The 72,089-nt window shown below is 33.3% G+C and overlaps 5 protein-coding genes and 1 pseudogene across 5 annotated transcripts; 1 reads left to right on the forward strand and 5 right to left on the reverse strand.

Annotated features, from left to right (window-relative positions):
• Positions 1-25,602: 25,602 nt before the first annotated feature.
• LOC120204246 (G-type lectin S-receptor-like serine/threonine-protein kinase At1g11410) lies at positions 25,603-30,687 on the reverse strand. Its single transcript, XM_039204363.1, has 4 exons — positions 30,551-30,687; positions 29,983-30,133; positions 29,680-29,899; positions 25,603-25,735 (listed from the first exon to the last, which is right to left on the reverse strand). Exons 2-4 carry the CDS (start codon positions 30,124-30,126, stop codon positions 25,668-25,670), a joined length of 432 nt encoding a protein of 143 aa, XP_039060294.1. The 5' UTR covers positions 30,127-30,133; positions 30,551-30,687; the 3' UTR covers positions 25,603-25,667.
• LOC120204234 (G-type lectin S-receptor-like serine/threonine-protein kinase RKS1) lies at positions 25,922-28,725 on the reverse strand. The gene is made up of 6 exons (XM_039204350.1): positions 27,414-28,725; positions 27,171-27,296; positions 26,867-27,060; positions 26,573-26,783; positions 26,265-26,502; positions 25,922-26,190 (listed from the first exon to the last, which is right to left on the reverse strand). The coding sequence occupies exons 1-6, from the start codon at positions 28,699-28,701 to the stop codon at positions 25,968-25,970; spliced, it is 2,280 nt and encodes a 759-aa protein (XP_039060281.1). The 5' UTR covers positions 28,702-28,725; the 3' UTR covers positions 25,922-25,967.
• Positions 30,223-31,867, reverse strand: LOC120204052 (G-type lectin S-receptor-like serine/threonine-protein kinase B120). Its single transcript, XM_039204143.1, has 5 exons — positions 31,824-31,867; positions 31,555-31,645; positions 30,843-30,986; positions 30,551-30,761; positions 30,223-30,467 (listed from the first exon to the last, which is right to left on the reverse strand). The coding sequence occupies exons 1-5, from the start codon at positions 31,865-31,867 to the stop codon at positions 30,223-30,225; spliced, it is 735 nt and encodes a 244-aa protein (XP_039060074.1).
• Positions 31,868-31,941: 74 nt separating this feature from the next.
• On the reverse strand, positions 31,942-35,064 carry LOC120204053 (G-type lectin S-receptor-like serine/threonine-protein kinase RKS1). Its single transcript, XM_039204144.1, has 3 exons — positions 33,780-35,064; positions 33,577-33,688; positions 31,942-32,764 (listed from the first exon to the last, which is right to left on the reverse strand). The coding sequence occupies exons 1-3, from the start codon at positions 35,062-35,064 to the stop codon at positions 31,942-31,944; spliced, it is 2,220 nt and encodes a 739-aa protein (XP_039060075.1).
• A 3,806-nt stretch (positions 35,065-38,870) lies between these two features.
• On the reverse strand, positions 38,871-59,112 carry LOC120204233 (annotated as a pseudogene).
• Positions 54,626-55,384, forward strand: LOC120204245 (cysteine-rich receptor-like protein kinase 10). Its single transcript, XM_039204361.1, has 3 exons — positions 54,626-54,740; positions 54,830-54,980; positions 55,067-55,384. Exons 1-3 carry the CDS (start codon positions 54,652-54,654, stop codon positions 55,370-55,372), a joined length of 546 nt encoding a protein of 181 aa, XP_039060292.1. The 5' UTR covers positions 54,626-54,651; the 3' UTR covers positions 55,373-55,384.
• Positions 59,113-72,089: the final 12,977 nt, after the last annotated feature.

The raw sequence follows: 72,089 nt of genomic DNA on the forward strand, positions 1-72,089 counted from the left end.
TGTAAGCGGGTACAAATTGCATTTAAAATGTTTTTAAAAGAAAAGAAATTGAAAACTAATGAAAATATTTTTGTAAATAACTTATAGTGCCTTAAACAACTCCAAAAATGATCTAAAGCTATGGATGTGTACATTTTAATTTTAGCACAAGGGACAAGTAGATTTTTTCTTCTATAATAAATGGGTACTAACACGTTAAAGAAACAAAAAGCAAAACTTCGTCTTAGACTTGTGCTCTTGGTACCATCGGTACAGAACATAAAGAAAAAAGCTCAAAAGAATTTCTCAAAAGGTGTTTGCTTGGACCTAATTAATGAAACAAGAAGTTTCTCGAGAGTCACAAGCGGAAATCTAGTTGCCACCAGAAGATGATGCTTTGTGCTCTTGGTACCATTGGTACAAAATACAAAGATAAAAGCTCAACAACATTTTGAGAAGTATGGAAGAACCTCGTGTTGCGCATGTTCATCTTGGACATGAAGAATAATATTATGATATATCTGATGTTTTCGAGGCACTTATGATGTCTATCTAAGCATAGAAAAGAAAATGTGCCACTGGAAGAGGATGCCTTTTTTAAACTAGTAGTTTTTCAAAAATGGATAAATCATTTATAAAGAAATAAGAAGGTTTCGAGGGGATGGTTAGGTTCGGTGGAACAAGAGGAATTTAAATAGGCAAGAAAGTTGAGCGTGCAGATACTTCTATTAGTGACCTGATCGTGAACTTGCACATTGCAAAACTCGATGTCCCTTTCATATCACTCATCAAATCAACTACTGTCACGTTAGGAATATATACAGAACTCACGTTATGTAAAACATGAGTTGCCTGCCACGTCACGTCAAGAATATTATTTTCTAACCCATATCCCTTCCATGTCATGTCAAGAATCTATTCTACTAAAAAAATAAGGCTTTTATTTAAATTCTTATTTCAAGCAACTGAATGTGAACAAGCAACCTGTACAGAACTGAAGTGAAGTGAAGGCAAAGACAAGGGAACTGATCAACAATTGTTTTAATGGTAAATTTATTTAACGCTTCTTGATTATTACATAGTTTGAAGTCATTACGATTTCATGCATATTTTTTCTTCTCTTTGCATTATCGTAGATATTTTCAATACATGTCGAGAAGAGAAAATGTTACTACTTTTTTATACTATGATGGTAAAATGATACGCGATGAATCTTTCGACATCGTCTTTTAGTCTGCACATTTTGTGACGATAATGTTGTCGAAGAAATTAACTTATAACAAGTTGATGAAATAAGTCAAGAACAATGTTCCACATGGTCATGGGAAAAAACTTCAACTATTAAAGTATCGATTATCGATGTCGTTAGAACCACTAACCTACTCAATATACAAAGTTGACGACAATGATGATGTGGACATGATGCTCGATTGCCATATTTATTATTTATTAGGAGGGTCATATATATGCAAATTTTTCATATGATAATAATGCTACTAGTGTCCAAAATTGGAGATGGGCAGATTTTGACTTCGATCATAATGTTCATAGTCCGATAACTATTTTATGTAAAGACTTCAACTTATTAAGTACATAAAGTTGAGGTAATGACTTGGGTGCATCATAGTCTTTGATGCTAAGGCATTGTTGTGTCGCTAGATTGGACTTTGACTTGAATCTACGATCAACACAACTTTCAATGTATAATCCATACAATAGTGGAGTGAGTGTATCATCTTCTCAGCATGAAATGAGGTTGCAAAAACATGAAGTGTTTAACCCATTCGATAATTTCTCGGCATCTATGGGGAGACATTCTTGTATTGGTGTTGTCGACTTTAATCTTGGTAGTATAGTTCGTGAACATTCTCGTGAGTGGTCTCGTGATCGATGCACAACTACTACTCCTGTTATCCTTGTAGTTGACGACACTAAAATATTTCAGCTTGAGGGGATATTTTCGAAGAATAATTGGTAAGGGAGACTAACGCAAATGGTGACAAGGTAGACCCCTTCAATGAAGAACTAGATGACTCTGACATATCAGAGGAAGGGAATAATGACGATATTCCACATGTTGCACCCCATATTTCTTATTATCAGCCAACATCCCACTTCACAACAGTTGATATGGAGACTTTTAATACTACAGAATTTTCGCAACTCCCACAGCTTGATCAATACAACCAACATGGTGATAGTGAGATCTATATTGGAATAATGTTCAGAACAAAAGAACTCGATGTGGCTGCCGTTAAGAACTATAATATACGTCGCTCAGTTACGTCGACTGTGAAAAATAGACTTAAACAAGTACATGACTGAATATGTCCACAACTACGAGGGATGTAATTGGAGGGTTCGTGTATCATGCTTGAAGAGGATTAACAACCTATAGAAGCTGACAAAATACGACCAACCTTATACATGCACCGCCAATAAGCTCAATCAGGATCATCCAAACTTATATGTTCACGTGCTTTGTGATACCTTCATACCACCGATCAAAGTAAATCCATGTATAACAATTTCCAATTGTATTGATGCAATTACATCCCAATACGACTACATAGTTAACTACCATAAAGCATGGTATGCTAGGTATCATGCTCAACAAAAAGTGTATGGCCAATGAGAAGAATCTTACAAAGAGTTGCGGCAATGGCTGAAATTGATAAAGAAACACATATCGGGAACAGTTGTGAAAATGGAAACTGTGTTAGCGTACGAAAATGATCTTGTTGTATAAGGTACGTGTCAATTTCACAAGATATTTTGGACACTTCCATAGTGTGTTAATGCATTCTACCACTGCAAGTCGATGGTTCAGATCGACGATACTTGGTTGTACGGAAGATACACATAAATATTGTTGTTGGCAGTTGCACAAGACGACAATAGGAAAAATATTCCCATCTCTTTCGCAATAGTCGAAAATGAAGATATAGACTCTTGGGAATTCTTCCTTAAGTATTTGCACAAATATGTTCTATCACATGTTTTTCATAAGCATTCTAGTGGGATATGTCTTATTTTTTACTAAGGCACAGGGATCAGATACGCAATCTAACATATGAGGTCGTCTTGGCAACCTCTCCATATTTATCACTGGTATTATTTGCGTCATATTTTTGTAAATTATTTTCAAAAGTTTAGAACGAAGATAAACATCTAATGGTGTTTCGAATGGGTATGACTTTCACTCTTTTGGGATTCATATATCTTTTCATTTATTATTTATAATTAATTGTTGCATTTTAAATGGGTAGGCCACTCGTACTCCGTACGCGAGGTTGAGGAGTCGTTTCAAGAATTTAGACATAGGAATCAAGAAGGCTACAACTACATTGCTAAAATCCCGAGAAATAAATGGCTTCCATTATTTGATAGGGGTAGACAATATGGTCACATGACAATAAACTTGGCTCAAGCGATCAAATTATCACTAAAGAGAGTGCATCATTTTTCTACTATTTCCATTGTCAAAGTGACATATTATTGATTGAAAACCTTGTTTAAAACCTTGGGAAGACAAGTAGTTGACTAGATTGCAGGTGACCATAAAAATCACCCAAACCTCCATACAAAATTACAAACTTTTCTGTAACACTCAAACGCGATGAATGCGACATTTGTCTCTTGTGAACAAAATAAATTTTGTGTTTTGGAATATTCGAGGACATTGGAAGGCATACAACACAACGCATATGTCATTAATCTACATGACAGACTCTACGACTACGAAGTATTTCAAACATTCAAATACCCATGTTCGCATGTCATTTTTGCTTGTTCTTCTGTACGGATTGACTACATGCAATTCATTGATCATGTATACTTACTTGAAACTATATTCAATGTGTATCAGTACGAGTTTCCTCCCATTGGAAACGAAAGGGATTCAGATAAAGGTGATGATGAACCTACAATATGGTTAGATTTTACTGTGATAAAGATTTGGTCAAACATCGAGAAAGAACCGAACAACCAAAGCTATGTAGTATTTCTAGGAATCCCAGATACTTGAAGAACAAATGTCTTAATCGATCATGCCCTCGTATCGATTAATTTGTTTTAAACGAAGACATTTTATGTTTTAAATATATCATCGAATTGAATATAATGTTAAAGTTTATTTAAATTATTAATAATTAAGTTTTCATTATTAATTTGTTTAAGTTATCCTTTAACAATATAATTTTACCCAACCCCGAACATATCTATCAAGCCATGTTAGCATCTTCTTCATATAAAAAACCAAGCTTTGGAACCATTTTGAACGTAATTTTTACTTGCTTACAATGTCTCGTATGTGTTAATATTACTCTAAATTGAAAGATAAGTTACAATACTACGCCTCTAATCTTATAAATTATGATTTTTTTAGATTAACTATCCGAAAAAACCCTCAAATATGTCTAACAAACCATTTTAACATTTTGTCATGCAAAAAACAAGCTTTGAAATCATTTCAACGCGATTTTTAACCCGCTTACAATATCTCGTATGTCTCGATATTGGCCTCAACTGAGAGATAAATTCCAATACTATGCATTTAATCTTATAAATTACGAAAATTTTGAGATTAAATACCTGAACATACTCCTCTAACATGCCTATAAGCACTAGCGATTTTGGCTTGGAGAACAAAATGCCTCACGTATTGCAAAACATGAGGTATGTTAAATACCATTTGCGATAACTTCTCGGGATGTTTCAATATCTCAGGAACATCCCGTTCTGTGTAACGCGAGGTAAATAATACCAACATTAAATTGCATTATATGAAAAGTGTGTCCACGTTGGACATACCTCGCACCTTGTACAAAGTGAGGCCTTTACTCGCGTTTCTTATGACATGAGTTAGTCCTACATGTGCAGTTTGGGGGGTATCTTTCTAACAAATTTGGTATGGGGTACTGTTAAAAAAATTAATTTATGAGGGTTTTTAAAATAATAACACCCAATCCTTAGGCCTAACACTACCCGCTCCATCACCGACCACGACCATCGATATCATGACCTCCTTTGACATCTCCTTTGTCAGTCGTCATAGCACATGTTGTCATGGTTTCCTTTGGTGACATGTAGGTGCCAAAATTTAGGTGTCGTCAAAGACTTGTAGATGTCGTGGGAGACGCATGAGAGGAGTTGGGTTTTGCGTTTTGGGTGTCGCGTCGACTTCTTCATGGTCGACTGACTATTCGTTTGATGGAGGTTTATTCGATGATGAACAACAGTGACAATCATGGGTTAGGGATTGAAATTAGGATTTTTAAAGTTTTTCAAAATTTTTAGGTTTTTTATTAAAAATATAATTTTTTTAAATTTTAAACAATTTTTTTTTAAATTATCGGAACATGACTTGTGTCACTTAACAAAATATTTTAACGACCGTTGTGGTTGACACACCTAAAGTGATAACATTTGTAATATGTTGAAAGTGTCTATACTTTTTTATAAAAAAGATTGATACTTTTTTTAATGTTATGTAATTTATGTTTCAATTTTTTAATAGTGTTTCATGTTTTCCACCTACAATATTAATTTAATAATTTCATTTGCACAAAAAATTATTTGATTGTTTTGATATTTTATAAAATAATTTAGAATTTAAATTTAACAATATTAACCAAAGATAATAATAAATATGTAATATATATGTTTATTGTTTTTAATTTAATGATAATATATAGCGTAACATAAAAAATAAATCATTAGATACATATAATTACTAAATTGATATCTTAAAACTCACTCAAAAGATAACCTTAAATTAATATTTTCCACAGTGAAATAAGTATGGACACTTTTATAAAAATGATAGATACTTTACAATATAAGCACTACCTATTACATTTTATAAACGCTACCTATTACATTATATAAGTGCTACCTATTACATCATATTTTTACCTATTATATTGAAAGTGTTCATACTTTTTATAAAAAGGATCGATACTTTTTTTTAAAGTTATGTAATTTATGTTTCAATTTTTTTAATAGTGTTTCATGTTTTCCACCTATAATATTAATTTAATAATTTCATTTGCACAAAAAATTATTTGATTGTTTTGATATTTTATAAAATAATATTTAGAATTTAAATTTAACAATATTAACCAAGATAATAATAATATGTAATATATGTTTATTGTTTTTAATTTACTAAATTAATATCTTAAAATCACTCAAAAAATAACCTTAAATTAATGTTTTCTACAGTGAAAAAAAATATGGACACTTTTATAAAAAGGATAGATACTTTACAATATAAGCACTACCTATTACATTATATAAGCGCTACCTATTACATCATATTTTTACCTATTATATTGAAAGTGTCCATACTTTTTATAAAAAGGATCGATACTTTTTTTAAAGTTATGTAATTTATGTTTCAATTTTTTTAATAGTGTTTCATGTTTTTCACCTACAATATTAATTTAATAATTTCATTTGCACAAAAAATTATTTGATTGTTTTGATATTTTATAAAATAATATTTAGAATTTAAAGTTAACAATATTAACCAAAGATAATAATAAATATGTAATATATATTTTTATTGTTTTTAATTTACTAAATTAATATCTTAAAACTCACTCAAAAGATAACCTTAAATTAATATTTTCCACAGTGAAAAAAGTATGGACACTTTAATAAAAAGGATAGATACTTTACAATATAAGCACTACCTATTACATTATATAAGCGCTACCTATTACATCATATTTTTACCTATTATATTGAAAGTGTCCATACTTTTTATAAAAAGGATCGATACTTTTTTAAAGTTATGTAATTTATGTTTCAATTTTTTTTAATAGTGTTTCATGTTTTCCACCTACAATATTAATTTAATAATTTCATTTGCACAAAAAATTATTTGATTGTTTTGATATTTTATAAAATAATATTTAGAATTTAAATTTAACAATATTGACCAAAGATAATAATAAATATGTAATATATATGTTTATTGTTTTTAATTTAATGATAATATATACCGTAACATAAAAAATAAATCATTAGATACATATAATTACTAAATTGATATCTTAAAACTCACTCAAAAGATGTACATACCTAAATATGTAGTTATTGTACATACCTAAATTTAATGATAATATATACTTGTAGTTATTGTACATACCTAAATATGTACTGCGAATTTAATGTTGTACCCACCCTTTAACTACCACTACCAATAGCACATCCTATTGAAAGCAGCACGACTGAAACATGTTCAAAATGAACCTTTGCTTACATCTCCATCAACTCCTGGACCACTGAACTTGCACAACAAAATTTTTGCCATGGATAATACTGATGTAGACAATGTTAAGCCAACCGAGGAATGCCATGAAGTACATAATGTTGATGAATCTGACAGATTGGTTGGTCAGCTCTTCTGTTCACGTGATCAAGCTTGGCACTTTTACAAGGGATTCGCACGGGAACATGGGTTTAGTGCACGTAAGGGAACAACACGGCTTGACGTGGAAGGGAATGTGAAGACACAATAATTTTATTGTTCCAAAGAAGGGTTTCGAGTATCAAAAGTCAATACTGTTGATCGTCAACGTGCTCATACGCCAGTCACAAGAACATGATGTAAGGCTAGAGTCGTAGTTACAGCAACAAATACAAACGATCAGTGGGTTATAAGTAAGTCTGATCAGAAACATAATCATGCATTGTGCACACCTGCTATGACACCATTTATGCGTTCTAATAGAGCTGTAAGTAAGGCTGATATCGATGAGGCAATAACATTGAAAGAGGTCGGTGTTGGCACGTCACAAGTAATGAACTATTTAACGCAGCAGGCAGGGGGCTATCATAATGTTGGATTTACACATAAAGACCTCTACAATGCACTTCAAAGAGGTAAAGCAAAGGAAATCGTCGATGGAGATGTGAATGCGCTTATTGCCTACTTTGATTATAAGAAACATGATGATCCCGGGTTTTTTATGACATACTCGGTAGACGAATCGGGGGCATTGTATAATCTTATATGGTCGGATTCTACATCGAGATCGGATTACACATGCTTCGGTGATGTAATTGCGTTCGACACAACGTATAAAGCTAATTTGTATGGTCGACCAATTATGCCTATTGTTGGTGTCAATCATCACCATAACACAATTGTGTTTGCCACTGCCATAATCGCTGACGAGACGTCTCAATCTTTCGAGTGGGTGCTACAGAATTTCTTAGAAGCCATGATGAATAAATCACCTATTTCAGTTGTCACCGATGGGGATAGGGCAATGCAGAGGGCTATCAAATCTGTTATTCCTTATGCTAAGCACAGATTATGTTCTTGGCATCTTTCTCGCAATGCACAAGCTAACATTGGTGACCCAAAGTTTACAGCAGCATTCTCAAAATGCATGGCTTCCTGGTGGACAACCAAGGAATTTGATATTCAATGGTGTTCGGTTGTTTCAGAATTCAACGTCCAAAAGCATCCATGGGTGATTGAGAAGGGAAATACACGACACTTATGGGCACAAGCATATCTAACCGGTCATTTCTTTGCCAATATTCGCTCAACACAAAGGTGCGAGTCTATGAATGCTTCACTAGCTATTGCACTGAAACACAAGAAGACATATTTAGATGTTGTTCGTGCAATTGAAGATAGAATTAGTAGAATGCATATGAACGAGTTGAAAGCAGATTACTTAAGTTCCTATACGAAGCCCTTCCAGATCACAAAACTGGTCGACCTTGAAAGCCATGCCGCTGTGATTTTTACCCGCGAATCTTTTCGTGTGTTCCAAGATGAACTTATACGGGAGACATTGTACCGGATTGAGGCAGAGATTAAGTCCTTATCAGATGAATGTCAACATTATATTTTGTCAAGTACGCAGAAAAAATAGGAAATTTGAAATTAGTTTTGATTCTCGTACGAAAACTCTAATTTGCTCCTGCAAAAAATTCGAGACCGTTGGACTTCTGTGTCGCCATCTACTTCACATTTTGAAGCACTTGGACTACACATATTTTCCCGGGACTTTGATTCAAAGTAGGTGGACTAATGATGCGAAGGCTTCTGCACCCAGCTATGTTGATTTGAATGTGTCTCCAGAAGTGATGCAAATGGCAAGGTTCGCTGCTCTACGTTCAACGTCAAGTAAGTTATTCTACATTGCATCAAAGACAGACGAGTCTTTCAAAACCACAAGAGATGAGATGAAAAAACTAATAGAAGAATTAGAAAACTCGTTTGGTTTGAATGATTCAGTCAACCAGAGCATTGTAGTAAACAATGTTCGTGACCCTCAACGAAAACAACGCAAGCGAAAAGAAGTGCCGAAGAACAAGGTCGAGAAGAAAATTAAGCGATGTGGGTACTGCAACGGTGAGGGACATAACAAACTAACATGTCCTCAAGTCAAGCTCAGTTTGAGTACAAGCACACAGCCTACATCAACTGATTTTTTCGAAGACGGAATGGAATGACAACGATCTCCATATATCGTAAGTATCAACATGACTCCTATTGTAAAGTACCGACACAATATTAAAAAGTGTCGATATAGGTTGTAGACCTATTCGCTCATAAAACCGGTATATTTATACCAGTTATATTACAAAATTATCTATTACATTATAATTCTGGGTTCCGATGTGTAAATGTCGACACTTTTTGACAAGGTATCGACACATTTTTCTTCCAATCTGGAAATAAAGTACCGACACAATATTAAAAAGTGTCGATATAGGTTGTAGACCTATTCGCTCATAAAACCGATATATTTATACCGGTTATATTACAAAATTATCTATTACATTATAATTCTGGGTTCCGATGTGTAAATGTCGACACTTTTGACAAGGTATCGACACATTTTTCTTCCAATCTAGACATAAAGTACCGACACAATATTAAAAAGTGTCGATATAGGTTGTAGACCTATTCGCTCATAAAACCGGTATATTTATACCGGTTATATTACAAAATTATCTATTACATTATAATTTTGGGTTCCGATGTGTAAATGTCGACACTTTTTGACAAGGTATCGACATATTTTTCTTCCAATTTGGACATAAAGTACCGACACAATATTAAAAAGTGTCGATATAGGTTGTAGACCTATTCGCTCATAAAACCGGTATATTTATACCGGTTATATTACAAAATTATCTATTACATTATAATTCTGGGTTCCGATGTGTAAATGTCGACACTTTTTGACAAGGTATCGACACATTTTTCTTCCATTCTGGACATAAAGTACCGACACAATATTAAAAAGTGTCGATATAGGTTGTAGACCTATTCGCTCATAAAACCGGTATATTTATACCGGTTATATTACAAAATTATCTATTACATTATAATTATGGGTTCCGATGTGTAAATGTCGACACTTTTTGACAAGATATCGACACATTTTTCTTCCATTCTGGACATAAAGTAAAGACACAATATTAAAAAGTGTGAAAACTTTGTTGTGGATATCATGGAAAACAATGATATAGTAATGTGTTTCGATACATTTGCAAGCAGATGTAAAATACATTAATAACTAGTATTGATATTTCAACAATCCTCAAATGTATATGTATACAGAGAAGAAAATATGGAATAATTAATGAAAATATACACACAATATAATCACACCAAAATATAAATACACAAGAATGTTCAAATAATATACCGACAAACGAAATTAATCCGTTGAAAAAGGGTTATTTCTAACGAAGTCCGGAACATTAGAGGCCTTCAACAAATTTTCCAAATACTCTCGTATGTTTCCGCCTTTTTCTGAGGACATACATAAATAATTTCAATTATCAAACTAATGAGGTGCAATTTTACTAACAATAAACTAAATTCGCATAAGCATGAATAAATTTGTGTCATACCTAGAGCATTGTCGTTCGAATGGGAAGCAGCGTCAAAGGTATGTGGACATATGTAATTGTATTTCTATATAAACACATAAGTTGTTAAAATAATAAATGTCTGAACACCTGTTCAACTGGAAAAACATATTGTATAAATGCAACTTACCGGATTATAAATCATTTTTTCCGCTGAATCATCGACCAAAAGTGTATTTAGCCCGTAGGTAACAGAATTGATATTCATCTTTACAGTAGGTAACAGAATCATATGTTTTGCATTTTTCTTGATCCTGTTCACAAACAGTCGAACATAAATATGTAGGAATCATAGACAACGAAAAATCAGTAAACTGTAATGACATTCATCTTACCCACACGAATAGAAAATGCTCAGAAAATAAAGGTAGTTTCTCAAGTACACGGTCGACGTTATGCCTGAGATTGTAATCAAGTTTGAATGTTAACATTCAAATGTATATTAACAATTTTGACTACAGTAATTCAATTGCTCCAAACATGTTCTAACCTCATCTTTGAAGACCAAAAGGCAACAACAAAATTGTCTACACAAAATTGCATAAATTCAAATAATCCTCTTCTCAGGACAACATCTACAACATGAAGAAAATGAGATTAAAGTTCTACGCTTATATGTTAAAATAATGGATACAAAATAATAGAATTAAAACCTGCAGGCAGTCTTGGGATGTAGGCAAGGACACCATTGAGATCAAAAATTAAAAGTTTTCTTGAAGGAGGCGTTGTAGACACGATATACTTGTTTGGATCATCATCATCATCATCATCATCGTCATCATCTTCATCGTCATCTTCATCATCAGCTTCATCGTCATCATCATCGTCATCTTCATCGTCATCTTCATCGTCAGCTTCATCTTCATTGACCGCTTGGTTGTCCACATCTGTTAAAAGAAAATAAAATACAGTTCAGAACGTGTAAATGTTTAGAAACATAAATAATGAATTACCTAACTCGTTTGATGTCGTTGACGTAATTCGTCACGCAACATGGAGACTTCATGTTGCAATGATGAAATATCGGATCGCATTCCACTCACAAGGGAATCAATATGCTCCCAAAAATTGACCATGTATTCCATCACGGTCTTAATTGTGACATCCTCTGCAACTGGAGCTTCTTCCATCATTGCGTCTCCACTTGGTTGCTCTTCTTCATGGCCAACGGGGTCCATTTCCTCCCTCTCTTGATCTAATCCGACCTCCTTGACACGCTTCCAACCGATTTTTTCAACAAAATCATATCCCTCTTTTTTAATAAATACCATATCAATCTTGCGGGTTAATCGAACAGGGGCGTCATGCAAAAAATCAACACTCTTCTTCTTCAACAGATGGGTGATGACACATCCATATGGTAGTGTAGTTGAAATTGTTGCTCCCTTTGTGACCATATATACAATTGTATTAAATATGAGTTTTGCAATGTTTGGAGCCGTTTTGGATTTGGATTTATACTTTGTTATCCACCAATAATCGCTGTCTCGAAGCGTTGAATGTTTTCCCCCACTAGGCCGGATATACCATGTGAGCATTTTGTGAAACACTCTCGACTCTACATCGAGGTGAATTGGGCTATTTCTAGCAACCCATTTAATTATAGACCAATATACACCATTTTCATCTGAATCCCCTTTATTCGCTACACCTAAACCCTCCGTAATAGTTTACGGAGATATATATATATCCTTCCCCATGACATGTATATTAATTCCTATTATATTAGTCTTATTAGGCTCGTGCTGTAAGGAAGCATCGTTGTAGAAGACTCTAACTAGGTTGGGATAATATATTGGTTCTACACCAAGGAATTCAAGCCAACCCCAAGATGTAAATGTGGATTTAAAACTAAATGCATATTTATCATCAAACAAGAAACTCAGGTCAATGACACGTTCAGGACGAATCTTCATTACTTTAAAACTCGTCTGCCATCTTTGTTTCTCCATATCGGATCTAAAGTTCAGAGTTTTGAAGGACCTGATTTCCTCAGAAGAATCGTTTGTTACAGAAGGAGGTTGTGGTTGAGAAGAACTGGGTTGAGAAGAGCTTTGAGAAAGACCGCGCTTCTGACGCTGACGTTTTAGAGCCATTTTGGTTGGATGCTATTACAATGGAACACAAACACATTCAGGAAAAAAACTCCAATATAGAAATCAATCAAACCCATAAAATATCGATAAATTTACCTGAATATCTGATCGTCACTGTTATGATAATGCTAGTATTCTTCGGAGATGAAGAGTTATCTTCTGCCTGCTTGCCTTTATGTTTAGGGTTTTTCGATTTAGAGTACTATATATAGTGAACGGTGGAAAAACACTTGATATTTAAATTAGTATCGACACAAACTAAAAAAGTGTCGACACATTATTTAGACCTATTCTCTCATAAAACCGGTATACTTGTACCGGTTAGATTGAAAAATTACATATTACATTAGACTTTTGGGTTTCGATGTTTATGGGATCGACACTTTTTATATATGGATCGACACTTTACGGTTGCACCCTGTTTGCCATTCATTCTGGACCAAAAATATCGACACAAACTAAAAAAGTGTCGACATATTATTTAGACATATTCTCTCATAAAACTGGTATACTTGTACCGGTTAGATTGAAAAATTACATATTACATTATACTTTTGGTTATCGATGTTTTTGGGATCGACACTTTTTATATATGGATCGACACTTTATGGTTGCACCCTGTTTGCCATTCATTCTGGACCAAAAATATCGACACAAACTAAAAAAGTGTCGACACATTATTTAGACATATTCTCTCATAAAACCGGTATACTTGTACTGGTTAGATTGAAAAATTACATATTACATTATACTTTTGGTTTTCGATATTTTTGGGATCGGCACTTTTTTATATATGGATCGATACTTTATGGTTGCACCCTGTTTGCCATTCATTCTGGACCAAAAATATCGACACAATCTAAAAAAGTGTCGACACATTATTTAGACATATTCTCTCATAAAACCGGTATACTTGTACCAGTTAGATTGAAAAATTACATATTACATTATATTTTTGGTTTTCGATGTTTTTGGGATCGACACTTTTTATATATGGATCGACACGTTATGGTTGCACCCTGTTTGCCATATTGTAAATTTGCCTTTTACTTTAAAGTATCAACATGACCCTTAATGTGTATAAGAAACATGTACAACAACATACTGCTAACTTTTCTCATCTCATTCATAATTATATTCACATACAAAATTATAAATATTATACAAAATTAACCCTACATTTACATCATTGCATCCTTTTGTTATTCTTATGTATCATGGCAGCTTTTGTTATCTCCTGTCTTCGTTCATTTGATTGTGGCTTACGAGATCGTTTAATATTCGCGATCGATCCCACTCTCCAACAACCTATATTCAAATTGTCAGAACGTTAAGTATTGTAAACTACAGCATTCAATCTACGACTTTTAACAATTTTACCACAAACGAATTTTTCTTTCCACTTACAAAATCACCAGTTGCCCCTGTAGAACCGATCGATTCCATCCACATCATCACATACATGCCGCAATCATGTCTGTTACAAAATTTGAAAACCACACATGTCAATTATGATGAATACTGCATAAATTAAGCTTTCTATTTGTGATAACATCTCATACCCATTCAATTGCTTATTCTTCTTATGCTCCACAAATTTGAAATTTTTCAAGGGATACTTTCCTAGAGATCCACAGGATTCAACCCAAATGCGTTTCATATTATAAGAATCTAATATTTTAATCTGCATTAAAATAGAAGTTATGATCCAAAAAAATTATGCATTATAATTTACATAATATCCTTTCATACATACATACATACCAATCTCTTAGCATCCTTCACTCTCTGTTTAGCTGCTTCAGTTGTAAACATACTATCATATATTGTTGCAACACGATCTACCATATCCAACACCAACAGATACCAATGTGAATTATGGTAGTTTATTGTGATCATGATCTGCAACAAATTTCACACCCAATTTGACAAAATTCAATATTCTATATCCTAAAACATCATTTGCAATTGGTATGGTGTCTTACCTTCTCACAGTCGGTGAATTTCACATAGTTATTCAGTATGGGACCCCAGAAGGTAGCAATACTCTCAACACTTTCTTTGCTGTTGGCATCCAACGCCTGCTGCTGCAATTACGCAACAAACATTATTAATTTACCATCTATAACACTACTTATCTCCATTTATTAATTTAACTCACCGCTAAGTGGTATGGAAGGTAGCCAATCCTCTGGAGTGACTTCTGAGAATCGTAGCATACTGTCCAGGCGAGCAAATCAATAACCTAACAAAATTAATTACACAATCAGAACATATTCAATAAGTTTTAACATTTTCTACTTTCTACTTACCACACCGCCAACTCATTCCGTAGGCTTCAACGTTGCAACGTCGTATACACTAGCGAATTGATTTCCCATTGAGATTACAAAATATCTGTATGAATCATTAGGATTAATATGTTGTCATGAAATATTTAAATATAACTCACAAAGCAATATATTTCACTTACTCCGATTCTAACTCACTATTCCATAAATAATCACAAATTGCAGCTTCGATGTCATCAATTCCGCTTGGAATATCCGCTTTTTCAACCTACAATTTTGCATACAAATTTTTGTCACAACAACATTATAAAAATCAAATTAAGTTTTCTTTTATTCAACTTACCTTCTGCTTCTTCTTCTGGGGTGTAGGACATTCCGAATCCAAATATGCTGCTATAACACTCTCCGGTGTATAAATGACATCGACTTCCTTCCTCCTCATTTCTTCCATCTCTTCTTCTTCCTCCTCCCTCTTTTCTTCTTCATATTTTTTCAGTTCATCGTATTTTTTCTACATAGCTCTTCATCTCTTTTATTTCACCCTTCAATTGATCTCCTTCATCCAAGTATTTATCAACCACCCCCTTCACCCCCGTAAGTTCACTCCTTAATTCCACAACCTCCTTCACCACTCCCTCAAAATTTTCACCCGTCACCATCTTAATATCACCTCTTAACACCCCAACTTCTTTCACCACTTCACCCCTAAACACCTCTACTTCTTTCACCACTCCATCTATTTTTCCTTCCCTACCCTTATGCCTCTCAAGTGTATCTTCGACTCTATCAAGTTTCTCTTCGACTCTTGATTGTCTTTGCATGATATCAAATTGGATTTTTTTGATATCAGCCAATTCAGACATCAAAATGTCGAAGTTACTATGTTTTCCCTCCCCGTCGTCCCACTCACCGTCGTCCCACTCACCGTCATCCCCCAATACAACCATCTCTCCTTTCTTCTCCTCTGCCTCCACTACCTCCTCTACATCCTTGCCAATAACCTTCAAAATTAAATTACAATATTAAGACATTGATTATATTCTTAATATTATTTAATTACATTTATTACCCTTTCTTGCTTCTTCGCTCTATCCAACTTCAACTTCACCATCACTCTAACCACCTCTTCTTTCCCCCATGCACGGATGCGTGCCACTCCGGTTCTTTCATAAGCCGGCACTGCCTCACAGCCCGACCAAAAATCGAACACTGCAACCTGTATTTATAATAAAATTTATATTTTTATATAAAAACACAAAAAAGTTCTTCAACTCATTTACCTCTAAGATTGCTATGCACCCTTTGAGGTATCTCTGGCTGCCCTTTTTAAAGGTGATTATTGATTCAATCAATCTCGAATGGATATATTCAGCCCAATTGAATTCACCCTTCAAGCCTTCATCACAAATGAGCTTCATATGTTCCTTGTTCGTTGACGTATTACCCGTTGGACAAAGAAAGATACCGACAAGGTATAATAGAACTCTGGCCTTCAGCTCATCCCCAACGTAAGATCCACTTTTTATTTCCTCTTCAATTTCAGCATATGTCACCTTCTGCTTCAAACCATATTTGGAGGCAAGTGCTTTCCAGTCCTTACTCTTACAGACTTCTACAACACTTTTGCCTTCATTTCTACCCCCAATACGGCTGCAGCACATGGGATCCCGAGAGGAAATGAAAATCACCATACTTAGCAATACATTGTCTGACATCAAATTGCGCCATCAAGGATCGACACAATTCCCTCCGAATAGGTCGATCCCTTACTCCTACCAACGATCCAAAACCTATTTCTCCCAGCACATTCAACTGACCCTTCTCCTTAAGGTGTTTAATTAATGAATTCACCCTTTTAATGTTGCATCTTGTCGACACTTCCTACATTTTTTAACAATATATAATGTTATAGTTCTTATATATTTTGTATCAACGTATTTACAAGTTTAATGAATACCTTATTTTCATGTGCTTTCCTCCGTTCTTTGTATTCTTTACTATCATTCCTTGAATGTGTGATGTAAGGTTCCTTTTCAGCATCACTCATTGAATTCCATTTGGACCTCACATCTTTTGTCACCTAATATTAAACATAAACGTTTCTTAATCAATACATTAACACTAAATACTACTCAATGTCAATTTCATTTTACATACCGAACCGCTCTGTGTGCCATCTTCCTTCATCCTTTTGCATTCGGCCATACTGTCAACATTTAAAATTTGTAATCAATTTAAAGTTTATCGATACTTTAATCCAATTATCATTTCAACAATAATAACAAAAAGACATTGATACTTACTAGAAGTACATATATCCACCCTTTGGTTGCTTTCGAGTCTCGACCTCAATTTCAAAGTCATCTGCTTCACCAACAATTTTCCAACCCATTGACTCCATTTTTCCTTCATATATCAGTTTATGCAAATCAAATTATTTTGTTACATACACTTTATTCAATATACAAATATAGATAACTACTCTTGTGGTAAAACGGTTTTCTTCAAAAGAATTTGAATGGCCACACCAAAATGTGTCGGCACATTTATACAACCTATAATATCATTTTCTACCTATAATATTTAATAAAAATATCGACATTTATATTTTTCCTTGAATATCACTTTCTACCTGCAATCGGTCCCAAATGAATCTTTACTCCAAAACCCCAAACAACACATAAAAACCCTATCGCGATTACTGTAATAATAAAAAATTAGGGTTTCGACAACATACTTTTCGATTCGACTGCAGCAACAAACAAACAAACTTCGCTTTAGAAACGCCTTCTGAAATGCAGCAACAATTACGCTTCGATTTCAAAAACTCATCCGTTCTATCTATTTTCAGAGGATATTTAGCTATGACCTTTATATTTTCATCGGATATGTTATTTATATTTAATCGATACAAATACAAAAGTGTCGATACTTTTATGTCAGGTGTCGATACTTTCGAAAGGATAATTACCTATTTTTGAAAGTGTCGATAATTTATTACACGTACTTACGAAAGTATCGACACTTTCAATATATCCGGTATCATTTTACCGGTTTTATCATTTTGATACCGGGTTTTATCATATTTTTACCTGTTATATCGTTGTGGATCGATATATTTTTTAAAGTATCGACACATTATAGGCGCTAAAACTGCTTCTCTTTTAAATTCACAAAGTGTTGATCCTTATATAAAGTATCGACACTTTCAATATATCCGGTAACGTTTTACGGGTTTTATCATTTTGATACCGGTTTTATCATATTTTTACCTAGTATATCGTTTTGGATCGATACATTTTTTAAAAGTATCGACACTTTATAGGATTTAAAACTGCTTCTCTTTTAAATTTACGAAGTGTCGATCCTTATATTAAAGTACCGACACTTTAAATATATCCGGTAGCGCTTTACCGGTTTTATCATTTCAATACCGGTTTTGTCATAGTTTTACCTGTTATATCGTTTTGGATCGACACATTTTTAATTTGGATCGACACGAACCGACAAGTTAAGTTTGCCGGTTGCACAATTTTTTAATATTTCTTCATGACTTAGACCTACTACATTATTATTAGTCAACATTTCCGGTAACGCTAAACCGAATTTGTTAAATATCTTTTAATATATCCGGTAACGCCGTATATTAGTCGTATATTAACCCGCCTTTCCTGAGACAATCCCTGTAATATTAGGCAATTGATGAATTAAAAAAAAAGTTTAAATAGTTATTTGAGAAAAGCGGTATAATTTAATTACTTATTTTCTAATTAATCCTTTAAAGAAAGAGATTTTTGGATATTCTTTTGTCCACTAACTTCTATTATTCTCAATTTACGGGGATATTTAACAAAAGAATCCTAAGTTACATATGAAATGGGAAACAATTAATATACCAAAATAATAGTTAAAATTAAATCATTTTAAAATAGATCCATTAATAACTCATTAAATTAAATTTATTTTATGTATAAATAAAAGTTTAAACTTTAAAATTTTATTTATGAAATAAATATGTTTAAGCAATTGTATGTAGTTCACTTGTGGAGAATCGTAGTCAGTGATAAGATGTTTGTGGATCAGTATTAAAGTCTTATGTCTTTTTTTGATTAATTTAAAATGATTATAAGTGGTAATATATATTCTACAAATTCTTAATCATTTGACAATAAATACTTAAATATCTTACAATTTCTGATATTCGAACTTAAAATATTTCACAATAACTATTATCCTTTTAACTATTAAGTTTAACATAAATGAAAATAAGTTCTAGATCTCATATGCTGATGTCATGTGATATTTTCAGAATTTTTTTTATTTTAAAATTTTGAAAATAAATTCTAAAAGTTCAGTTTTTTAATAAAAATTATAAAGGTATTAAATTTATTTTTTAGAATTCCACAAATTTACTTAAAAATTTTAAAAACATTAAACATTAATAAAGTTTTAAAATTAACAAAAATATATATAAAAAACAAAAGAATTATTTTATAAATTATAATAAATATTAAATATTTTTTAAAATATTAATAAAATTATTAAAAATCTAAATAATATTATAAATTTATTTACAAATTTATTAAAATATTTTGAAATAAAAATATCTAACAGAGATCTTCAAACAAAAACATATATTATACTATACTCAACAATTCTTCTTCGGAAGAATCTATGACATTACAAGATAACAGTTATTTCCCATAAAAACTTGTGATACTATAACACAACAAATCATCTCAACGAATACTTTGAACTCAAATCATAATGAAAAGAAGTAAAAGGAGAGCATGAACTATAGTTGTCTGGTAACAACAGACAAATGTCAGCTCTATTATTAAAGGGATCACCAACTCTTTCACCATCACCTTCGCAGTCCTTGTAAAGTTGTGCCTATTTTCCCATCAACCCACCTAATATCCGAAAGGGAAGGCATTCGGTTGGAAGCAGGAACGGATGCAGAATTTCAAGGCCCAATAATAGATGTATTAAAGGAAAACCCCTAAATCTTGGTACATTATTGCATGTAAAAAAAGGAACAGACTAAGAAACTTATGACAAATTTTAGAGGAGAGATGCAATGCAATGTTGGAGTTCAGTGATTCTGATCTGAGATCTATTGGTTAATTGCAGTTTGAAAGAGTGTAAGATGGGTCATTAATGGAATGGTTTTTTGGTGCAAGAAATCATGGCTATGGATGAGTAATCTTGACTTTTCCAATACCTAATCAACAAGAAAAAGAAGATTTCTAACAATTAATGACTTAGAATCATAGCTGGCCAACCTAATATTGAATCATAACTTTTAAATGCATATCCCTTTCAAATCAAATTATTTTTTAAAAAGTAAAGGGTAAACTACAAAACTATTATTTTAGTACCCAAACTTTATCTTTTCTTGAATTATACCTAACGTTTAGTTTAAGTTTCATTTTGGTACCAACCGTTGAAAACTTAATAGAAATATTTACGTGACATTTTCTTTGTATTTTCAATGATGACATATGTTATCTTATGGTGATACGTCAACATAACCGTTAAGTTTTTAACGACATTTATGGTTTTGGAAAAAAATAAAGTTTAGGTACTAAAATGGAACAAAAGTAACCGTGTATGTACTAAAAGTCTAGTTTATCCAAAAGTAAATTCGGTAAAATTTTGTGATAAATGATAATGGAAATCACTTAACTTTTAAGGTATATTCACTTTGGGCAATTAACTTTTAGAGGTTTTACGAGAGTCACTTTAAGTTCGTTTACAATTTGATCATTGTTGTTAACAACTGAAGTTGTATGCCCACATGCTACTAACGACTGAGTCATACTCACATGTCATTTTCTTTAATAAATTAATATCTTTCAATAAGATAATAACATTGTTATCTTACTATAGCATATTATTTTATTAAAAAAAGGACATGTGAGCATGTCACGTCGTCAACCGTAGTTAACAGTAGTGATCAAAGTGGAAATAAAAGTAAATTTAAGTGACATAATAAAAGTTTTAAAAACTTGATGACCAAAGTGAATACATTTTAAAAGTGCAATGACCAACATTCTAATTTACCCTAATTTTATTCATAATCAATATCTCAATTTCCAGCTAATGGAAATATTTATGGTCTGAAATTAAATGATTTATGTGATGAAAAGAGGTGATTTTAGTTTGAAAGTGAACTAATTTCATATCTTTAAATAATGCAGTTTAGAAATGGGGACCCTTTTTAACGGTCATAGCCTCCTTTTATACAGTATATATATATATTATTTATTTAAGAATTGCCAAGCTAATTAAACTTATTATTTTAATAGGATGTTTTCACATGGCTTGTGTGTTTTGGTTTGAAAGTGTTTTTATTAGTACGGATTTTTTTAGTTATTGATAACGTACATTGATCATATAGACGTAATTGTTTAAATATAAAACTTCTAAAATGAATATCATTTTTTTATTATTGATAACTCTCGATAGATTCGTTTTGATTAACCCACTTGTTATCTCATTGTCTCTAAATAGATCTAAAACAGTATGAATGGCGTTCGTCTTGAAGCGAGTTAATGCCAAACTCACTCGCGCCATCAAATTTCATCCCATTTACGCATTTGTATTATACTCCTAATAGCCATTATTGCAACACCATAACTATGATTAATCTTGTGCGATGCTCTTCTTTGCATGCACTCTTTCTTCTTTTCTCTTTTAGTGAGCTTTATGATTGCGTTTTGCACTTGTTTTGTTGCACTTCTTTTGATGAAAACATGTTCGACGAGAATGAGATAATTAGGCCACGTTTCCAAATTGTATAATGTGAATAAAGTTGCATTTTGTTTTGGAATGTAATGTACAGGAAAAGTTAATTATGGAACCCCATTTTTGGGAGAGTCCAAACCCATATTTTAAAACTCGATTCAAACTTAAATAAATATAAAATATATTAATCTTACATATAATTTCAATTCGAATCCTTCTGGACTCAATTGAACACCTTTATTTTTAACTGATGCATAATAACTAATTAGGTTTATGTCATCATCTCATCCCATTATCAATATAGTGCTTTTTTAAACCCTATAGGTTTGGTTAGCATATCATGTATATATATATATGTGTGTGTTTCAGTGGTGTGTCCATGAACGAGGGATATACGTATATATGATGCAAACACGTTTTAGGCTTTAAAGTCTTGTCTGATGGACAGCTACCTGCAACAAATGAACATGTCATGAGTGTGGAATATGAAAAAGGCTTTAGGCCCAAAAGAGTTAACACAAATAACCTTTGTTTGCTGTCCTAAAAAACAAAGGTACAATTCAGACAGTTATCCAAGGGGTCAAGATCGACAAAGATTGAGGGAGTCGGAGCCGAGGCTGGCATTATTTGCAATCAAAGTTGTCAAAACTGAAGAATAAAGAAAATGGTAGATTATAAATTTGATAACTTAACTTTATTCTCTTGTATTTCACTTAATGTATTTTAATTTTTTTTAATTTCCTTATTGAACATTAATACATTGAGTTTTTTAGTCATTCAGCCGTTTCCTTACTAACGGCGACTTTTTTGTTGTTAATAGAGGAGTGACAAAAAAATCTAATGCATAAAGTTCAGTTATTAAATTGAAAATAATTAAAAGTATAATGAGTGAAATAAGGGTTAACGATTAAATTTATAATGTACCCATAAAATAAAATAAAATAAGCCACGTCAAAACACCATTAGTGAGGAAACGACAGAGACAAAAAAAACTCCATATATTAAGATTAATGAGGAAATTAAAAAGATTTAAAATACAATGAATGAAATTGGAGAGATAGTAAAGTTCAGTTACCAAATTTGTACTTTACCTTAAAGAAAAATCCAATTGTTATGGGAGGACTTAATACTAAAATAAGCGTCCAAATCATATCGTTTTTCACAAATAGATACCTAAAGTATTTTTTTGACTCATCAAGGTGCCTAACGTTACAAACGTTGTCATTTTATGTGCCTAGGCCGTCAATTAATTTCCCTAATTAAGTGAGACATGTCCAATATGGTAGTTTTGAAATTTATTTTTATAAAAAAAAATATTAGTATTATATTTAAAAAAACTAATTTCTCTTAAATTATAAGAAAGCCCCAAAATCTCAAAATCCTAACCTTAACCCCTACCGCCACCCTTTCCGGCCACGACCACCGCCACCGATGTAGTCCTTGCCATCTTCATAGTCATATGAAGCCATAGTTGTCGTCGATTGGCTGTTGGAGTCGTGTGAGATCACAATTTTCATCCTAGGCTTTACAGGGTATAAAATGTTGATTCATCGTCGATCGATTGTCGATCAGTCACGATTTCATAGGGTTTTGGTCATCGAAGTTTGAGGTCGGGTGGAGCTTCGTCGATGGCAAAGGACGATGACCGGGTTTTGGTCACGATTTTAGGGTTATTTCAAAAAAAAATTAAACATATAATTTTAATTTTTTAATTTTAAATAATTTTTTTAAAATTACCAAATTGTAACACGTGTTATTTAACACGGGAAATTAAAATCGTTGACGGCTCAGACACCTAAAGTGGTAACGTTTGTAACGTTAGGCATCAGGATGAGTTAAAAAAATTACTTTAGGCATATATTCGTGAAAAAAAAGTATAGTTTAGACACTTATTTTAGTATTAAGCCTTATAGGAGATGGTGATCGAATTTTTAGGGATTCTAATCCACCGAAATTTCAAGGATTTAAGGAAATAAGTGAGAACAACTGAGAGCATGGTTATAAAATAGAGTTGATTGATTTGATTTGATTTGAATTGACTTTGACTTGTAATTTACTTAATAAAAATTTAAATTCAAATTGAGTTATAAAATAGAACTCGAATAACTTGAATAATATATCAAATAACTCAAAATTTCTAATAATTAGTCGATTGATTTTCAAGTTTGAGTCGAGTCCCTCTACTCTATATGATATATGTATATCACATACGAAAAAATATGAAAAAATATAAATATATTGTATATGGTTATAGAAAACCATTTAAATTAGAATCAAATAGTATCATAATATATTTAATATTTACAATTAAATTCAAACAAAATCTCAAATAACTAGACTTGATTCGAATTTTATAAACTTGACTAAAAAATTAAATAATTTTTGAGTTGTAAAAAAAGACCTGTAAACTCAAATAACTCAATTTTTACTCGATTCAACTTGACTCGGCCGGACGCTCACCCTTACTATTTAGGTAGGGTTTGATCGGGGTTAGAGTCCGAGCCTAAATGTTTTGTCTAGTTTTGGGTTTCATTAGTTTTAATATGAGTTTTCAGTTTTGAAAATGTATAATGTCAAAATTAACTCCCAATATTTGTTTAAATGATCACTTTAAATCCGTTTAATTTTCTCACTGAATTTTACACAATTAGCATTTTTGGCAACTCAGTCGTTTTCTCACTAAATGACGTTATAAATGAATTGTTATATAGATGCAAAACAATTTGTTTTTCTAAAATGGCGTCATTTTAACGTCGTTATATTTAACGGCTGAGTGATCAAAAATGCTAATGGTATTAAATTCACCGAGAAAATTGAACTGATTTAAAGTAAAATGAGTGAAATAGGAGAGAAAGTAAATCTAATGATGATTGGTTTAATTTACCATTTTTAAAATATTTGAATCACAATATTTTAAGTTTTTGTTAAAATGATTCATATTGGATGGAAATTATTATTTCGCTAACGATCAACACATGTTGTTGATGTTACTTTTTCATACGAGCTTAATTGTTGACATGACATATACAAAATCATCACTTAGAGTGGTATAACATATGTTACCCTGTCACTTTGAATGATACAATATATGTCATCACCTATCGTGTGACACATGTCATATAATCAATTTAACACATATAAAAACATTATATTAATATGTGTTGATAGTTAGTTAACTAACGACTTTTATGTAACATAATTCATTTTATTAAAGATTTAAAACGTTTGAGATTAAAATACTTAAGAAAAGAATTAAAATTAAAATTAAGAGTTACTTTTAACGCTACGCGTTTTGAAAATTACGTAGTGATTTGAGTCTTTGGTTGGGTGAAGAAAGAAATGAATTTGGGTGTAGATAAATTTTGTGTTTATGATAATATTTTTAAAATAAAACTATTATTGTAATTAACAATTGATACAAAAACAATAAAAAAATATTTACGTAAATTACATAAAATAATGATTTAAAATTATAAAATAATGAATTATATTAACATTTTCATTAATCACAAGAAAAGGATAAACTCATATTTATAAATAATTAACTGAAACTTATTTAATCCATCTTCCCATATAACTAACTTAAACGTATTTAGACCGTTACAAGTCTAAATATATTATTACTAGCGAGCTTGGATCATAGTGATCGACACAATATTTTCGGAGTTAGCTTCTTCACTAGTCGATAACCCGTCGCCGTTATGACTTTTCTTCTCGATAAATGCAGGTTGTTCCGGCGACGGCAGAGTTGCTTCGTTACTCAACATAGAAACCACTGTAGACATCGTGGGTCTCTGTGTTGCGTGTTCTTGTACGCACAACAGCCCAATTTGAATGCAATTCAAGATTTCATCAGCAGAGTATGAATCACCTAAAGTCGAGTCAACAACCTCCATGGCTCTGTCTTCTCTCCACAGCTCCCAAACCTGAAACAATGTTATTTCAATGGAAGATTTTGATTTAATTGATAACACTTGATAGAATTGTTCTGCAAACTTGGTTTACTTACATGTCCCACAAGATTCAAACACGGACTATCAGGAAAAGGACTGCTAATCTTTTTTCCAGTGATGATCTCCAACAGGAGCACGCCGAAGCTGTAAACATCGGATTTAATCGAGAAGTGTCCTTGCATTGCATACTCTGGGGACATGTAACCGCTACAAACACACAACAGAAAGGAATTGGTTAGAACTTGTTCGAAACCTTTTACCGCAGTATATGAAATGCTTACTATGTTCCAACTACACGTTTAGTATCGCCTTCTGTTTGATCTTCTCCAAATATTCTGCCCATCCCAAAATCTGATATTTTGGGATTCATTGTTGCATCCAACAAGACATTGCTCGCTTTCAGGTCTCTATGGATGATTCTTAACCTGGAATCTTGGTGAAGATACAACATTCCTCTAGCAATACCACATATGATTTCGAAACGCTTTTTCCAATCCAACATTGATCTTTTTGATTCGTCTGTATCCAAAATCAGTTTTTAAAATGTTGTATTTGGCATAACTGTTCAACAATTCAATCGAATACATACCGAAAATGATAGAGTCTAGGCTTTTATTTGGTAAGAACTCATAGATTAACATCTTCTCTTCACCTTCAATGCAACATCCCAACATTCTTACAAGATTCCTGTGCTGAAGTTTTGCAGTCAGAAGTATTTCATTCTTAAACTCTTGCAGTCCCTGACCTGAGGAATTCAATAGTCTTTTCACTGCTATTTCTTCTCCATTGAAGAGTACGCCCTGCAAATACAAAGAAAATCTCCTTTATTGAATGGACTAGTAGGAGTTCTATGCGTATAAATAGTTGTTAAGTGAAAAGTAACCTTGTAAACAGGGCCAAAGCCACCATGTCCAAGTTTATTATCCGAAGAGAAATCATTAGTGGCAGCAGCTACGGTGCTCAACTCAAAGTACGGAAATTCACCATTTCGTGTGCTCTCGTCAATCTCGTTTTCACCTAAAGAGTCTTCGAATGTGGTAAAGCTAAATATGTTTTTGCGTTTTCTCGTTCTTTCTGCTGTCAGTACTCATACACAAGATCACTGTTAAGTCAATTTAGTTTCAGATATCTTATTTTCCAATGATTGAAACGTGAGTAAGTTCATTATTGTGTGTTGCTGTACGTACCGTTTCTTTGCCTTCGTACCAAGCAACGCAAGAAGGCGACAAGAATGAGAAACACTAAAGCAGAGGAACCTATGGCAACTGCAAGCACTCCCTTCTTTTGAAGCAGACCTTTCTTTGTATACCGTGCTATCAAAATGTAGATACATAGTTAGTTTAAAGAGTTAGTAAAAGACCAAGTCAAGTCCATCTTTCTTTTTTCATGAAAGTATATTTATAGCTGCAACTTGCATATATGATACCTACCTAACTCGTTTTTATCCACTCGTATGTATAAATCTTGTCCCGTCTCGGTATATGCCCTGGCATCCATCAAATCTCCATGCCATGTCAAGCAGCCAACCCCTCCGTTGGTCTCTGAGTTTGCACTAGCATAGGCCATGCACGAGCAATTTCTCAAGCACTTTTCCTTGCATTGCTTCAATCCTATACTCATGTCTACAAGTGCATCTGCCGCAGTATCTGGAACCTTCACATGTGGAAACTTGACGAACCCTTCTCCATTTCCACACATGGAGATACCGAGCTTCCTCACGCACCCTCCTTCCCCATCTCTTATAAACCATTCTTCTGGTGATTTCGGTTCGAATCCAGGGAAACATGTGCACTCGAAATCACCTAGATAAGGGTTACAGTAACCATTTGGCCCACAGTGCCCGTAAAAATCACACTGTTCCTTTGGAGTCGAATAAATAGTAATCCAATGTCGAGCATTATTGTCCCAGATTATTCTTTGTGTAACTCCGGTTTCATTCGTTGTCCATCTTGTCAGGATGGAGGCATTTTTCGTGTCGCACGAGAACGATAATTCATCATCAGTGTTGACAAAAGAATCACGAAATATGAAGTTCTGTGTCATTTCAGGTATACCACTCCATATTTTCCCGGTCCATGTGCCGCTTCGCCACAGAGGAACCGAACCCTTGTACAAAACCATTTGAGGAGACACGCCTGGGTTCATCTTGAAGGAATAGTTTCCAACACCTGGATCATCCGGAGACCTCCAAGACGTGTATGATTGGTTCATACCGGTTCTCAAACTGAACCCAATTTTCATAAATGAAAGCCAAGTATTTGTAGGATAACCAAAACTCTGCCACAGTACGGTCTTTCTGGAATCATTCTGAAGCAAAACAAGATTTCCCGAATCCAAAATTTGAGCTATGGTGTTCATAGTGCTTGCGATGGAGATGTTACTAGACCAAACAGGGAGTGTTCGGTTCCCCTGGAACAAGACAAGATTTCCTCGACCATCGATTCTGAGAATCCCTGAGGTATCTTTAATGGGATTGTCTCTGTTGGCCACCCAAACAACTGTCTTCCCTGGAATCTGATGATACCAGATGCCAACATATCGGTTCCTGGAGCTTCCGGGGCTGAAAAATCCAAGTGCAAAAATCTTGCCACCAGACACTATGACTTCATCCTTGTTATCTTTGATGTAGTGATGTTGGGTTATTGTATCAGCTGAGAAGGAGAATTGAGAAAGAAAGAAAATGAGTAGTATTCTGATAAGCCATTTAAAAGAATTCATGATTGATTCAGTATATGATTCGGGTTTGGGGCTTATTCTTCTTTATATATAATTAGGAGGGGAGCAATTGGGTTATCAGTGTCCCATTAATAAGGGGATCCCCCATTGCGTCGTTTGCTGGGGACTTGGTGTTAAGATATCTAAGACTCGGTCTTACTTTGTCTCTCTTTTGAAAACTTAATAAGCCCTTTTGTTATAATTTTCTATTAATGTTACCTGAAATAAAGAAAAGTGAAAAAATATAAAAATAAAGAGTATCATGATAAGCCATTTAACAGAACTCATGAACCATGGCTGGTTCACTATATGATTGGGGATTGGGGTGTGTCATAATAAGGATATATTTAATTCGGGGAGGGGACAGTTGGATTCTCAGTGTCCCATTAATAAGTGGATCCCCCAGCACGTCCGTTGCTGGGGTATTGGTGTTAATCTCTCAAGCATTTATTTCTAATTTTGCAAACAAATTTTCAATATGAGAAATCTAAGACTCCGTCTTACTAGTGTTGTCTCTCTCTTCTATTATTTTACACTAACGTTTTGTACTTTGTAGCCACGATTTTTATATATCATTCCCTTCACACAATAACATGAATTGGCTCATCCATTTTTGAATTTAAGAACAGACGTAAAATTTTCACCAATCGAATCGTGTCGTAGATATTTGGACTGGGCTAAATAAAATCTGAGTCACGATCTTTAACATATGATTCGCAAGTTTTAAACCAAGTTGTGGGTTGGATCATATCTTGTCAAGTTTGGGTCAGATTTATGTGCAATATTATTAATATCACACAGACTTGCTCCATTCTAATTAAATTTTAAATTTCAGACAAACTCAATCATATTTGTGAATGATTAGCTTAAACTTATTTATGTAGTCCATATCCATATTCGCTACGAAGGACATATTGTATGTCTAGCGAGCTTCAATCATAGTGATCGACACAACATTTACAGAGTTAGCTTCTTCAAGACTTTTCTTCTCTATAAATGCAGGTTGTTCCGGCGACGGGAGAGTTGATTCGTTACTCAACATAGAAACCACTGTAGACATCGTTGGTCTCTGTGTTGCATGTTCTTGGACGCACAACAGCCCAATTTGAAAGCAATTCAAGATTTCATCTGCAGAATATGAATCACCTAAGGTCGAGTCAACAACTTCCATGGCTCTATCTTCTTTCCACTGCTCCCAAACCTGAAACAATGTTGTTTCAACGGAAGATAAGTACTTAATTCACAACATTTGATAGAATTGTTTTGCAAACTTGGTTTACTTACATGTCCCACCAGATTCAAAGACGGACTATCAGGAAAAGGACTGCTAATCTTTTTTCCAGTGATGATCTCCAACAGCAGGACGCCAAAGCTGTAAACATCGGATTTAACCGAGAAGTGTCCTTCCATTGCATACTCTGGCGACATGTAACCGCTACAAACATGCAACAGAAAGGAATTGGTTAGAACTTGTTCGAAATCTTTTGTGGAAGTCGTCTACAAATTTTGTATACGAAATGCTTACTATGTTCCAACTATATGTTTAGTATCGGCTTCTGTTTGATCTTCTCCAAATATTCTGGCCATCCCAAAATCTGAAATTTTGGGATTCATTGTTGCATCCAATAAGACATTGCTTGCTTTCAGATCTCTATGAATGACTCTTAACCTGGAATCTTCGTGAAGATACAACATTCCTCGAGCAATACCGCATATGATTTCGAAACGCTTTTTCCAATCCAAGACTGAACTTTTTGATTCATCTGTATCTGTTTTCAAAAGGATTAATCATCCCATAACTTATAAAGGTTGTATTTGGCATGAGTATTCAACAATTCAAAAGAAAACATACCGAAAATGATAGAGTCTAAGCTTTTATTTGGTAAGAATTCATAGATTAACATCTTCTCTTCACCCTCAATGCAACATCCCAACATCCTTACAAGATTCCTGTGCTGAAGTTTTGCTATTAGCAGAATTTCATTTTTAAATTCTTGTACTCCCTGCCCTGATTGCTTTGATAGTCTTTTCACTGCTATTTCTTTTCCATTAAACAGAACGCCCTGCGATTAAAAAGAATTTTTCTTTAATGAATGGACAAGTAGGAATTCTATGCATATAAATACTTGTTAAAAGAAGGCTACCTTGTAAACGAGGCCAAAGCCACCTTGTCCGAGTTTGTTATCAGTGGAGAAATTATCGGTGGCAGCGGCTATGGTGCTCAAATCAAAGAATGCTAAATCTCCATTCCTTCTGGTCTCATCAGTCTCCTTCTCTTCCAAAGAATCCTCAAATACAAGGATGACCTTGTGATAAAGCTAAGAATATTTTTGTTTGTCCTTGTTCTTGCTTCTATCAGTCGAACACAATTGTTAATCTCTACATGATATGTAATCAATTTAATTGCTAATTAAACAGTGGTGAAAACTTGTACGTGTTGGGAAAATAGACCCCTTGTAATCCAACAATCCCTTTAGATCACAACATTAAAAAATACTTGAAAAATAAAAGAGAGAAAAAACACAATAATTTAACGTGGAAAACTCCCAAATGGAAAAAAACCACAAGCGTTGTCAAAAGACAACCAAGAGAAAAAAATATTTACTATGTGGAAAATTATTACAACCACACTACAAAATATTTAACTCTCACACATGCCCAAAAACTAAAGTACACCCCAAGAGAATTTCCCTTTAAATTCTCTACTATAGCTAATAGCTTTCTAGTACACCACTTGTATTTTGGTGATTGACATACATTTAACCAAAGGGAAATGTTCTATTTATAGGCTAAGAATTTTTCCATCCTTTGTTAATTTCCAATGTGGGATTTGGCCAATTTTTGCCAAAAACTAACAAATCTCCACCTTGGCAAAAATTCCATACAATTCTTCACCATAAAAACAACAGCTACCTCATTAACACCATCAGCTATGATAGTCACAATTCTAAAAACAAGAATTGTCATACACCACCATAAGAGTATACACACTTGGAATTCACTAACTCCAAGAATTTTTATCTCGACCAGTTCATGTCGAAAAACTGCTAATAAGTTATGATGCAACTTCCAATGTTGACTTTCTAGAAAGTTCATTAGCCATCGACATCAATTCCACCACACACCTTGCATCAACTGTCAACCAATGCCCATGTGTAAATGTGGACATGCTACCTTTTCATACATCATTTTCCATGGCAACTCAATTGGTAGCTATCATGCCATGAGGATATATATCTTTCTTTAAAAAGCAAATTCATCGTCTTCATTTTCAAAGACGACTACATTAGTAGCATCACTTTTGGAGCCATTGGCCGAATTAGCTCCACCGTTTTTGCAATCCTTCTTTAGATGTCCAGGTTGCCCACATCCCCAGCAGATAATTTTCTTTTTGGAGCCTTTATACTTCTTCCTATTTCCACAAACCGACAATGCTTCACTTTCAGAAGATTTGTTCTCTCCATTTTTCAGCCTTCTTTCTTCCGAAATCAGCTTACTTGTCACTTCTGAAAAATTCACATTCTCTTTCCCGTACATTAAAACGGTTTGCATGTGCTCATAGGAAGATGGTAGAGACCAAATAAGTCTCAATGCTTTATCTTCATCATCAATCTCCACTCCAATAGATTCCATTTCAGAAACAATCCCATTGAGTGCACTAAGGTGGTCAGAAATTTTTGTACCTTCTTCCATTTGCAATTTGTGAAATTTCTCCTTCAAATATAACCTATTTGAAAGACTTTTAGCTTTGTACATTTCCTCAAGATTTTCCCAAAGCTCCTTTGTTGATGACCATCTAGCAACATTAGCAAGAACATTTTTGGCTAGACAGAGACGAATCTGACTTGCTGCTCTCATGTCTAACTCCTCCCATTCTTCTTCACTCATCTTGGATTTTCCCTTGTCTCCACTGCTGTCACTAGGTTTATCTGGTTCCTTTCCTTCGAACAAAGAAGCTGGCTTTCCCTTTAAGGCCTTATACAATCCAGACTGGATTAGTATATCCTTGACTTGTACTTGCCACAACCCAAAATTAATTCTCCCATCAAATTTCTCAATATCAAATCTGAAACTCATTTTTGCTCAACAATGCTACAGTGATCTCACACGTGAATAATGAGTGAACAATTGTGTCTACAAAATGCACTAAGAAAGTTTCCAGGAAAGATTGGGGGGACACAAATGGTACCGCTTAAGTCCCAACCTCCTTAGGCGATTATAGCCTTTGTGACAAAACTTTCTTGGCTGCACTTACTTACACAATATCACACTCAATAAACACAATAATATATTTAAAGGACCTCCAGCTGGACCACAACAATTTCTAAAAAATATTTTATGATGTAGAAGATCGGACAAAGCCGCAACCACATAGCATACTAAGAATTTTAAAGAAATTCCTACACCGCCTTAAAGTTTATATTTTACCAAGCTCCGACACCAATTGTTGGGAAAATAGACCCCTTGTAATCCAACAATCCCTTTAGATCACAACATTAAAAAATACTTGAAAAATAAAAAAGAGAAAAAACACAATAATTTAACGTGGAAAGCTCCAAAATGGAGAAAAACCACAAGCGTTGTCAAAAGACAACCAAGAGAAAAAAATATTTACTATGTGGAAAATTATTACAACCACACTACAAAATATTTAACTCTCACACATGCCCAAAAGCTAAAGTACACCCCAAGAGAATTTCCCTTTAAATTCTATACTAGTATAGCTAATAGCTTTCTAGTACACCACTTGTATTTTGGTGATTGACATACATTTAACCAAAGGGAAATATTCTATTTATAGGCTAAGAATTTTTCCATCCTTTGTTTATTTTCAATGTGGGATTTGGCCAATTTTTGCCAAAAACTAACAGTACGTACCTCTTCTTTGCTTTAGTACCAAGCAACACATGAAGGCAACAAGAACGAGAAACACTATAGCAGAAGAAACTGCAATAGCCGCAAGCACTCTCTTCTTTTGGATTAGACCTTTCTTTGTATACAGAGCTATCAAGATGGAGATATGATTAGTATTTATATATCTGTTTTTAATTATTCGTTGTTAGTGCATATATGAAACATACCTAAATCGTTTTTATCGACTCGTATGTATAGATCTTGTCCCGTCTCGGTGTATGCCCTGGCATCCATCAAATCTCCTTGCCATGTCAAGCAGCCAACCCCTCCGTTGGTTTCAGAGTTTGCACTAGCATAAGCTATGCATGAAAAATTTCTCGGACACTTTTCCTCGCATTGCTTCAATCCTATACTCATGTCTACAAGTGCATCTGCCGCAGTATCTGGCACCTTCGCATGTGGAAACCTGACGAACCCTTCTCCATTTCCACACATGGAGACACCACGCTTCCTCACACATCCTCCTGTCCTATCTCTTACAATCCATGCTTCTTTCGATTTGGGTTCGAATCCTGGGAAACATGTGCACTCGAAATCGCCTACATAAGGATTACAGTAACCATTTGGCCCACAATGCCCGTAAAAATCACACTGTTCCTTCGGAATAGTTAAATAAATCCAATGTTGAGCATTATTGTTCCAGATTACTCTTTGTGTAACTCCGGTTTCATTCGCTACCCATCTTGTTATGATGGAGGCATTCTTTGCATCGGAGGAGAACGATACTTCATCATCAGTGTTGACAAAGGAATCATTAAATATGAAGTTATTTGTCATTTGAGGTATACCACTCCATCTTTGACCCGTCCATGTCCCGCTTCGCCACAGAGGAACCGAACCCTTGTAGAAAACCATTTGAGGAGACACGCCCGGGTTCATCCTGAAGGAATAGTTTCCAACCCCTGGATCATCCGGAGACTTCCAAGACGTGTATGATTGGTTCAGACCGGTTCTCAAATTGAACCCAATTTTCATAAATGAAAGCCAAGTATCTGTAGGATAACCAAAACACTGCCACAGGACCGTCTTTCTGGAATCATTCCGAATCAAAACAAGATTTCCCGAATCCAAAATTTGAGCAATGATGTTCCTAGTGCCTGCGATGGAGATGTTTGTAGACCAAACAGGTACTGTTTGGTTTCCCTGGAACAAGACAAGATTTCCTCGACCATCGATTCTGAGAATCCCCGAGGTATCGTTAATGGGATTGTCTCTGTTAGCCACCCAAACAACTGTCTTGCCCGGAATCTGGTGATACCAGATGCCAACATATCGATTCCTGGAACTTCCGGGGCTGAAAAATCCAAGTGCAAAAATCTTGCCACCAGACACTATGACTTCATCGTTGTTATCTTTGATGAAGTGATGTTGCGTTATTGTGTCAACGGAAAAGGAGTAGTGAGAAAGAAGGAAAACAAGGAGTATTCTGAGAAGCCATTTAACAGGATTCATGACTGCTTCAGTATCTGGGTGTTTCAGAAGAATGGTTATATTATTTCCAGGAGGGAGTGTTAAACTCCGGAGCTTTCATTTCTATTCGTCCAGCGGAAAATAGTGGCTGACAATCCGTGATTCCTTTACATGTAGCTGTCAAAATCTTTCTTCTTTTATGTGAATCCACATTAAATCCTCTAGCTTTCTAATTTTTCACACGAGATTTTCAACTCATTTCAATACGAAAAATGTATATACAAACGGTCCCGATTATAAAATATTGTTTTGTTGAATCTCTCAATTTTTAAAAGTTATAGTCTCTCGACTATTCATTTGTTCTGAACTCATCATTTTTCATTAAAAATTGATAGTGGTCTGAGCTGTATGTTAACCTGTTGACTAAGATATAATAAAATCTGATCACAAAATCGTTTAAATTGTACTTTATGGATTGAATCTCCGTTTATATTATATCATCAAGATAGTACTTAAATGCAACGACAATTCCAACAAACATCATTAAGATATGATTTTATCATATCCTAACCAATATGTTAACGCCTAACTCAAACGACCATCAAATTTTTAACGGAAAATAATAAGTTTGGAACATATGAATAATCGAGTGACCATTTTATAACTTTTAATAGTCGGAGGACTCTACAAAACAATACTTTATAGCTGAAGGATCATTTTATAACTTTTAATAGAATGGGGACTCAGCCAAATAATACCCTATAATCAGGGATCATTTGTATATTTTACCCAATAATATAAGACGGGGTCTTACTAGCATTTGGGCTCTTATTCTCCAAGTCATTTTGGCTCGATTTGTTTTATTTTATTTTGTTTGACTTCTTCGATGTGGACGTTTCACTAATTTTGCATTAGTGAGTAGGATGAAATGACCGGTGGCCTTTTGGTGTTTCCATTTGTTTTTAAGGTTTGTTTGTTTTATTGAATATATTTTTTGGAAAATAAATTTTAGAAAATAAATAGTATTTAAAAAAAACAATTTTTAAAAATATTTTTACTTTTTGGACGTGTCAATGTAAAATATTTTTTACAATTTGATTAATTTTTTTGAAATAACTTTTTTTTTTAAAATTAATTATACAAACACACTTATTTTATGAATTTTCTTCATTTTTTATCTTTGGATTTTATCAAGTTAATTTCATTATCATAAAATTATATTTTATAAATTTTTAATATAAAGCACAATATTTTATTTCTATAAGTATGGTAAATTAAGTTTGTAGATAATATGAATAACTTAAGTTGATGTATTACAAATTCATTATTTTAGGTTTGAAGTCTCTATTATGGCTATTCATTAGCATTTTTAAAATTTTGTTTTAGTTTATAAATAATATTATAGGTAGGTTTTATTGATATAATCTTAATAATTTACTAAAAACATATGCTTCTTTCATATTTACATTGAAAAGAACAAATATTGATATAATATTATACCAGTCAAAATACATAAATAATATTACATCACATTGAAATGATAATATGTTTCTCAAATAAATAATTAACAGACATGATATTCTCTAGATCTTCAATAGAGCAAATAGCTCCGAAGTCTATTAAAACAAGTTTATCTATATTTGAAATGTTTAGGGTTTGTGATTAGTTCTTAACTATGTTAAATGATTATGTATTAGATAAACTGTAAAGCATGAGGCATGTGAAATATGACTCACTTGTCATATTTTTCTTATTGAAGCAAGTTCATGTGTTGCATGTCAAGAAAACATATAATTTTGATATGTTGATTTACCATTTTGTGTATATTGTTTCACTAAAATGACATTTTGTACTATTCGGATGACATATAACACATTTCGTCTATTTTTTGATATCCCAAAGGTATCTCCGGCTTTCGTCAGAGACTAATCCCCCGAGGTACTGTCGGGCACAATTGTGGGGACCTCTCCCAAGAAAGTTTGCTGCATCCACAAGGGTTCGAACTCGAGACCTCTTGCTTAAGCGACCAAAACCCCTTCCACTCAGGCCAACCTTCGTTGGTACACCATTTCGTCTATACATGCATGATTTATTGCTATTACATGATTTGATTCCAAATCGACTATACATAAACATTTGATGGTCTCTAAGGTTATATGTTATGCTAATTGCTAATTTGGTGATATGTATTTGGTGTGATATACTTAAATGAAGAATATATAAATATTACATGAAATAATGACTAAAATGTTTGTTTGACCTTGTAAACTTGTGAGAATTTATTAGATTTAGGGAGGTAAAAAGTTAACCCGGCCTGTAAAATTGACTGAAATCGACTTGAGTCAAAATTGTTTGCGACTCGAGGTAGTGGTGATCCAAAATCGATTCGAGTCCGAATTGGTGTTGTCCTGAACCTGAGTTGGCAAATCAAGCATAAACTATTTCAAATATGCTTGTTGTAAGGTACCCTAAAAAATAAAATCATTAATAAAACATTTGAATTATTAATTAAATAACATAATAAATATAAAAATTGAAATTACCTTTAAAGGGAAAAATGAAGATAGAATCATTTACAAACCAATTCAAATGTATTTACTTACTGTAAAGACACCCTACAAAAGTAAAAATAAAATTATTAGTATGCAATTCTAAATATTAATGAAACTAACATAAAAAATAAAATCATTAATAAACAATTCTAAAAAATAAAGTAAAATATGGTTTGAAAAGGAACAAACGAGGAACATGTTTGAGTTTTGGGTTTGATCCAGACAAACAAGTGAGGTGAGTGATTTTTTTTTGTTTTTGAGAATAAAAAGGGAAAAAGTAGAAGAACATGTGAAGAAAAAGATAAGTTTGAGCTTCAATCTAAAAAACATGTTGAGTCAAGTTTTTTGGTGTTTGTAAGGATCAAACGAGGGTTTTAGGTATGAACAAAAGATGAACACGGTTGAACATTGAGTGTTTTATCAAAAAAATTGATTTTTTTGGGTTTTTGGTGTTTGTGGCTAAAAATTATAGAGAGAAGACACATAATTTTGAAAGAAACGAATTGTAGAGAGAGAGAGAAAAATGATAAAAAAGAGAAAATGATTTTCTTTTAAAATAGAAAAATTGACCTTTAAATATTAAATTAAATTCGGGTCTCTTCCCGCGTGTTCCCGAAACTTTAATGGGGATTGTGACCTTATTCCCAAGTTTGTAAATTCATGCAATTTACTCCAAATTCATATTAATTTAAGCTTTACATTTTCAATTCTTTTAATTTGATCCCTACGTATTTCATAATTTATTTAAATTTCGGATTAAAATTTCATATGTATTTAACTTAGTCCCAAATTATATTATTTTAAATGTTATTAATTATAATTTATAATATTTTGATAGATATATATATTTTTAATAATTATAATTTTTATTATTTTTACTTTTATTTTTTTAAAAACTTAAATTATACTTTATATATGAGTATATATATATACACTTATGTACATACATCATTGATCATGTATAATTACATATATACTTATATATATGCACTTATATTTTGATATGTACATACATCATACATATATATATTCTTATATGTACATTAAACTTATGCATAAGTATATATATATATAAGTGTATACATATATCTAAGTGTGTGTATATATATAAAAAGTATGTACTTATACATACTTATATATTCTTATATGTATATATTAAACTTATGTATATAAGTATATATATACACTTATATACATATATTTTATGCATATAAATTGATATTATGCCTATATATTAATATACATATCTATTAAACTTATACATATAAATATATGTGTATGTGTATATATATATACATACATATATACTTATATGCATAAGTTTAATATATATATATATATATATATAAGTATAATGGATGCATAAGTATAATGTACATTATATATACATGCATCATAACATTCATCATACACATGTAATATATATATATTATAATTGTTTCAATTTGATCATTGCATGTTGTTTAATTTATTTAAATTATCGTATGTAATTTCATGTGTAACATCCCAAAATACGGGTTAGTGACTAAATTGTAAAACTTCAGAGTTTGGTGATTGAAGTAGTATATTTGAATAGTTTAATGATTTGTTAGGAAATATTTCCTAAAATTTTATAGTAATTATCCAAAGAATTAAAGGGCAAAATGGTCATTTAGCATGAAAGATATTTTTCCCCAATTATATGAATGAATCACGTGGGGGTGGGGAAAGAGTTATCTGAAAACTCTTTCTTCTTCCTTTCTTCTTCTCCCAACCGTGGAAGCTAGGCAAAGGTAAGGGTTTTTTTTATTTTGTTGATTAATTGTTGAATTAAAAGTTGGGTTTTGATCATTAGATGATAACTAAGCTTAAGGAAAGCTTAGGTTATCTTATAATCAAAAGATGAAGAAGTTATAAGAGATTAAAGAAAATGGGTTGTTATATGAAATTATGGAAAAGAGTTGATAAGTTGATTTTGAAGTTAAATTTGACTTGTCATCATGCTAATTAAGGAATATGAAGTGTTAGAATTGTATTTAGAACATATTGAAATTTGAGTATGATTCTTGAATTATATATGAAGGATAGTATGTTGAGGTTATAGATGGTTTTAATGGATATAAATTAGTTTAAGTAATGGTAGTTGAGTTTAATGATATGATAGGGGGTTTAAAATAGAAGAATTAAGTGAAGAATTGATGATTTTCGGGCTTAAAATACAATTTCTGGGCAGAGGGAACCGATACCCTATGAAGGGGTATCGATACCCCCTCTTAGACGAAAATTTCCAGTATGTTCAGGGGGTATCGATTCCCCCTAAATGAAAAATGGAATTTGGTTCTTTAATCTGGCTTAAGTTGTTAACATCAAGTTTAAGGTTTAGGCTTCTGATAGTTGTTTTGAAATGTTATATTTATGTAGATATTGAGTCTAAACAAGTTCTGGAATAATCAAAGGATTAGGATCGAATCAAATCAAACAAGGCTAAGGTGAGTGCAATTTTAATTGTACTTATATTATGGAACGAACATTGGCTTGCGATGAGCCAGTGATGTAGTTACTATGGTAAGAAGTGACTCCTAAAATGTTATTTGATTTGTGATTCTTATATGTGCATGAATATATGAAATGGGTATAGGTTATTATATATGTTACATGATATGCATAAACATAAGAGCATAAAACATAAGATATATGATATGATATACATGATTATATGTATATGTGATATATGCTATGAGACATGACAATGTGAAATGAGATAAGCTATGTGACTATATGAAATGATATATGAATATGCAATATATGATACATGTGATATGATATGAAATACATGGTTACACATACATATGGTATGTGACAGAAGAGAAAGAACAAGTGATGAGAAATGTATTCATAATAAATGCCCATAGTATATGATATGAGAGCTATAGGTCCTTCGGGACATATCAAGTGGTCCTACGGGACATATCAAGTGGTCCTACGGGACATATCATGTGGTCCTTCGGGACAAATATCAATACTGAACGAATGTTCGGTGCCCCATGAGGGAATTTATCGAGCTGTGGTGACAGCATTAGTGCACAACCTCAATGTACTCACATACCTCTATTCTCAATAATATACATGGGCAATACAATTGAAAGACAAATTAAAGTGAAAGTGATACAAGAAGGTAAGTTTCACATGTGCATGACATGATTATATATGTCATATTGAAATATATACATGCATATTGAAATGTCATGATCAAATGGTAAGAATGCATATTCATGAATTTATTGTTACATGTTTATTTATTGTCTCACTAAGTCTATGACTTAGCGTGTAAGTGATTTACACGTAGGTACCAAGAAACAAGAAGAGCAGTAATAGAAGTGGCAACGACAGTATCACTACTAAAAGATCATATCAGAAGTAATCGACAAAGTAGGTATTTTATTGTGTATAGAGTGTTGGCATGTAATAAGTCGTTAATTACGAGCACTCTGATCGAGTTTGTATTTTGTGGTCCCTTTTATGTAAATTAAAGTATTTTGTTTTAAACAAAGTTTTAAATTTCCCTATTTTTCTTTATGAGTCAAAGTTTGAAAAGTCAATGTGACACCTCAGATTCGTATTCGGGTTGGGTACGGGTTGGGGTGTTATATTTAATGGCATCAGAGCTAAGGTTTAGTCGATTCTCGACATAAACCGGAGTCTAGAGTGTTTTATAAGGTATACATGCCAACAAAATAGTGAAAACTTCTGATATGATGGAATAGTAAGTGTATTGTCTTGCTAATAAAATTAAAATGCTATGTTATATTAGATGTATGATCATAAGAGCTTCCAAAGTGAAATACAAGGTGATAGACCTGAAGGTAATAGCATTCATCTGCTCTGGCCAGGTAGGGAGAAGAGCGAAAACTTCAGGGAATACATGTATAAGATTAGAGAATGATTCATGATGTTGAATGATATTATGATGTGTTTTAATTTTATACTTCTATAATTCATAGAATGAATGTATTGAAAAGAGTTGAGAATACCCGAGTTCAAGGGTGAATTTGAGAAATGTTCCATTGTTATGGAAATTTGATTAAATGGTAGGAAGATAATATTAGAAAATTTTCATTTCTCCAAAGTGGAGAAGTTAAATTGAGTAGTTTTGTTACTACGTAGGTAAGCTAGAAGTATGGTGAACAAATGTCACCATAAGAATGTTAAAATATCAAGTGATGTGGTTATCATTTGTATAAGAGTTCATGAATAAGTACATGAATGATCAGTTCATAAAACAAATGAAGCTCGAATATATGAGATTGAAACAAGGAAATTACACATGCATGTGTATGAATATAAGTTTAATAAGTTAAACAGGTTTATTGTTGAGTTGATTTTGATTAAGAATGATAAGAAAGAACATGTGATTGGTTGTTTAGGGCTTGCGCCTTAAATTAAAAGAGTGTTATTGGTTTTGAAATTGTTCTCATTTCTAGAAATGGTTAATCGTGTTAAAGCTCTAGGGAGAGTTAAGAATAAAAGGATTGGAGAACAAAAATATCATATGATTAAGAGAATTAGTGCTTTATAGAGTTAAGCAATATCAAAGAAAGATAGAGATTCTGGTTTTCAACTTTAAACCAGATATGAATTAGTGGTATTCTCCATCAGAAAATCAAATCATATTAGAGTCCGATAGACTCAAGTAGTAGGGTTTGATTTTTAAAGATTAAACAAAGAGTTAATTGATAATAAGTCAGAGTTAAAGACAACCTTTGTGAATTGGGTTAAAAGCTCTGTTAGAAGTTATGAAAATTGAAGTAAAAAAATATATTTTAAAGGGATATAATGAGTTTAAGTATGTGTATGTGAGATAAGGATTTGAATGTTCAAGAGAAAATATAGAGTAATAGAAAAGTTGAGTAAGATATCATTGAAAAAAAAATTTGATTGAAAATATGGTATATGATTGAGTGGATAGGGGTTGTACCCTAGATTAAAAGTTAAAGATTTCGTTTAAAAATTGAATGTGCTATTAAATAATGTTAAAGGATATCCACTATTATAAAGTGGAGAATTTAGATGAGATAATTTAGTTGCTATGCAGTTGAGCTAAAATATGGTAAATAAATGTTATAATGGGAATAATGGAAGATTTATTGATGTGAATATTGTTTCGGAAAAAAGTTTAAGAAAGAGGTATGTCAGTAATTATTTTATAAGATGGAAGATGTTGAAATGTTGAGAGTGAACAAATAAAATTTCATGATACATGAGAATGAATGTGGATTTGATAAGTTAAGTAAACTATTGTTGAGATAATTCTGACTGGAAAAGGAGTATATGATTAATTAATTGGGACTTGTGCACTAGATTAAACATTTGTTATTGACTATTCGTAAGAGTAAAGGTGATAGAGTTAAAAGATTGGAAGAAAAGATAAAGTGAATTAATCAAGTATGATATGGATTTGAATATGGTATTTGGATCCTATATATGTATGATTAAGGCAATGAGAAGAGTATTTACAGGTTTTAAAAGGCTCTTTGAGGAATAAAAATACAAGTATAAGAATGATAAAAAATAAAGTTTTGTGCTAGTAAAGATGACTATCAAAGTCAGGAAAATGTGATAAGGAATGATAGTTAAGGATAAATATATGTGATATACAAGAGCATGTGAGTATAAAGTATAAGATAATACTAATTATAAAAAGGTAAATGGAATGGTTAATTTTGAACCAAAGGAATCGTATTATGGATGAGTGAGAATGAAGGTTTGATAAGTGAAAGAAATAGAGAATGAATTATTTTGACTAAAAAAAATATTTATATGGATAGTTCGATGAAGGTTTACGTTTTGATGGAAAGAAATAAGTTGATCAATAAAGTAATGTGATAGTGAATGTATTAAGTTAAAGGATTTGTATGTTTGATGGAAACAAAGGATTGATAGAAAAGTTAAAAGGATAAAGAGGGATAAGTATAAATAATATGAAAAGAAGGTAAAAGCATAAGAGGAAAAAGGTAATGAAAGAATTAAAGTAATGAAATGAAGGTTATGATAGCACGAAAGATTTATTAAAAAGGGTTAGGATGAGGTGTAAAGTATAAATTTGGTATAAAAGTAAGAAAATTTTCAATTCTAAGTGGAAAGGATAAAGAGTTATGAATTTTATAAATTGTATGTCTTAATTATATCTGATGAAGATTTAAGATTATCTCAAAGTTGTGGAAATCTTTGAAAAGGTCTCATGAATTCAAATTAATTGTAGCATTGATATCTATGCATAGACAGATAGTGAATTTAAACAGAGTATTCATGCTAAAAAAAGTAGGTATGATTGAGTTCAAAGAATCATGGGAAAATTATTTACCTTTAGTAGAATTTGTCTACAATAATAACAATCAATTGAGCATTAAGATGACTCTGTATGAAGTTTTATATGAAAAAAAAAATTGTCGGACGCCATTAATTTGGTTCAAGTTAAAAGATTAGAATTTTATTTGCCAGGATTTATTGAAAATGGTTGAGGATAAAGTAAAGAGAATTTAAGATAATCTCAAGATGACATCTGATCAACAGAAGTATTAGACAGACTTGAAGCATAAATAAATTGAATCTCATGTAGACGATAAAGTTTTTTTTTAAAGTATCGTATTAGAAAAAAAATTGCAAATGGGAGGTATAATAGAGTTTAAAAGATCGGAAAAAGAATGTCAGACTAAGTTAACCAAGTGTAACATGTATTGGTTTAAGGTTGTGTTTCTTAGCCATGTAAATATAGTCAAAGAGATAAGGATTTATTTATATGTATGAAGGAAACTTGAGATATATTTAAATGATAGTATTCTCTCTAATCAAGTTGTTAAAGATAAGCATGTTACTTTTGAGATGATAAAAAGAGTATTGACATCAATTTCAAGATTGATATGAGTAAAATTTAAAAAGAAGTGTGTATAGTAATTTGGATGAAGATGATATAAGAATAAATGTTTGGTTTATGTTGTAAGTCATTAGAGATTGATGAAAGAAATCAATGGACTCATGATGTTGAGTGACAAGGATTGAGATTACCGTATGGATGAAACCTTATTATTTCCATGATGAGCGACATTATATTTATACGAATTTATAAAGATTAAAAGGTGTAGAATCGAATGAGTGAAAAGATAGGAATGAATGTAATTCCTTGTTGATTGAAAATAAGTTTAGTAATTGCAACCACGAAGGGAAAGTTAAAGACTTAAAGTCGGATGAATGTTATCATGTCATAGGAAGAGTTATTATTGAGTTTATTTAATGAGTAGTAGGTCCGTAAGTAAAGAAAGATATCAAAATAGCTTTTTGTGAAGTTGTGTAAAAGAAATGTTGGACACTATTAAGTTAGTTGAATAGAAATATTGAGATTTTGTATGGATAGATTGGATCAAAGAAGTTGAAGAAAAGTGGAAAAAAAATAAAATAAAAATTTAGATAATGGATAGTTAACAGAAGTTCTACATTTATTTAAAGAAAAAAAATGGAATTTCTAGATAAGTGATAAAGTATTTCTTAATATCTTGTTCCGAATAAAATTTTCTGTTTAGTATAACTCAGTCCTACATTCATTGGATCTTATAGATCTTTGAAAGAGGTGGATTCGTAGTATAACAGAGAAGTGCAAATAAGATATGAGTATACAATTACCCATCTATTTGTACAATGAAAATTCGAGGACGAATTTTCTTAAGGGGGAGAGATTTGTAACATCCCAAAATACGGGTTAGTGACTAAATTGTAAAACTTCAGAGTTTGGTGATTGAAGTAGTATATTTGAATAGTTTAATGATTTGTTAGGAAATATTTCCTAAAAGTTTATAGTAATTATCCAAAGAATTAAAGGGCAAAATGGTCATTTAGCATGAAAGATATTTTTCCCCAATTATATGAATGAATCACGTAGGGGTGGGGAAAGAGTTATCTGAAAACTCTTTCTTCTTCCTTTCTTCTTCTCCCAACCGTGGAAGCTAGGCAAAGGTAAGGGTTTTTTTATTTTGTTGATTAATTGTTGAATTAAAAGTTGGGTTTTGATCATTAGATGATAACTAAGCTTAAGGAAAGCTTAGGTTATCTTATAATCAAAAGATGAAGAAGTTATAAGAGATTAAAGAAAATGGGTTGTTATATGAAATTATGGAAAAGAGTTGATAAGTTGAATTTGAAGTTAAATTTGACTTGTCATCATGTTAATTAAGGAATATGAAGTGTTAGAATTGTATTTAGAACATATTGAAATTTGAGTATGATTCTTGAATTATATATGAAGGATAGTATGTTGAGGTTATAGATGGTTTTAACGGATATAAATTAGTTTAAGTAATGGTAGTTGAGTTTAATGATATGATAGGGGGTTTAAAATAGAAGAATTAAGTGAAGAATTGATGATTTTCGGGCTTAAAATACAATTTCTAGGCAGAGGGAACCGATACCCTATGAAGGGGTATCGATACCCCCTCTTAGACGAAAATTTCCAGTATGTTCAGGGGGTATCGATTCCCCCTAAATGAAAAATGGAATTTGGTTCTTTAATCTGGCTTAAGTTGTTAACATCAAGTTTAAGGTTTAGGCTTCTGATAGTTGTTTTGAAATGTTATATTTATGTAGATATTGAGTCTAAACAAGTTCCGGAATAATCAAAGGATTAAGATCGAATCAAAGAAAACAAGGCTAAGGTGAGTGCAATTTTAATTGTACTTATATTATGGAACGAACATTGGCTTGCGATGAGCCAGTGATGTAGTTACTATGGTAAGAAGTGACTCCTAAAATGTTATTTGATTTGTGATTCTTATATGTGCATGAATATATGAAATGGGTATAGATTATTATATATGTTACATGATATGCATAAACATAAGAGCATAAAACATAAGATATATGATATGATATACATGATTATATGTATATGTGATATATGCTATGAGACATGACAATGTGAAATGAGATAAGCTATGTGACTATATGAAATGATATATGAATATGCAATATATGATACATATGATATGATATGAAATACATGGTTACACATACATGTGGTATGTGACAGAAGAGAAAGAACAAGTGATGAGAAATGTATTCATAATAAATGCCCATAGTATATGATATGAGAGCTATATGTATAGTTGGCATGCCAAGAGTCGAGGGTTTCACGTGGTCCTTCGGGACATATCAAGTGGTCCTTCGGGACATATCAAGTGGTCCTACGGGACATATCAAGTGGTCCTACGGGACATATCATGTGGTCCTTCGGGACAAATATCAATACTGAACGAATGTTCGGTGCCCCATGAGGGAATTTATCGAGATGTGGTGACAGCATTAGTGCACAACCTCAATGTACTCACGTACCTCTATTCTCATTAATATACATGGGCAATACAATTGAAAGACAAATTAAAGTGAAAGTGATACAAGAAGGTAAGTTTCACATGTGCATGACATGATTATATATGTCATATTGAAATATATACATGCATATTGAAATGTCATGATCAAATGGTAAGAATGCATATTCATGAATTTATTGTTACATGTTTATTTATTGCCTCACTAAGTCTATGACTTAGCGTGTAAGTGATTTACACGTAGGTACCAAGAAACAAGAAGAGCAGTAATAGAAGTGGCAATGACAGTATCATTACTAAAAGATCATATCAGAAGTAATCGACAAAGTAGGTATTTTGTTGTGTATAGAGTGTTGGCATGTAATAAGTCGTTAATTACGAGCACTCTGATCGAGTTTGTATTTTGTGGTCCCTTTTATGTAAATTAAAGTATTTTGTTTTAAACAAAGTTTTAAATTTCCCTGTTTTTCTTTATGAGTCAAAGTTTGAAAAGTCAATGTGACACCTCGGATTCGTATTCGGGTTGGGTACGGGTTGGGGTGTTACATCATGTTTCTTCAATTTAGTTCTTAAAATTATATTATAATATCCAAAATCTTATAAACTTTTGTTCCCAACTTTTGAAATAAATGCAATTCAATCCATTTTTAGATTAATTTCAGCTTCACATTTTACAATTATTTTGATTTGATCCCTGTGTGTTGTTTAATTTATTTAAATTTAAATTTGTAATTTCATATTTGTTCAATTTAGTCCTTAAAACTATATTTGTATATGTAATTGTCCCATACTTATTTATATTTTTATAATTCACTTCAAACCCAATAAATCACATAATAAACTTCATTTCAAACTTTATAAATTATATCATAATCTCCAAACCCTATAAACTTTTGTTCACCAACTTTTTAAATGGATGCAATGTAGTCCATTTTTATATTAATTTCAACTTAACATTTTATAATTATTTTGATTTGATCCCTCATCCATGTGTGTTATTTAATTTATTTAAATTTCATTTTTTAATTTCATTTTGTTTAGTTTAGTCCTTAAATTATATTTTTGATTAAATTCACCCATAATTATTTGTATTTTTTGTAATTTACTCTTAATCATATACAATTACAAATTACAAATCATCGTTCATGAAAGGTGAAACATAATTAACCTAAAATGACTTGACTTGAAGTCAATCTATACCCGATAAGATCTGACATGAATTTTGTCTATTAATGATGTGATCCCATATGAACGAGATCCGAACTGAAGTCCATCAGAACCTGAATTAACCTGGTATCTAATTGATTCAGACATGAACCGTTTTGACTTGGATTGACATTGATCTGAACTGAAATTAACCTGACCCAAACCCAAACTAAATATGATTTCAAATCAACTTGCAAATGACCCGAACTGATATAACTCGGACCCGACCCGATCTAAGTTGAACCATTAAATTGACCTAACACAACTTGTATCCGATTTGACCTGACCTGACAGGATCTGACTAAAACCTGAACGATTACCTGATTTCATATCCCAAATTAGATATAATTGGAATATCATAAAATCTTGTGTATTACATGATCTATCTTGATCTTTTTATGTTACATAAATTTATTCGTCCCATTCATCTAAGTTTATATGGATATCTTATACTTAAGCGTTATATTATCATCGTATTCTAGATGTTATTTTGTTCACTTATGTACTTAATCTAATGCCCTATTTATGAAGCTTTATCGATAATTTCTTGACAACCATATGATATGTTTGATGAATAAATGGAATATACTTTTTACTATATGACAACTTAGAATGCATCTATTAAGTATTTCTCAATGAATGCAGATTCATTCTTATCTTAGTATGAACATGTGTTTATCTTAAAATCTAAATTTTCTTTGATTAATTATCTATTTTATTGATTTTGGAGCATAACATGTTATAATAGAGTTGAGTGAATAATATCTACAAGAAATATGGCTGTAATGCTGATGTAAAGCTAACAATAATTAAAGAAATCAAAGAAGTGATGTCATGCAGCGCTACAACAGTAAGGAGAGCATTAAGCCAAGAATCAAATGGGTTAGGAAGGTAATTGGTCTTTCTTACTATAACTATGCATACACCCTGCATTCATGTATCTAGCAAGGATTAATAACATTTAACTAACAAGAATCAACCTATGTTTATTCAAGTTATTAAACAATTAAGAATGCTAAATTATTGACAACATACATCTCAATATGCAAAATTGTTTATCATCAAAACCAATGATGAACATAAGTAGTATGAAATATCAATAACATTCATTTCCAAACATCATCAATAAGACATACATGAAGATAAATTCATTTATAAAATTATCTTAATAGTACAGCAACACATAAACAAGTTTATACATAAACCATAGCAAAAAATTCAAACACACATCGAAGTTTAGTACCAAAATAACATCCCAAAGTTTAACGACACATCCCAAATGTACTTTGTTACTTCCCTATCTCAACGAATAACAAGAGTAAAAATAGAATAAGATCTTGGTCACTGTTGCTATACGAAAAAACTTCCTAAGCTATTGCAGCACTCCCTGGCGATGAGTCTAAGCTACCATGGCTGAAAGAAGGCAAATTTGTAGAGAAAATTATTTGAGATAAAAGTTAATGATCAAATTGTGCGGATACCCCTCTTATTTATAGGTTAAGAAAATTTTCCCTTAACCAATAATATTTCTCCACGTTTCAAGTGATTTCAAGCCCTTTAACAGCTCCCTCGCCAGCTGTCTATTCTAGAAGATTCTCATAACTACCTGGTGACTCGTCAGTTACTGCAGTTTTATCATAGTATTATCTGCAGCTTCAAGGAATGCCACAACATTAGTGTACCATTTTCCAACAATAAAAGAAAAATAAGTCCAAAGTTTCTCAACTAACTCCCATGATGCAAAAACATGTATAAATGATCCTAATATGTCCCTAATAATGCTAAAGTTCAAGGTTAACCTTGGTGAAAAGATCCTAAAAGATAACTCTTTTAGAGAGATATAACCTACCATGAAATTTTATTTGTATTCATCAACCCATATAAAAAATTTTGTGTTATTAATATATATGTCTACCCTAAAAAATATTTTAGTGTAACAAAACAAAGAGAATGTTGCAACAAAATAGAATCAAATAATAAGAGTATTTGAGAATGGATTGTTGTTTGTTATTTCTACACTTCAAATTACAATATATCTTGACATTTTTATAGGCTAATAATAGTAACTAACATCTCCTAAAAATCTATCACATATTCTAAATCTTAACCACACCTAGATAACATGACTTATTTGACACTCCCCATAGTTCATGCTTACGATTAACACTCCCCCTTAGTGCATGACAACATCGAGTGCAACTCTAAACTCTTCAAACTCTAGCTTTCCTAAAGCTTTTGTGAATATGTCCACTACTTGGTTGTTTGTAGAAACCCCTTGTAACTCAATTTCTTGACTCAATTTCTTGCAACTCTAAACTCTTCAAACTCTAGCTTTCCTGATTACTCTTTGTGTAACTCCGGTTTCATTTGCTACCCATGTTGTTATGATGGAGGCATTCTTTGCATCGGAGGAGAACGATACTTCATCATCAGTGTTGACAAAGGAATCATTAAATATGAAGTTATTTGTCATTTGAGGTATACCACTTCATCTTTGACCCATCCATGTCCCGCTTCGCCACAGAGGAACTGAACCCTTGTAGAAAACCATTTGAGGAGACACGCCCGGGTTCATCCTGAAGGAATAGTTTCCAACCCCTGGATCATCCGGAGACTTCCAAGACGTGTATGTTTGGTTCAGACCGGTTCTCAAATTGAACCCAATTTTCATAAATGAAAGCCAAGTATTGTAGGATAACCAAAACTCTGCCACAGGACCGTCTTTCTGGAATCATTCTGAATCAAAACAAGATTTCCCGAATCCAAAATTTGAGCAATGGTGTTCCTAGTGCCTGCGATGGAGATGTTTGTAGACCAAACAGGTACTGTTTGGTTTCCCTGGAACAAGACAAGATTTCCTCGACCATCGATTCTGAGAATCCCCAAGGTACCGTTAATGGGATTGTCTCTGTTAGCCACCCAAACAACTGTCTTGCCCGGAATCTGGTGATACCAGATGCCAACATATCGATTCCTGGAACTTCCGGGACTGAAAAATCCAATTGCAAAAATCTTGCCACCAGACACTATGACTTCATCGTTGTTATCTTTGATGAAGTGATGTTGCGTTATTGTGTCAACAGAAAAGGAGAAGTGAGAAAGAAGGAAAACAAGGAGTATTGTGAGAAGCCATTTAACAGGATTCATGACTGCTTCAGTATCTGGGTGTTAATGGTTATATTATTTCCAGGAGGGAGTGTTAAACTCCGGAGCTTTCATTTCTATTCATCCAGCGGAAAATAGTTGGTTGACAATCCGTGATTCCTTTACATGGAGCTGTCAAAATCTTTCTTCTTTTATGTGAACCCACATTAAATCCTCTAGCTTTCTAATTTTGCACCCGAGATTTTCAACTCATTTCAATATGAAAAATGTATATACAAATGGTCCCGATTATAAAATATTGTTTTGTTGAGTCTCTCAATTATTAAAAGTTATAAAGTGGTCTCTCGACTATTCATATGTTCTGAACTCATCATTTTTCATTAAAAATTGATAGTGGTCTTAGTTGTATGTTAACTTGTTGACTAAGATATAATAAATCTGATCACAGAATCGTTTGAGCTGTACTTTATGGATCAACTCTCTGTTTATATTATATCGTCGAGATAGTGCTTTAAAGCAACGACAATTCCAGTAAACATCATTAAGATATCATTTTATCATATCCTAACCAATATGTTAATTCAGTAAACAGACTGGAAGGCAAGTTAAATGTCTTCGTACTGATAATGGTTTAGAATTTTGTTTTGGAGAATTTAATAAGTTATGTAAGAAAGAAGGGATTGTGAGACACCTGACAGTCCGCCAAACACCACAACAAAATGGTGTTGCTAAACGGATGAATAGAACGATAATGGAAAGGGTTCGTTGCATGCTCTCTAATGTTGGTCTACCGAAGTCATTTTGGGCTGAAGCGGCTTTGCTAGCATGTTTTCTGATTAACATGTCTCCGTCTATGGTCATTGACAAAAAGACTCCGCAAGAGGTATGGTCTGGTAAGCCCGCAGATTATTCTGATTTGCAGATATTTGGTTTTCTTTTGTATGCTCATGTAAACAATGGTAAATTGGAGCCTAAATCCATAAAGTGCATCTTTATAGGATATAAATCGAGAGTAAAAGGCTATAAGTTGTAGTGTCCCAAAACTAGAAAGATAGTTATTAACATAGATGTGATATTTGATGAATCTACTATGTTGTGAGGATCACCCCTTAATGAAACTACCAAGAATTCACATGAATAAGAGATCGCACAAAAGAAGGTGGTGATTCAGTTTGAAGTAGGGTTTGTATATAACACACTAGCAGAGAATAGAACTCCTCTATAAAAAAATTGATTCATCGTCGTCTATTTCTCCTAAAAGAGAAATCAAGTGACCGCAAAGGTACGCAGAGGTTGATCTAGTTGTGTACGCCCTGTGTAGCGAAAGACATTGATACGAACCAAGAGTCATCATCTTATTTAGAGGCTATTAACTGCAAAGACTCAGACAAGTGGATGATCGCAATGCAAGAGGAAATAGAGTTACTTCACAAGAATAACACTTGAAATTTAGTAAAACTTCCTAGTGAAAAGAGAGCCATTCAGTGTAAATTGGTTAAAAAAAAGGAAGGAATTCCGGGAGTTGAAGAACCTAGATACAAGGCAAGGCAGGTTGTGAAGGGATTTATCCAAATCCCTGATATTGACTTCAATGATGTGTCTTCTCCGGTGGTAAAGCATAGTTCGATTAGAGCTTTGCTTGAGGTAGTAGTTATTCGAGACCTTGAGCTTGAGCAGTTAGATGTGAAAACGACATTCTTGCACAGCGAACTTGAATAGGAAATTTACATGCAACAGCTGAAGGTTTCATGATCTCAGGAATGGAAGACCATGTATGTTTGTTGAAGAAATCTCTTTATGGACTTAAGCAGTCACCTAGAAAATGGTATAAGAGGTTTGACACTTTTATGATTTCTCTTGATTTTAAGCGAAGCAATTTTGACAGTTTTGTTTACTTCAAAAAGAATCGTAATGGTTCACCTATATACCTGCTTCTTTATGTTTATGATATGTTGATAGTTGTGAACAAAAAAAAAGAGATTAGACATGTGAAAACTCAGTTTAATAAGGAGTTTGAGATGAAAGATTTGGATCCTGTGAAGAAGATACTCAGAATGGAGATTATAAGAGATAGAAAAGCGGGTAAATTGTACCTAAGTCAAAAGGGGCACATTGAAAAGGTTCTTCACAGGTTCAATATGCAAAGTGTGAAGCCTGTAATTACTCCACTGGCAACTCACTTTAGACTTTCATGAGACTGTCACCAAAATCAGATGCGGAGGTAGAGTACATGTCATGTGTTCCATATTCTAGCGCTGTGGGATCTCTGATGTATGCTATGATTTGTGTGTGTCCGGACTTGGTGTACGTAGTAAGTTCAGTGAGTTTTCAGCTATCTTCGAGGTACTAGTGATGTTTGCTTGCAGTTCGGACAAACTAGAGATGGAGTCGTAGGGTACATAGATTCTGATTTTGCAGGAGATCTTGATAAGATAAGATCACTTACAGGGTACGTTTTTACGGTTAGAGGATGAGCCTTAAGTTGGAAAGCTACTCTACAGAACACAGTCGCCTTGTCAACTACTGAAGCCGAATACATGGCGATCACTGAAGCTTGTAAGGAAGCGATATGGTTGAAATGACTCTTTGGTGAACTTAGTGAAGACCTTCAGATCAGTACGGTGTTCTATGACAGTTATAGTGATATATTCTTAACGAAAGATCAAATGTTTCATGATCGGACGAAACATATTGATATTCGCTATCACTTTGTGCATGACGTAATTGCTCGAGTTGACATTGTTGTGAGCAAAATCAACACTCATGACAATCCTGCAGACATGATGACCAAACCGCTCCCTACAACCAAGTCTGAGCATTGCTTGGACTTGGACTTGGTCGGTGTCCATTACTGAATATTACCCTTTTGATGGGTGTTATGGAAGAGGTGGAGAACTTGTTCGTTGAAGTGAATAATTATTTTTGTTGAGTTTGGGTGTCACATTAAATTTGGGTGTTTTGTCTCGAAACCTTTGTACTTTCAGAAATCGTGTCAAGGTGGAGATTTGTTAGAGTTTGACTCGAATTCAAAGTGATACAAATTAATTAATATATAAATATTGGGAAAGTAAGAAACTCAGTTTGATTAAAAGTATAAAAAATTATTAAAGTAGATTTTTTACTTTATTTAATTTTCCTTTGTAATCAAGTATTTATCCCTATAAATAGATACTAAGAGTCAGGGTTAGATATCAAGTTCTTTTCATTCATCAAAATCCTCTTGTATTTTCTACCTTCATATTAGTAAAATTCTTCTCTTTTGCCCCATTGTTTTTCTCTTTTGGGTTTTCCACGTAAATACTGGTGTTCTTTTTTTCCCCCTTTTCGATCGTGTTTATTTGTTTGCCGATAATCATCTTTCTGATACTATAACACATAGAGACTTGAAAACAAGCAATGTCTTATTCCATGCTACCATGACTCCCAAAATTTTAGATTTTGGCATGGCCAGGATATTTGGAGGAGATCAAACAGAAGGTGATACTAAACGTGTAGGTGGAACATAGTAAGCACTGCAAATGCATGGTTTAGAGCCAACTTCTGCTACAAGTTTCAAACAAGTTCTCATCATTTCCTTTCCGTTTGTTTTTTTAGCGGTTACATGTCGCCGGAGTACGCAATGCATGGACACTTCTCGATGAAATCCGATGTTTATAGCTTTGGAGTCCTGTTATTAGAGATCATCACTGACAAAAAGAACAGCAATTATTTTGCTGATAGTCCGTCTTTGAATCTGGTCGGACATGTAAGTAAACCAAGTTTCCAGAACAATTCTATCAACTGTTGTGAATTAAATCAATATCTCCCAATATTCAAACAACATTGTTTCAGGTTTGGGAGCTCTGGAATGAAGACAGAGCCATGGAAGTTGTTGACTCGGCATTAGGCGATTCATATTCTACTGATGACATTCTTAAATACATTCAAATTGGGCTGCTGTGCGTTCAAGAACATGCAACACATCGACCAACTATGGCCACAGTCATTTCTATGTTTAGTAACGAAACGACTCTTCCGTCCCCGAATCAACCTGCATTTATAGAGAAGAGAGTTAAGAAAGGGGATGAAAGATCGAGTAGTACTGAAGGAACCAACTCCATAAATGGTGTGACAGTCACTATGATTCAAGCTCGCTAAACATGTTATAATGCTTCATAGCCAAGCTTCAGCCATTGACTTTAGTTGTGATGACTGATGATAGATAGATGGATGACTACCATTTCTTCTACAGGTAGAGTCAATATTACATTCAGTCAAGAAAGTAATGTATATATCTTGCTGCACAAGAATCATATGAACATGATTGAAGGAAACATCAACAGGAAGAACCTAAGTTGATTTTTTTTGTGTATTGGTTGCTTTTTTTTTGTAATTAAGTTCATATTCAATTTCCCTGAAGGGAAAATTTGCACCTCTAGTCCCTCACATGTCCCTCCTCATTCAAAATCACTCCTAATGACAAGGAATATTTATATATGCTATTAATGCATCAAATATAACTACTAAATCGATCAAGCTTGTAGTATATTGACAAGGAATATTGCTTTAATCTTGATTGACGTTAGATCTTGAGATTGATCCATAGATAACCTCTCCCCTCCCCTTGTCAATATGTATATATGTATGTATATATATAACTACTAGTAATATTGTGTCGATATATATTTATACAATTGATATATATAAACCAGATGTAGTTCTAGCGAGCTTGAACCATGGTGATAGTCACATCATTTACAGATCCAGTTCCTTCACTGGTCGATATCTCATCGCCGTGGTGAGATTTTGCTACAAATGCAGGCTGTTTCGGCAATGGAAGAGTCGTTTCGTTGCTCAACATGAAACAACTGTCGACATCGTCGGTCTATCTGATGCATGTTCTTGCACGCACAACAGCCCGATTCGAATGCATTTCAAAAACTCATCAGCAGAATATGAATCACCTAATGCCGAGTCAACTGCTTCAATGGCTTTGTCTTCTTTCCATAAATCCCAAACCTGAAACAATGTTGTTTGAATCATTTGAATGCAAAATTCTGATTTAATTGTTGGGAAGTTCTTTAAGTTTAGTTACTCACATGTCCTACGAGATTTGAAGAGGGGTTATCAGGAAAATAAGTGCTATTCTTTTTGCCGGTGATAATCTCTAAAAGCAGAACTCCGAAGCTATAAACATCGGATTTCATTGAGAAGTGACCGTGCATCGCATACTCCGGCGACATGTAACCGCTGAAAAAACAGAGAAACAGCAAGGAAATGGTGAGAATTTGTTTGAAATTGTATGCAGACTTTTCATATGGGGTACTTACTATGTTCCGACTATACGTTTAGTATCACCTTCAATTTGGTCTCCACCAAATATTCTGGCCATGCCGAAATCAGAAATTTTCGGATTCATCACAGCATCAAGTAAGACGTTGCTTGCCTTCAAATCTCTATGAATGATTCTTAGTCTGGAATCCTGATGAAGGTACAAGATTCCTCGAGCAATACCACAAATAATTTCTAAGCGCTTTTTCCAATCCAAGAGTGAACTTTTTGATTCATCTGTATCCAAAATCAGTTTTCAAAAGGATTAATCATTGCATACCTTAAAAATGTAGTACTTGGCATGAGTATTCAACAAATCAGAAGAGACAAACCGAAAATGATCGAGTCTAGACTCTTATTTGGTAAGAACTCATAGATTAACATCTTCTCTTCACCCTCAATGCAACATCCCAGCATCCTTACTAGATTCCTGTGCTGAAGTTTTGCAATTAGCACAATCTCATTCTTAAACTCTTGTACTCCCTGCCCTGAGTGCTTTGATAGTCTTTTCACTGCTATTTCTCTTCCATTGAAGAGCACACCCTGCAAATGCAAAGGAATTTCCTTTAACCAATGGTGGACAGTAGGAACTCTATGTATATAAATAGTTGTTAAGTGAAAATCTACCTTGTAAACGGGGCCAAATCCGCCTTGTCCAAGTTTGTTATCAGTAGAGAAATTATTGGTGGCAGCGGCTATGGCGCTGAAATCAAAGAATGGTAAATCTCCATTTCTTCTGCTCTCATCGACCTCCTTTTCACCTATAGAGTCTTCGATGAACGATGAACTTGTAAAACGAAAGATATTTTTCCTTTTTCTTCTTTCTGCTGTCAAACACGAGATCATGGTTAAACCAATTGCTAATCTGTACAATGACATGTAGACAATTTGGTTGCAAACACGTACCTCTTCTAAGCCTTCTCACCATGCAATGCAACAAGGCCAGAAGAATAAGAAATAGTACAACTGCAGAAACTATGGTAATCGCAAGCACTCCCTTCTTGTGAAATGGCCCTTTCTTTGTATACCGAGCTAACAAGATGGGGATATGATTAGTATTTGTATATTAACAAGCCTGGTCTAAATATGCTCTACATTTCTTGTTTTAGGTGTTTAAGGTCAACTAACTGATTTGGACCACCCACAGATAATTATCTGCAACTTGCATATAGGAAAAGTCGACGTTTGTTGCAAATAGAGAATTAAATGTGCAGGATAAGTACCTAAGTCATTGGCATCCACGCGTATGTATAGATCTTGTCCCGCATCTTTATATGTTCTTGCATCAACCAAGTCACCGTGCCAAGTCAAGCAGCCAATCCCTCCGTCGGTCTCCGCGTATGCACTAGCATAAGCCACGCAAGAACAATTTCTCGAACAGTCGTTCTCGCAATGTTTTAATCCGATACTCATGTCTACGCTTGCCGCCGATGTGTCTGGCACCTTGGCGTGTGCCACCTTGACGAACCCTTCTCCTGTCTGACACGTGGAGGCACCAAGTTTCTTCACGCATCCTCGTGATCCATCTCTTAGATACCATTCTTGGGATGACTTGGGTACGAATCCCGGAAAACATGTGCACTCGAACACATCCGATTGAACAGGGTTGCAGTAACCATTCGGTCCACAATGCCCGTAAAAATCGCACTGGTCATTTGGGGCGGACCAGAACCCAATCCAATGTTGCGCTTCACGGTTCCATGTGAATCTTTGTTGAATCCCGGTTTCATTCGTTACCATTCTTGTAATTAAGGAAGGGTTCGTCACCCTATACGTGATCGACACTTCATCAGCAGTGTTGACAAAAGAAACATTAAATATGTAGCTGTTTGTCATTTCAGGTACTCCACTCCATCTTCGCCCGGTCCATGACCCGGTCCTCCACCGAGGAGCTGAACCTTTGTACAAATAGCTGAGGAAACCCGGTCGGGTTGATCCTGTAGGAATAGTTTCCAATCCCCGGATCATCTGGTGACTTCCAAGACGTTGTGATTCGATTCAAACCGGTTCTAAAACTCAACCCGAGTTTCATAAACGGGAGTAAAGAGTTGGAGGGATAATCAAAACTCTGCCACAGCACTGCCCTTCTGATATCATTCTGAAGCAAAGCAAGATTTCCCGAATCCAGAATTTGAGCAATGGTGTTCCTAGTGCCTATGATGGAGATGTTTGTAGACCAGACAGGAAGTGTTTGGTTTCCCTGGAACAAGGCAAGATTTCCTCGACCATCGATCCCAAGATTCCCGGAGTTGTCTTCGATGGGATTGTCTCTGTTAGCCACCCAAACAACTGTCTTCTCCGGAACCTGAAAATACCAGATGCCAACATATCGATTCCTCGAACTTCCGGGGCTGAAAAACCCGAGCGCGAAAACCTTGCCACTAGAGACCACGATTTCACCATCGTCTCTGATGAAGTGATCTATTGTAATCGTATCAGCAGATATGGAGAAATGAGAAATAAACAAAAGAAACAGTATTCTGACAAGCCATTTAACAGGATTCATCACTGTTTTGGTTTATGATTAGGGTGTTCAGAAGAAAGGTATAGCATTAATTTGCCGGAGTAGTTGGTGAGCTCATTAATAAGTGGAACCCCATGAACACTGTACTAGCCGAGGTTTAAAATGATGGGTAAATTATATCATTTCTCACTTAACTATACTCTTTCTCCTATTTTACTCATTATATTTTTAATTTTTCTAATTTACTCGGTGAACTTTCGAACTGTTACTGTTTTGATCACTCTGAATTATTTTATTATAATTTCGGTACGACAGAATTTTTTTATTATTTAATATAAAATAAAAACAAAAGATGATTAGACGCCACCACCAACTACCGTCGACCGTCGTAGATGGTGGTCGTTTGGTCCCAATATCATGGGTCGGTTCGTATCGACCCCTGATTCTGAATTTGGTGGTTATTTGATTGGAAGATGTCCCAAAACTCATGAATCTCGACTGAAACATTTTGGCTTCCGCAATTTCAATCTCCAATTCGTGGTCTTCAAAACTAGTTCCGACAAAATGGAAGTCGGGATCAGACTCACGATGTCGAGGCAAAGTGACCCATGAAATTTGGTATTGAACGATTACTATCTATGGTGGTCGCCGACGGCCGACGGCCGACGGTGGTGTCCGACCACCTTATGTTTTTATTTTATATTAAATAATAATAAAAATATCACGTCATACGAAAATAATAATAAACTAATTCAGAAGGATTAAAATAGGAACACCTCAAAAATTTAGCGAGTAAATTAAAAAAATTGAAAGTATAATGAATAAAATAAGAGAAAAAATATAATTTAATGAAAAATAATGTAGTTGACTTTTCAAAATCTGATCTTAGGGATTAGTTCCACCCAAAGAGCCATAACGCTCATAACATTTGCACCTAACGCATTGGCTTTGGCTCACCTAATGCGTACGAAATTTAAGCACCAAGAAATCCTTTGGCTTGGAAAACTTGGACCACCAAAATTAAGAAGAAGAAAAAGAAATTGACAGCCACGGGTGAGTTTTTTTTGCTTATCATGAGCACCAATCTCGCTATCTGGGTAAGCGTTCAATCAAATCAAGTCGAATTAAAAAAATTTAAGTTATTCGAGTTGATGAATTATATTTTACAACTCGAAATTGATTTGAATTTTTTTAAATCAAGTCGAATTTAAGAAATTCGAGTCGAGTTGTTCTAATTTCTCTACAAAATAATATTTTTTTCATTAAACAACAAGCCTCATCTCAAAGCTTAAAATCTTCTCTTAATCATGCTAATTGATGATTTCAAATGAATATGACAAATTTACACTGAAAATAAAGCTAATTAAATTAAAAGTTCCTTATCACAAAAACGTGGGTGGTAATAAGTTCACTGCAAATTCTGATAAATAGAATAAGGGAATTCCATCTACATGTACTGTTACCAGGACTTCGACTAGAAGAAAAGCTAGTAAGGATGAACATCAAAGCACACAATCAACCATCTGAACCTGAAAAAACACGAGGAATGAGGCCACAGGAGTGGAGGAAGAAAACAAAAATTTGATTCTGCCTGAGATTGAGGTTAAGGATCAGAGGAAGAGTGACATGGTTGAGACTCCACTGCCAAGTGGTAGGAGAAGGCCCGGTGAGATCACCTACGGTGAAATTGCTAGAGAGGTGCGTGGCCGGATTGAGCATCAATGAGAGTGAGAAAAGGCCAGTGAAGATTGATGAAATGGTAGAAGGGTGAAGTTGGAAGCAACAATGGCCAATCTGGAACAACAATGGCAAAATTCAGTTAATTCATTTCAAATACTAGTTGAACTGAAGTTAATCCATAATCCATCTATTTCTGAATTTGAGGTAATTGTACTCAACTATACAATTAAAATAATTTTCAATCGACAAGAGATTAGTATTGTTATAGTTGATAAGTAAGATAATCGTTTGTTGTAGTTTTATGGACTGATAATGGTGGTAGATTAGTTGGTCGGTCGTAGTTCATCTTTCTTAATTTGAGCAAATAGTCATGTTTTAGTAATATAAATCAAAGATAAGATTTTTATAGGAAGAAAATTTGAGAGAAATGAGACTAAAAAGAGAGTCAAGAGAAAAAATTTAATTATATACTCGATATTAGCTATAGCATTGATTAATAATAGTTGAAAATGTGACATATAATTGAAGATATACTTTAAACCGTATTGAAATTGTTCATCATAGAATCATACTTGAGACAAAGAGACTCGTTACTCTAATATGGTGCCTTTGTAGCAAAGAATATAATAAATACTGATAACCTTCGTTTTGCTATCAAAATAATTCATGGTTTCTTAATAAATAAAAAGGGAAAGGTAGTATAGAGAAGCAGAGTCGATCCACAGGGACTGTGGTGTTTCTGATTTAATAAAACTCTTTCTTGATTTTAGAAAAAGATAGAATTCCAGATGAAGTTGAAAAGATATATTAAAACAAAATAAATAAATAAAAAGGAAAAATAATATAATAATAAATATTAATAGTAATAAATATAAAAGGGGATTTTTAAAAGTTGTTTTTAAAATAAAAAAAATAAGAATTAAATAAAATAAAAATAATTAAATAAACAAATTAAAGAGATTGAGATAAAGGAAAACTTATTGTGAAAGCAGCCTCAGACTTCAGCTTTGTCTCAAATTCTTCGGATCATCGAAACAAATTTTTACTTCAAGATTCATGTCAGCTTACAAGGACAAATTCTTCGATGCCAACTCGGATTGTGTCGTTTCAATAACAACTGATTCCGATCTCAGTTTCCTCTTAGCAAACAATTTTGTTAAGTGTGTTCTCTAGAAGTTGAATATGCTTACAATTCTCACGTTTGGAATTGAGCATTCGCTTTAGTCTTCGGCTTGAAAGAAAATTAGCTAAGCATGACCAAAGTCATACTTAGCATGACCAAAGTCATACTTAGCATAATAGAAAAGTATGCGAAAAATAGAGAGAAATCTAGAGAGAAAAAGAAGATTTTATTCTCAAATGAGAGAGATATGTTTCTAGGCTCACCCTTAGAGGGTATTTATAGTCTTCAAATTCCTAAAAATAAGCTAAAACATCTTAAATCCTAATTAAAACACTTAAAACTATTTAAACTAAAATATCTAAAAAATAATATTTAAAATAATATTCTAAATCCTAATTAAAATACTAAAACATATTTAAACTAAAATACCTAAAACAAAGATAAAATATAAAAATAATATCCTAAAACTTAATTAAAATACTAAAACCTATTTAAACTGAAATACAAAGATAAAATATAATGTTTAAAATATTATCCTAAACTTGAGTTTAATTCAAATCCGAATTCCAGCCAGCTTTGATTCCGAAAATAAAAACTGTAGAATTGTATCTTTTTTGTGTAATTTCCAGAATCTTACGTCATTTACAGAAAATGAATTAAAATGAACAAATAAGCCACAACAATCAATGATTAAAGAGTAATTTAAAAGTAAAATATTAACTAAAAATAAGCACTTATCAAATTCCCCCTCACTTATTCAATGTTTGTCCTCGAGCATTTCTCAATTAACATATCAAAATCATAAGTTGTCATCTTCAATTTCAATTTATTCCTCAAACTTTCAATCGAATTAAGTCCATGACATTTGCTGAATTCAAGTTACAATTAAGCAAAGACATAACCAAGAAAATTTTAAGTAAGCAAGGTATCCCAATTAATTGTCAATTTCAATGAAACATGACTCAATACCTCACAAAGATTCACACATATCCGCTCAAAGTGTTTGGGGTAAATAAAATCGCTCAAACCGAAACTAACCAAAATATTATCATAGGCTTGGAATCCAATCAAGTCTCCACTACGAAAAATGAACATAATGCAATAATTAAGGGGTCTTTAAATAAGATGTAACGAGGCTTAGGTTAGGGTAGGGAAAATGCCGAAAAGAAAGGTTTAAAATACCGAAAAGAAAGGTTTAAAATACCGAAACAAGAGATCAAAATAATTAAGAACAATCCACGAATTAACATGAAGCGCAATGAAGAACAAAACAAGGAAAAAGAATAGATGAAAGATAATTGAAGTGATTGATTTTTCCTTCCATTTTTTTTGATTTTTTTTTGAACAAATGGTCCTTTTTTTCTTTTTCTTTTTTTGCTGTTTGAAACAATGAACAACTTGTTTTTTTTTCTTTTTATTCATGGAACAAGAGTGATACAAGATCTCAAGTCTCGATAAGGGTGTGAAAAGAGAGGAAAAATAAAAAGAAAGGTTTCGGGTTTAATTATGAGGTGTAAAACAAATAAAGGGAAAGAGGCTCAAATATGGTTCACTAGTGGATATATAGACGGATAGGCTTTTTTGGGAAAAGTGGGTTTATCCTAGGTGCCCCTATCACATTAAAACATTAGTTCAACATGTAGTCTCGATATGCATTGTGATTACAAGTTCTAGAATATCCTAATTAGTTCGGCACACACAAGTCAAACAATGAGCAATAAAGAAAATGTATGCTCGTTAGGCTCAAATCTTACAAGAAAAGTTTATATGCATTGAGTCAAGTTCATCTCTATCGACAAAAGCATGAGATATCAATACTCAAAAAAATTCACCAGCTATATCAATCACCAATCATGCAAATTAAATTCGATAAAAAACATGGTCATAATCCAAAAGGAAGCTAGAGTATAAAGCAAAATTCAAGACTAGCAACCAATGATCCCAACATATCAACATCAGAATAACTCAATTTCAAACAATTAAACAAGTCAAGGAAAAATTTGACACATGTTCATCCTCCCCCCTCACTTATTCCGTTTTGTCCCAAAACGTATATCAAATTTAAAATCAAAGAGAGGGAAAAAGAATACTCCCCAATCTAGTGAGACTGCGGCCATGGTCATATCGAGACGAGCTCGGGCGAAGGTAAAAAATATTTGATCGGAATTCAGATCTGCTCAGAGAAAAATAAAATAAAATTACTCAAAATAAAATAAATAGAATGAAATAAAGTTCGCTGAAAATAAAACGAAAATAAAAAAAATATAACGAAATGGGGTTGCCTCTCATCAAGCGCTTTTGTTTAACGTCGTTAGCTCAACGACCTGATTTTTCAAAGCGTGGGTTCCTCTAAATTGATTTCTTCGATTAGACCAACCGGAGCATTTTCATAATATGGCTTCAATCTTTGACCATTAACTTTAAATCGTACTCTTGAGTTATCTTCAATTTCAACAGCACCGTGAGGAAATACTTGAGTAACTGTAAACGGTCCGAGCCATTTTGATTTGAATTTTCCTGTAAAAAGTTTAAATTTGGAGTTAAATAATAGAACCTTTTGACCGACAGAAAAAGTTTTAAAAGAAATTCTACTATCGTGAAATTCTTTTATTTTTTCTTTAAATATCCGAGCATTATCATAGGTATTTCTTCGGATTTCCTCAAGTTCTTGAATGTGTAATTTTCGAGCTTCACCAGTTGCATCCATATCCATTTACATTGTTTAACGGCCCAATAAGCCCGATGTTCTAACTCGACCGGTAAATGGCATGGTTTATCGAAAACAAGTCGGTATGGTGACATCCCAATGAGACCTTTATAAGCAGTTCGATATGCCCAAAGTGAATCGGTTAATTTTAAACTCCAATCCTTTCGGTCCGGTTTAACCATTTTCTCAAGAATTGTTTTAATTTCTCGATTTAATACTTCTGTCTGTCCATTTGTTTGTGGATGGTAAGCGGTAGCAATTCTTTGAGTTACTCCAAATTTCTTCATTAGCGACTCGATTATTCGGTTGATGAAATGTGTTCATCTGTCGCTTATTATAGCCTGTGGCATGCCAGACCTGGAAAAAATATTTTTCAAAAAATTAACTGTAGTTTTAGCATCATTATTCCGAGTGGCTTTAGCTTCCACCCATTTAGAAACATAATCCACAGCTAAAATAATATAAGTATTTCCAAATGATGAAGTAAAATGACCCATATAGTCGATTCTCCAAACATCAAAAAATTTCACAAACTTGTATAGAATTAAGCGGCATTTCATTCATACGGCTTAAATTACCTGTACGTTGACATCTTTCACAAGTTTTACAAAATAGATAAGAATCCCGAAAAATGTTAGGCCAATAGAAACCACATTCAAGAATTTTATGAGCTGTACGTTTTGGCCCAAAAATGACCACCACAAGAGTAAGAATGATAAAATTGTAAAATTGAGTTTACCTCACTTTCGGCAATACATCGTCGAATTACCTGATCCGAGCAGTGCTTCCATAAATAAGTATCGTCCCAAATATAATATCGGGATTCTCGCTTAATTCGATTGATTTCAGCTCTCGGCAAATCTAATGGTAACTTACCTGTGGCCAAATAATTAACCATGTCTGCAAACCATGGAGTTATACTTTACGCCACCATCAATTTTTCTTCAGGAAATTATTCTCTAAGTGGTGATTCGTATGTGGAAAGGGGAATTCGACTCAAGTGATCTGCTACCAGATTTTCGCATCCCTTTTTGTCTTTGATTTCCAAGTTAAATTTCTGTAAAAGTAGGATCCACCGGATAAGCCTCGGTTTTGCTTCCTTTTTACTCATCAAATACCTTATAGCTGCATGATCAGAAAAAAAAGTAATTTTAGTACCAAGCAAATAGGATCTAAATTTTTCTAAAGCAAAAATTATAGTAAAAAGTTATTTTTCCATAGTCGAATAATTTTTCTGAGCCGAGTCCAAAGTTCGGGACGCGTAGGCTATGACATGTGGTTCTTTCCCTATTTTTTGGCCGAGAACGGCTCCAACACTAGTGTCTGATGCGTCACACATAAGTTCAAAGGGATGATTCCAATCTGGCGGCTAAACAATTGGAGCTGAAATAAGCTTTTCCTTTAATGAATCGAAAGACTCCTTGTATTTTGAATTAAAGTCAAAGTCTTGATCCTTTTGAAGTAGATTGCATAAAGGTTGTGCTATCTTCGAAAAGTCCTTAATAAACCTGAGGTAAAATCCTGCATGGCCAAGAAAATAACGAATTTCCCTCACAGTTGTGGGGTAAGAAAGTGAGCGTATAACATATGTTTTAGCTTTATCAACCGCAATCCCTTTTGAGGAAATAATATGACCTAAAATTAACCCTTTATCAACCATAAAATGACATTTTTCATAGTTCAAAACAAGGTTATATTCTAAGCATCTTTTAAGCACATTAGTTAAATTATCAAGACATTCATTAAAAGAGTTACCATAAACCGTAAAGTCATCCATAAAGACTTCGATGCCCTTCTCCATATAGTCGGAAAATATACTTAACATGCATCTTTGGAAGGTGGCCGGTGCGTTACAAAGACCAAAGGGAATTCGTCTATATGCAAATGTACCGAAAGGACAAGTAAAAGTCATTTTTTCTTGATCCTCTAGTGCCACTGGATTTGGAAAAAACCTGAAAAACCATCAATGCAACAATAATGAGTTTTCCCAACTAATCTTTCAATCATTTCATCTATAAAAGAAAAAGGAAAATGATCTTTTCAAGTAAGAGAGTTCAACTTCCTGTAATCAATACAAACTCGCTATCCATTTTAAACTCTTGTTGGCACTAACTCCCCTTCTTGATTTTCGACCATTGTGACTCTCATTTTCTTGGGAACCACATGAATCAGACTTATCCAATTACTATCCGAAATTGGATAGATTACGTCAGCATCAAGGAGTTTATGAATTTATTTCTTTACTAATTCCATTATCGTTGGATTTAATCGGCGTTGTCCTTCACGTGATGGCTTTGCTCCTTCTTTGACTTTGATCTTGTGTATGCAAGTCGATGGACTTAATCCTTTAATGTCGGCAATGGTTCATCCTATGACTTCTTTGTGAGAGCGCAATACCGCTACCAAAGCTTCCTCTTCTCCTTCGGATAATTTACTTGAGATGATCACTGTCAAAGTTTCATTTTCTCCCAAAAAGACATATTTCAAATGCTCCGATAATTGCTTCAATTTTACCTCAGGTTCCTGCAAAATAGAAGGTAAAATTTTAGTTTTAGAGAAAGGTAAAAATTAATCAGAATTGATTGCATGAATATTTTCAAAATCTCTTTCTTCCTCTTCGTGGCAAAGTTCAGGATCCATGGAAAGATTAGATTCAATATATTCATCAATTAAAGGATCTATAACATCAACAAAATTAATTCTTTCAACATGATCAGGGCATTTCATTATTTTGTAAACATCAAATTCAACGATCTCACCATCAAATTCCATTGTCAGTATGCCACGTCTAACATCGATCTTTGTATGTGTGGTGCTTAGGAAAGGTCGGCCTAAGAGTACTTCGGAATAAGTATCCGACCTATCATGTTCCATGTCAATGACATAGAAATATGTAGGAAAAAATAATACATCGATCTTCACTAATACATTTTCCATCATTCTCACTGGATAGATCACGGACCGATCAGCCAACTGTATGGTTACTCCCGTTTCCTTCAAAGGCTCGTTAGTAATCATTTTATATATAGAAAATGACATAACATTAATTGAAGCTCCTAAGTCACATATTGCACGTTTAATTTTAAAATCACCTATTTTGCAAGGTATAGCGAACATACATTGATCTTTCATCTTTGGTGGGAGCTTTCGTTGAAAAATTGCAGAGACATGTTCTCCCAAATTTACCTTTTCGTGCCCCATTAATTTCCTATTTGTAGTGAAAAGTTCTTTTAAGAATCGAGCATACCTTGGTACTTGTCGAATTACTTCAAGAAGAGGTATGTTGACTTGAACTTTTTGGAACACCTCTAAGATCTCCTTTTCTTCAGCTCTTTTATCACGCTTCATCAACATTGATGGGAAGGGTGGTGGCGTGATTTCATGAGAAGAAAGAGAAGGATGTGAGTCAGATGTACCTTGTATTTCTGAAGGTGGCGTGTCATCTTGTTCTTCCTGATGTGCGACTTTTTCTGTTGGACCTTCGGGTGAGATAACTTTTCCACTTTGGAGTGTGATGCCACTAACATTTTTTCTAGGATTTAACTCCGTTTGAGAAGGTAGTCTTCCTTGTGATTCCAATTTTCCCATAGTTTGAGCTAGTCTGCTTAATTGGTTATCTAACTCTTGAAGATGTGTTTCGGTTTGGCTTTGGGATTTTTCCTAGGATACAATGAACTTTTCTTGTGAAATTGCTAACTTCCCTATGAGTTCCTCTAATGATGGTATTTGATTTGTCGCATAGCTGAAGTTTGGGTGGTCTCTCCATACTCCTTCTTGTATCAACGGGCAATAATCCGTCAGATGGTCTAGCTTTGCGCATATCCCACATGCTCTTGTTACTCCAGATTTTTCTGCAACAAGTGAATTAACTACTTCAGTTAATTTGTCTAACTTATTCTCAAGGGAAAAGGTACTTATCTCGTGAACCCGTCGGCTGGGTTCACTTGAAAACTGTTGAGAGTTGGTTTCCATGGTTGAAATCAATTCTCTTGCTGTTGTTGGGGTCATGTTGACTAATGCTCCTCCACTGGTGGCATCTACCATTTTCATCTCCATTGGTAAAAGGTCTTCATAAAAGTATTGAAGTAACGTTTGCTCACTTAATTCGTGTTGCGAACAACGTGCGCAAAGTTTTTTAAATCGTTCTCAATAGTCATAAAGACTTTCTTCGGTCTTTTGTTGAATGAAAAGAATGCTCCTTTGTAACTCACTTACTTTAGTCGCTGGAAAGAACCTATCAAGAAAAATTCGATTCATGTCAGCCCATGAATTAACTGAATTTGGAGGTAAATAAAATAACCAATCTTTAGCCAAGTCGGCTAAAGAGAAAAGGAAATCTCTCAATTTAATTTGATCATCGGTAACTCCATGTGGTTTCATGCTAGTGAAAACCATGTTGAATTACAACAAGTGTTTGTGCGGATCTTCAGTGGGAAAGTCGTGGAAGGTAGGAAGAAGATGAATGAGTCCCGTCTTTATTTGAAACGGAGTCCCGCCACTAGGAAAATTAATGCATAATGGCGTCTGAGTGACAGGTGTTGTGACTATCTCTCGGATCGTTTGTTATTCTTCTGCCATCAGAATGTTGTATGTGTCTGCTTCAGTCTCCGGATTTGATTCTGCTTCTAAATTCTGCTCTTGTTCTTCTTGTCTTTTTCTCTTTTCTCAAAGCGTTTGTGCGTGGATTCTTCGTGCTCGTGCTTCGATCTCTGGATCTAGATCTACTAATTCACCTGGGTTTCTTCTGGTCATAAATCAAAAACTAAAAAAATAAATCAGTACTTGTCGTTCCTTCCCCGGCAACGATGCCAATTTGATAACCGTCGTTTTGCTATCAAAATAATTTTTGGCTTCTTAATAAATAAAAAGGGAAAGATAGTATAGAGAAGCATGGTCGATCCACAGGGACTGTGGTGTTTCTGATTTAATAAAACTCTTTCTTGATTTTAGAAGAAGATAGAATTCCAGATGAAGTTGAAAAGATATATTAAAATAAAATAAATAAAAAAAGAAAAATAATATAATAATAAATATTAATAGTAATAAATATAAAAAGGGATTTTTAAAAGTTGTTTTTAAAATAAAAAATAAGAATTAAATAAAAGAAAAACAATTAAATAAACAAATTAAAGAGATTGAGATAAAGGGAAACTTATTGTGAAAGTAGCCTCAGACTTCAATTTTGTCTCAAATTCCTCGGATCATCGAAACAGATTTTTACTTCAAGATTCACGTCAGCTTACAAGGACAATTCTTCGCAGCCAACTCAGATTGTGTCGTTTCAATAACAACTGATTTCGATCTCAGTTTCCTCTTGGTAAACAATTTTGCTAAGTGTGTTCTTGGGAAGTTGAATATACTTACAATTCTCACGTTTGGAATTGAGCCTTCGCTTTAGCCTTCGGCTTGAAAGAAAATTAACTAAGCATGACCAAAGTCATACTTAGCATAATAGAAAAGTATGCGGAAAATAGAGAGAAAGCTAGAGAGGAAAAGAAAATTTTATTCTCAAATGAGAGAGATATGTTTCTAGGCTCACCCTTAGAGGGTATTTATAGCCTTCAAATTCCTAAAAACAAGCTAAAACATCTTAAATCCTAATTAAAAACACTTAAAACTATTTAAACTAAAATACCTAAAAAATAATATTTAAAATAATATTATAAATCCTAATTAAAATACTAAAACCTATTTAAACTAAAATACCTAAAACAAAGATAAAATATAAAAATAATATCCTAAAACTTAATTAAAATACTAAAAACCTATTTAAACTAAAATACAAAGATAAAATATAATGTTTAAAATATTGTCATAAATTTAATTCAAATTCGAATTCCAGCCAGCTTTGATTCCGAAAATAAAAACTGCAGAATTGTGTCTTTTTTGTACAATTTCCAGAATCTTACGTCTTGTACATAAAATGAATTAAAATGAATAAATAAACCACAAAAATCAATGATTAAAGAATAATTTAAAAGTAAAATATTAACTAAAATAAACACTTATCAAATACTATTTAGGTTAACAATAATGACGTTTGTTTTGTAGTATGCGTAGAAGAAACTTCAAGTCATTAACTCTCTAATCTTCTCAAAGTAACAAGTTTCCTCATTTGAATTAACATAAGAAATGTAAGACATGAGGTTCTTTATACTTAAAAAATACTCTTCCAAAATTATTTGTAGATTTGACATTCTTTTCTAATTAATTATTAAAACAATATACTTTTGTTGACAACCAGACATGTCGTATACGTAAAAGTACAATTTACCATACGCGTTTTTAAATTTTTAGAAAATAAAAAATAACATCTACGTGACCTTTTGCTGAAACTTGAAAAATTAAATGCAAAAAACACGCTTCATGTACTTTTAAAATAAAATAATATGATCTAGTATTATTTTTTTTTCTTTTAACGTGCCCTCCAATTATAAAAATAAATCCAATTTAATCATTTGACTAACGTTTTTCGTCGTTGACGTTATGATGTTGATGTAGCATCCACACCGTTGACGTGACAGCCCGCGGTAATTGATAACATGACAAATATGTTAAATTGGTAACTCAAACACGATAAATGGACTATCATATCAGCACAGTGGACCACCACGTCAACACCGTGAACTATCATGTCAACACTGTAACGGTGAATGACAAAAAAATGAGAAAATAACCTCAGTGACCAAAAATCTCATATAATATACGATTTTAACCAACTTTTTCCGGATTTGCCAAAATGACCAACAAAATCGCAATGCGATCGCTAATTCGCAACGCGATCTCCATTATCGCAAATTCGCGTTGCATTTTCGCAATGCGATAGTTGAAAATCGCGTTGCGATGGTCTACAGTATCGTTGCGATTTTCCCAATTCGCAATGCGAATAAGTAAATCGCAACGCGAATTGGGAAATTCGCAATGCGAATAAGTAAATCGCAACGCGAATTGGGAAAATCGCAATGCGATACTGACTATCGCAATGTGATAATAAAAAATCGCAACGAGATACTTACTTTCGCAACGCGATACTGACTTTCGCAACGCGATTTACATAGCGCCATTCGTATTAACGCGTATTTGTTTTTCAAATTCCAAACACGTATTTTTTCTTAATAAATCGGAAAATGAACCGTCCACAGTAATCGCAACTCATAACCTCAAACCCAAAAACACAACACTCAGTCCCATCTCCATCTCTCACTCTCTACGGCGAAATCCGTCCCCATCTCCGAAGATTTCCGTCCCCATCGCCGGTGAAATCCCTCACAACCATTCACAGTCAAAAATCCCTCACAATCATTCAGAAATGGAAAATCAACCTCCGAGGGTTAGTTTTTTTTATTTTTATTTTGAAATTTTTGCATTATTTTAGGTTTTTCATATTGAGATTGATGATAAGTTTACTGGTAATTTCAATAATAGATTAACCATTTCACTTAGATTTCTTATTAAATTCATTCGATTGCTGCCAATACTGCTAAACTGTTTAGCCTGTGAAGTTAGTATTTGTCTTTGCTTTGTCTTTTGGTTGAAGTAATGCAGAAGAAGAATAGTTTCGAGAATGAAA

Source organism: Hibiscus syriacus, unplaced genomic scaffold (assembly GCF_006381635.1).
Source record: "Hibiscus syriacus cultivar Baekdansim isolate YM2019G1 unplaced genomic scaffold, ASM638163v2 tig00010533_pilon, whole genome shotgun sequence".
Taxonomy (NCBI): Eukaryota; Viridiplantae; Streptophyta; class Magnoliopsida; order Malvales; family Malvaceae; genus Hibiscus; species Hibiscus syriacus.

What these genes read in the sequence shown, in the direction of transcription:
- LOC120204234 (XM_039204350.1), bottom strand. Translation starts at nt 28,701, where the DNA reads ATGAATTCTTTTAAATGGCTTATCAGAATACTACTCATTTTCTTTCTT. An exon ending in GGTACGAAGGCAAAGAAACG is followed by an intron (nt 27,061 to 27,170) that starts GTACGTACAGCA and finishes GAGTACTGACAG; the next exon opens with CAGAAAGAACGAGAAAACGC. An exon ending in CCTAGACTCTATCATTTTCG is followed by an intron (nt 26,503 to 26,572) that starts GTATGTATTCGA and finishes TTTTGGATACAG; the next exon opens with ACGAATCAAAAAGATCAATG.
- LOC120204246 (XM_039204363.1), bottom strand. Translation starts at nt 30,126, where the DNA reads ATGTCGCCAGAGTATGCAATGGAAGGACACTTCTCGGTTAAATCCGAT. An exon ending in CTTTGAATCTGGTGGGACAT is followed by an intron (nt 29,900 to 29,982) that starts GTAAGTAAACCA and finishes ACATTGTTTCAG; the next exon opens with GTTTGGGAGCAGTGGAAAGA. An exon ending in TGCATTTATAGAGAAGAAAA is followed by an intron (nt 25,736 to 29,679) that starts GTCTTGAAGAAG and finishes CGAGAAGAAAAG; the next exon opens with TCATAACGGCGACGGGTTAT.
- LOC120204052 (XM_039204143.1), bottom strand. Translation starts at nt 31,867, where the DNA reads ATGTCCACATTTACACATGGGCATTGGTTGACAGTTGATGCAAG. An exon ending in GCTTTGGCCTCGTTTACAAG is followed by an intron (nt 30,762 to 30,842) that starts GTAGCCTTCTTT and finishes TTTTAATCGCAG; the next exon opens with GGCGTTCTGTTTAATGGAAA. An exon ending in CTTAGACTCTATCATTTTCG is followed by an intron (nt 30,468 to 30,550) that starts GTATGTTTTCTT and finishes TTTTGAAAACAG; the next exon opens with ATACAGATGAATCAAAAAGT.
- LOC120204053 (XM_039204144.1), bottom strand. Translation starts at nt 35,064, where the DNA reads ATGAATCCTGTTAAATGGCTTCTCAGAATACTCCTTGTTTTCCTTCTT. An exon ending in AGTCGATAAAAACGATTTAG is followed by an intron (nt 33,689 to 33,779) that starts GTATGTTTCATA and finishes CTGTATACAAAG; the next exon opens with AAAGGTCTAATCCAAAAGAA. An exon ending in GGTACTAAAGCAAAGAAGAG is followed by an intron (nt 32,765 to 33,576) that starts GTACGTACTGTT and finishes AATGAGTTTCAG; the next exon opens with ATTTGATATTGAGAAATTTG.
- LOC120204245 (XM_039204361.1), top strand. Translation starts at nt 54,652, where the DNA reads ATGACTCCCAAAATTTTAGATTTTGGCATGGCCAGGATATTTGGAGGA. An exon ending in AAACGTGTAGGTGGAACATA is followed by an intron (nt 54,741 to 54,829) that starts GTAAGCACTGCA and finishes TTGTTTTTTTAG; the next exon opens with CGGTTACATGTCGCCGGAGT. An exon ending in CTTTGAATCTGGTCGGACAT is followed by an intron (nt 54,981 to 55,066) that starts GTAAGTAAACCA and finishes ACATTGTTTCAG; the next exon opens with GTTTGGGAGCTCTGGAATGA.